This window comes from Pinus tabuliformis, chromosome 2_2 (genome assembly GCF_031772625.1).
Source record: "Pinus tabuliformis cultivar Carrire ecotype Pingquan chromosome 2_2, CPIR1, whole genome shotgun sequence".
NCBI lineage: Eukaryota > Viridiplantae > Streptophyta > Pinopsida > Pinales > Pinaceae > Pinus > Pinus tabuliformis.
The window spans coordinates 16,308,032-16,380,120 of record NC_142300.1 but is presented as its reverse complement, the minus strand read 5'-3'; the positions used below and the strand labels follow the sequence as shown (position 1 = coordinate 16,380,120).

Below are 72,089 nucleotides of genomic sequence, written 5' to 3'. Positions count from 1 at the left end.
AATGAACAATGTATCTATAGCCTAATAGAGGAAATTGTAGCTAATGTGTTGAGGCATTAGTGCTTTTTAGTGATTCTCAGATAAGTTTGAGACCCCTATGCTCAGTTATGTTGTTAAGATAGGTAGATTTCATATTTGTGATATGTTTGATGAAATTCTTGTCATGGCTAGCAGGGGTCTAGTCTAATCCTTTTTGATGTTTTTAAAAATGTTGTTGGTCATTGAAATTTTCTTGTTTTACCTTATCCTTACCCTAAATTATCTTACTTTAACCTTAGTTCTACAACCTGAACTAAGACTTTCACATTTGTTTCTGGTTCCTTTTATTGAATTTTTGGATATTGGTTATGTAAGCTTATCATTGATTAAAAAGGTTAAATAGGTTTATGCTTTTTAATGTAACTCATTATTCACATTAACTTATGGCTTGACAAGTAATAGTCATTATTTGAAGTCAAAGTGGTTGGTACAAGATCCTGATATTCTTGTACTCACTGTTGTTCCTGCACCAGATTTGAACAACCGACCGATTTGATGAATTTTAGCTTCGAGTGCATTGTAGCATTTAAGAGGAAACGTGTGCACCTATCATTAAAGACTTGTATCATTTCCTATATTGGGTTCGAGGCGTTACAAAGTTTCCAAAGATGGAGGTCAGAGACCAGTTGCTGCGTTTTTTAGTTATCCATTCAATATGGCCAAGAGTTGATGCGAACATGTAAAAGTTAGGGTTTTGTAAGAGCATATGTTAGTGATACTGTGGAAGAATTTGGTATTCTTGTATTCTTGAATATTTGTATCGCCACAACCCTCTAGGGACGAATCTATTGTTTTGTAATGTATACTTGTAGAGACTTTCTTTTTTCTTAATAAAAAGGAGTTAATGTTAGTTTTTATAAATCGTTCCTATTATTTCTTGTACTGGTAACTCTTCTCATATATTTTCAGCATTTCCTTAAGAGGGAAACAACCTGGTTGGCTAGGGACCAGCCATCCCAGCTCGTTTTCCCAATTTTACAGTTGTATGTATTAGGTACAGGAATGACTGGTGTGAAGGTTTCTTTTTAATGGTGAGTGTGCAGGATTGGTAATGATCTTGTGTTTATTTTTCTTTTTCCGAGTGATCTCATATCCGAGGGCTTGCATGTGTTGAGTATGCTTTTATTTCTGTCAAATCATTTTGTGTATACTTTCTTAAAAAACTCAGCAATATGTATTTTATCTAAGAAGCTTCCTCTTGAATCATTTATGGAGTAATGGTTAGGGTTGTCGTGTTTGATCATTCAAGTTTTATTTAAAGATTTATTTCGTTATAACAAGCATACTCTGATCCAAAAGCATATACTGTAACTATGTAGCGGTGTTAATCCTCTTTTGTAAACTATTATGTTTAAATCGTATTCCTTGCTTTAATAAATATTTTCAAACTGAATTTTATAGTACAAGAATCGTTGGCTATCACTTTTTGGATTCGGGACTATAAGATAGATCTTTTTATTTGATGATTGAATTTGTTTATACATAAGACATATTCAACACAATGATAAATGTTCAAAGAGGATATGAGTAAAGAATATTTTAAGTGGTGGTCTTTTATTCAAATGCGGGATCTTACTGTTTGCACTAAGATTGATAAAATTCCCATTGACTTTCGCAATTTATATTCTCAAGTTGTAATTTAAACTTGATTTGAGATTTATTTCATTATCTCCTGAGTTGAAGTTTTCCTTTCTAGACTTGTCAATTTCATGCTTACGAAACATCGTTTTGATTATAGAGGGATGGAAGATTGTTGACTGTAGATCTATTTTTCTACAAGAATAGAGTGGTTCCAGTACAAGAAGAAACTTGTTTTGAGTATGAGAATAGGAACATTCCAGTATCGGAATAGGGTATCTCTGGTACAGGAAACAGAATTAATAAAACACAGAACATAAACTTTATTTTCTCAGCACTAGAACTTAAATACATGAACAAATTTTCTTTTTGAATTCTTTCGAGCTTTTATCTAGGGGAATGCTTTATTTTTTTCAGAAAAGTATTTTATTATTGTTTCTGAGTGAATCCAGTTTCTAGAATAGAGTGGTGTAATTTTGTTTGCAAGCACAAGTAAGGATTGAAATATTTTCTTGTAATCTATTCTTTCAGATTCCACATGATTTAATTGTAGGAACAGAAGTAGAGTTTGCAGGGTTAAATCTAGAATATTTGGAATTTCTTGTGCTATGCCTCAAAGCTTACATATCCCTGGTTTGACAATTATGTGTTGAGGAATTTAATTGCAATTCCTACACCCAACATTTTGGCGTCATTGTCGGGGAGGTGTTGAAATAATTCTGGTAAAGCTTTGGTTTTTCTTTTTTCCACACTAGGGGTAAGCCTGCTATATTTTTTAAAGTGAAGTGTGCTTCTATTGTTTGAAGGGATTTATTTGGAATTGATTTGTGTGTTGTAGACAAATTTTTTAGCTACAGAATTGGATTCAATTTTTTTTTTTTAAATGTATAACTAGGAGACACCAATAAGGGCAAAGGAAACAATGATAAATTGGAAATATTTTCTCATGTTGGGCCTTCTATTGTAGGTAGGAAGTCCAAACAGATGCAAACCCATGACGCAAGTACTCTCCCCTTAGACTTCGGAGACAATAGTGACAGAATTTCACAACCAATGGGAGGGAAGAAGGAGACTACTTGGGTTACAAAGACAAACTTGAACCAGAGTCAAAATTCACATTCTGTGGGAAGTGGCATGTTTAGAGGGAGGAAAATGGCAGATCATGAAGACCATGCTAAGGGGATTGGTGAGAATCAACTAGTGGAGGAGCAAACTACTTTTGCGTTTCGAATTGTGGATCCACATGCAATAGTCCAGATGAAGAATATTCCACCATCTGTCCTTCCACATTTATATGGTAAAGTGCACGAAGATCTAGATTCCTTTTTATTCGAATTTTATTAATTGTGTAGGAGTTACAACTATTCTTCAGATGCCCAGAAGCTAAAAATTTTCCCTACAACTCTCAAGGACTCATCTTTACGTTGGTTCATAGGACTAGAAGGGAATACTATAGCTTATTGGGAACAAATGAAGAGGGTTTTTTTAAACAAATATCAGGAATATTGTAAGACAAGAGAAATGAAGGATGTAAATTTCACTATTGTATAAGGAGAGGATGAGACATTAGAATATTATTTGGAAAGGTTTTCATATATCCTTCAAAGGTTGAAACATAAATTTGATCTAAGTACTATTAGAACCTTGTTTCTATGAGGGCTTACAAATGATTCTAAAAATAATTTGAATTTAGGAGAAGGATATATTGCTCAAAATACTTTTGATCAAATTTGTGACTTGTGCAGGAAATGTTCACGAAATCAATCTAGATTTGGTAAAGGAATCAGGAGAAATTCTAAAAATAGAATATTTGGATCCACAAATGCTATGATTATTGTTTTGGAAAACAAAATGGATAATATGAAAACTAAAATTATGAATATTGTTAGTAAACAGATAGATTCTTTAAAATTCAATAGAAATCAATAGAAGAGAAAGAGACATTATCCATTTATTGTACAAAGTGTAGAAAAAAGAATATTTCATGTGAATGTCCTACAGATATTAAGAGTGTTAATAATTTTGTAAAATGTATAGGGAATCATCCTACCAAAGAATTCCCTTCTATATTAGGATTAAAAGCAGCATTTGAAGGAGAGAATTTGGAACCTGAGCCATTGCATGCTATGGGAGCACGAAAATCATGGCCACAAGTAGGTACATGTATGATTCTTGAACCTGCACCATATTTTTCTGGTTATAATGCACCACATTATTCCTATCAGAACATAAATTAACCTTAGCCATGGCATCATTAGAATCATTTCTAGTATGGGTAATCTCCCCTTCCTTGGCAACAAGGATGGGGGGGACCACCACACTCTCATTATTCTTATCCCATACCTACACAGCCATATTCTACACCATATCCACCATATCCCATGACACAACCTATAATTATAGCAACATTGCCTCAACAGACTCAGTATATGCCACCATTACCATTACAACCACCTTTTCGATCACCTCAATTTCCTGCAAAGTCAGTGCCTAACCCAAATAATAAGTGCTACAAACGATTCATTCTATCAAACCACTTCCTTTCCCCATTTATCAGACCTTTCCAGTTGGGGTCAATGACCTCCAACTGCGATCGGGAAGGGTAATAAATAAATAAAAAATCAAAAACAACAACAACAACCTATGGTGATCATTGAGGAGAAAATTGAGGAGGAAACCCCTAATCTTTCAAACAATGATGTCACCATTCAACTTGTTCCAACACACTCAAAGCCTTTACCTTCTTCTTCAAACCAACCTCCCTTTCCAGAGAGACTAGTTATGAACATATTTGACCCTACCCCTGAGTATGACCTGGATTCGGAGCTAAGGAATCTTTGTATAAAGGTCCATTTGCTATAGGATATTAAAGAGATTCCCATATGTACCAATATTATTAAGGAACTCTGCCTTGAAACTCTAGAGAGGAAGAGAATTTAACCTCACACTATTTAGTTTGTTGGAAGAGCAACTCAGTTGATGACAAGATGTGTTCAAATGGAAAAATACACTGATCCAGGAAACCCAATTGTCTTTTTTCAGATAAGTGACTCCCTTGTCCCCAATGTGTTAATATATATTGGATCAGCCATCAATGTTATGAATAGGCAAACCATGGAACAACTTTGGTTGACTCACATTCGTCCTACCCCCACTGTGCTTGAACTTGTTGATATATCTAAAATTAATCCAGATGGTGTGTTAGATGATGTAGTTGTCTCGATTGATTCATGGGAGTACCCCACAAATTTTATTGTGTTACAACCAAATAATCCTATTGGGGGGAACCCTTTGATCTTGGGACGATCGTGGCTTGCCACAACACATGCCTATATAGGATGTTACTAAGGTGATATGTATATTTCCCATGGGGATGCTAGGAAAAAGGTCACCTTGTACCCACCTGCTAGATCTATCCAGGAGCTTTGAGATACCTTATGGTTGGATTATGATAGTAGTGATGAAGAGACTTGGTCTCTTTCTTTGATCCATCAATATATAGAGTCAACTGAGGAAGGTGACATCCGAGATTTCCTGAAAAACTTAGATACTGTGCAAAATTTTGAATCACTTCATCAAATCTTTAGTCCAGGTTTTCAAGAAAATTGTGATCCCTAGCCTGAACCTTCATCACTACAGATCTTAGTATCCACCACAAGTATTCTCAAGTCTGATACCACTCTTGTTGAGATTAGTCTAGGAAAATCTTTACACATTAGCTCAGACTTGGACCCATCCCAACAAGAGCAACTTGTGAGCTTGTTACGAGACCATCTTGATGCCTTTTCATGGAGTATGAAGACATGAAGGGCATCCCTCCTGAAACATGTACTCATCATATCTATATTCAAGAAGGTTCCCGACCTATCCAACAACCCTAAAGGCGAATGAATCCTGCACTAAGAGAAATCGTTAAAGAAGAATTACAAAAACTCTTAGATGTCGATTTTATCTATCCTATATCTGATAGTCAGTGGGTCTCTCCATTGGTGATAGTCCCAAAGAAGTATGGGAGATGGTATATTTGTATCGATTATAGAGAATTAAACAAAGCCACTCTCAAGGACTACTTCCCTCTTCCCTTCATTAATCAGGTGCTAGATACCCTTGCTGGTAAAAGGTACTTTTCATTTTTAGATGGCTTCAATGGTTATAACCAAATACAAATCTCACTTGAGGATCACGACAAGACCACCTTCACTTTTCCATGGGGGACATTTGCTTATCGAGTACTCCCTTTTGGAATTTGTAATGCTCCAGCTATCTTTCAGAGGGCAGTCTTGTCCATTTTTTCTGACCTTGAGTGTGTAGAAGTTTACATGGATGATTTTTCAGTATTTGGTGATTCTTTTCAGGAAGCCCTCCAAAATTTAAAGAAAGTACTCACTCGATGTCAAGAAGTCTACCTCGCTTTGAGTGATAAGAAATGTAGATTGATGTGCAAAGTGGGGGTGGTTCTTGGCCATCTTATTTCTGATAAGGGTATCCAGGTAGATCTAGCCAAAATAGAAGTTATTATACATCTTCCTGCACCTAAAACACAAAGGGAAGTGAGAGGATTCCTTGGACATGCGGGTTATTACCGGAGATTCATTGAAAAAATTTCTAGGATAGTTGCCCCTCTTTTTCGATTATTAGCTAAGGAGAGAAATTTCTCTTGGACTGAGGCTTTCCAAAGGGATTTTGAGAATTTGAAGGAAAAATTAGTACAGGCACCAGTCTTGAGGGGCCTAATTGGTCCCTTCCATTTCATATTTCCTTAGATGCCTCAGACACTGCTATTGGTGCAGCCTTAGGACAAGAAGAAAACCAACAATCCTATGTTATTTACTTCATTAGTAAAAACTTGTCATCTTCTGAATTGAATTATACAGTAACTGAGAAAGAGTTTCTAGCTGTAGTTTTTTCTATTAACAAATTCAGACACTACATTACAGGTTATGAAGTATTTATACATATATATCATTCTTCCATAAAGTATTTGATGAACAAACCTTTTACTAGTGGTAGGATAACTATCTGGTTGCTTTTACTATTGGAATTCAATGTTATTATAATCGATAGGCCAGGAAAATTAAAATGCAACAACTTATTATCTTTCCTGATTAAATAATCCCAGCAAATTAATTCCTGTAGATGATTCATTTCCTGACGAACATCTTTTTGTTGTTTCAAAAAATTTCCCTTGGTTTTCTGATATAGCTAATTATGTTGTCACATGAAAAATACCACCACACCTATCCTCTCGAGAGAGGCGAAAAAAAATTCAAAAAATTGCTTCATATTCCTAAATTCAAGGAGACCTCTTCTACATAGGAGCTAACTTTATTATCCGTAGATGTGTGAGAGAATATGAAGGTTTTGATATATTGAAAGATGCCAAACAATATTTTAAGCGTTGTGATAGTTGTCAGTGAATGGTCCAACCTAGTCAAGCCGATGAAATTCCTTTGTGTCCTCAAGTCATGTTAGAACCCTTTGAAAATTGGTCCATTGATTTTTTAGGACCTATAGCTCCAACATATTTAAACAAAAGACATATATTGGTTTTCATAGATTTTGTAACAAAATGGGTAGAAGCTAGAGCTATTCCTTTTGCTACTGAAAAAGTTGTTGTTGATTTTTTATTTAATGAATTTTTTACACGATTTGGTGTTCCAAGGGAAATTGTTACTGACAATGGACCTCAGTTTGTTTCTAATCTGGTAAAAGGAATTATAGATCAATACAATATTCGACATAGGAAATCAACATTGTACCACCCGCAAGAAAATGGATAGGTAGAATCCACCAATAAAGTGATCGAGTCCATTCTTACCAAAACAGTGAATCTTCATAAGAAAGATTGGGCAACTAGATTACCAGAAGCATTGTGGGCCTACAAAACTACATGGAGGAATAGCACGAGTCATACACCTTATGAGTTGGTGTATGGGAAGCTGGTCCTGTTACCAATTGAATTGCAAATTAAAACTTTCAGAACTGAATTACAGTTTGGTTGGGATCTCTCGGAATAACAACAACAATGTCTTTTGCAATTGAATGAACTTGATGAAATTAGGAGAGATGTTTTTCAACAGACTATATTAATGCAACAACAACATAGCAAATGGCATGACAGGTTAATTAGAAAGAAGCAATTCCAACTAGGTAACTAGGTACTCCTTTATGATTCAAAGTTTAAAAATTTTAAGGGGAAACTTTGTACACACTGGATGGGGCCATATGAGGTAGTTAAAGTTTTCGAGAATGGAGCGGTAGAAATTAAGACCATTGATGGATAGGAAGTTGTTTTCTTGGTGAATGGGCATAGACTTAAAACATATTTTTAGCCCACCACTAGGGAAGATTTCATACAACAGGTTTAGCAATAGACAAATTTGAAGATGGTAGGTGGTGATACCAGCCTACTGTGAATTTTGATTTTCTCTTTTCCTAATAAAAAATATAAAAATAAAAAGAAATTAAAAAAATCAGAAAAAACAAAAAAAATCAAACATAATAAATAATATATAATAAAACACGACTGTGAAAATCATATTGTTGGTGCAATCATGTAAGGGTCTACGTGAAAACCAACTTGCTAGCAAGAAGATCAGTTTTTAAAAATAAAATGGGATCTTACTTAATCATGATAGATGATTAATTTGTCACTCAAGATAAGTAGGTTTCTCAAGGATTTCTGGTGGCAGCAAAAAAACTGGAAGAAACTGAGCCCTTACCAAGTTCAAGGAAAATAGTATGACAAATTTTATTCAAGTAACGCTAGACTCCCACTGCAGCTAATTCATCCAGGATACAACATTATTTGGCGGAGACATTTACTGTCTAAGGTAAATACTATGTCTTTCTTCTCATCCCTTTTTCTTAATTTTCCCTCTATTTCTTCTCTTATTTCCTGGATTGAATGTCCCTCCTATTCTTCATAGAATTTCCTGTCCCAATTTCTATTTTTTCCCTCTTACCCCTGAAATTGTTTTCCCTTATTCCCTTTTTCCTATATCCCCCTGATCAATTTACCTTATTCTAAGTGTCCCTAATGATTTTCCTTCCCTTTCTTTACAAATACCCTTGTCCCACTTCTTTTTTCCCTCATATATTTTTCAGGATCTGATAAATTCTTGGAAACCTTATCTGATCAGATCTAGAAACATGGTGACACCTAAACCTGGTGATAAATAACTCCTTAAATTCTGCAATCAATTTGTATGTAATCCATCCTGTTCTTAACAGAGATAATTTGATTGATAATTTCAGAACATAATTGTTTTATCACAAGTACATGAATCCTCTCGTGCAGAACAGGAACCGCAGTGCAGGAAATACAACATTTTAAGACAGGAATCCTAGTATCCCAGTACATGAAGCCTTGTTCAAGTACAAGAATCTTGTTGCAGTGTGAGAATTCTATTATGATGTTTAAAGGATCACTGGAATTGGTTGTAAATTGACTTCAATTTTTGTTAGAAATATGATGGTCGTATGTGAAAACAATGGCCTTTGTATTTATGTTTATATAAAATGACATTATTGTTTTAGCCTTGGAGGAATGATTAATTAAAGTGTATGAATTCAATAGGCCTAGGTAACCTTATTATAACAAGTGCTATCATTTCCAATAAATTTCATGACAAGGACTGGGTGCATGTGTGAAGGTCATTTCACTCCTTGCTATTTATATCTGAGCCTTTGTTATCCTTTAAATGATTTTACCTCCACCATGTGTGATTTGTCCATCCATTTATTGAAAGCATAATCGTTACAGCCGCCACTCCAATCATCATTAACCACTTGCCTTTGAGATTATGCCAAATCCATGACCCTACTAACCATATTTTTGTATTGTCAGAGAAACAATTCAATGGGTTATATAATTCAGATGGGAATTTGCCATACAGTGAATTGAGTAGTTCAATGAATGCAGTTCGAATTATCATTTAATGTAGAGATCCCGGGGCATAAAAAAAATAGTTATACTGCACTTCCCGAACACTGGAGATTATATGTTGTGAGGAGTTTCTTTGGAATTCTCCAATTGAAGTTTTGAATAGGTTAGGGGACTGTAAGTGGTGATAGCTTTTGAATGTCATGGTGCTAGTTCGAATCGATCCCTGGTTTGTGAAAGAATTAGAGGGGATGGTGGAATATGAAGGTAGCTTACCCATGTTACAGGAAACTGGTTTTCTCTCTTTTCTATATAAATTCGATGGCTACGATTCTGCCATTGCTCAATAATTTGCACAAAGCTTTGACGGGAAAATGACCATTGTGGGCTCTATGTAATTCCAAGTAATGGAGCGCTCTATCTCACAGGCTACTGAGCTACCAGCCACAAGGGAAAAGTGGTTTAAGAAAGGTGAGGTAGAGAAGGGTGCATGGCGCAATTTTTTATAGAGGATGACTGTGCGGTGGATTGGAAGGTAGGGGTACAGATAAGTGCAATGATCAAGAAGTGGTGACACTTGTTGTATATTCTTCAGAAATTTCTTACCTGCGAAGGGAGGTATTCTTCAACTTACCTATACCACATCCAACTGCTGATGCATTTTGAATCAGGAAAGTTAATCAACTTTCCTTACTTTATGTGAAGAGTTTAGATAAAATGTCCAAGAGTGTATCGAAAATTTGAATCAAATAGGCTTTAAGCTTTGTCATTATGGCTTGATTAAAATCCTAGTTAAGAAAGAGTTAGAGAATAGGGGAACTATATGGAAAGGATTTATGAAGTCATTCTAAAGTGGGAGCACTATAAAAAGGGCTCGCAGCAAGAGTCAACAAGAGAAGGGATGTAAAGGGGACGCTAAATCCAAGGATACCCAACGTCAAGAGGAGAAGTAGTTGCCCTTAGGAGGTGACAAGGATGAGAAATCCAAGGCCACTAAACCCCAACCCATGAAGAAAAATATGAAATCCAAGACCAGTAAACTCTAGTCCAAGAAGCAGAAATTGAAAAAGGATGAAGAGGATAAAGTTGAAATGTCAGGACCATCTTAGAGGTTTACATGGGGTTTGCTGAAGGGTCACCATGCTTCTTTGAGAAAAAAGCCACCTACACTGGCTACTACAGTTGAGGTAATTGAAGACTCTGAGTCTTCTTAGAAATATTGTGCCTCTCCTGAGAATCCTCCAATGGATACTTTTGTAGAAAATATGTCAGTACAGGATAACCTCTCAATGTTGGAAAATGTAGCAGCATTGGGTGCTTTAGTTTTTAGCCTAGGATATAAAGAGGATGAGGATGATGTTCCTCTAACATTTTTTATGAATAAAGTTAAAAAGAATAAAGTGACTCATGGATAGGAGGTTGAGTAGGAGGTGATGAAAGAGAAGACAGAAGAAAAACATGAGGACAATATTCCTCCAGTATAGATGAACAAACTTAAGAACTAGAGAAGGAAGATAAGAACAATGATGTTCCTCATACATTAGTGGCAAAAGAAATAATAGTGCAAGAAGAGGACAAAGGAAAATAAATAGTGAAGGATTTTGTCCCTGGTAAGAGGATGAGTCAAACTCAAAAATTGAAGCAACAGGTTTATGAATTTGAAGTCTTAAACAGATGCATACTAGACCAAAACACTACATTGAAGAACAAGAATGGAGAATTGACAGTGACAGTGTCTGAGTTGAAAAGACAAGTAAGGAAATGGAAGTTACATGTGGCCCACCTGAGAGTTCATGTTAAGAAGTTGGTCAAGCACATAAGGAAGGCTCGAGTGAAGAAAGTGAAAGCAGAAGGTTCAGGGATTAACATTCAAATTCAGAAGTGAGGAGAAGGATTTTTATTTTTGTTTTTACAGAGGTTAGTGGTTGTGTGAGGACACACAACAAGATGAGGTTGGGGGGATGTTGGTCGTTTAAATTTTCTTGTTTTACCTTATCCTTACCCTAAATTATCTTACTTTAACCTCTGTTCTACAACCTGAACTAAGCCTTTCACATATGTTTTTGGTTCCTTTTGATGAATTTTTGGATATTGGTTATGTAATCTTATCATTGATTAAAAAGGTTAAATAGGTTTATCGTTTTTCATGTAACTCAATTTTCACATTACCTTATGGCTTAACAAGTAATGGTCATTAATCGAAGTCAAGGTGGTTAGTATAGGATCCTAATATTCTTGTACTCAATGTGGTTCCTGCACTAGATTTGGAAAACCGATTGATTTGATGAAGATTAGTTCTGAGTGTATTATAGTTTTCTATAGGAAATGGCATTCACCGATCATTTAATACTTGTCTCATTTCCTATATAGGGTCAGGGCATTACAAATTTTCCAAAGATGGAGGTAAACCACCATCTACTGCATTTTTCCATTAGCCATTTAATACGGCCAAGAGTCAATGAAAACATGTATAAGTTAGGGTTTTGTAATAGCATAGGTTAGCGATATTGTGGAAGACTTTGATATTCTTGTATTTTTGAATATTTGTATCACCACAACCCTCTAGGGCTGGATCCATCATTTTGTAATGTATACTTGCAGATACTTTCTGTTTTCTTAATAAAAAGGAGTTATCTCTAGTTTTTATATATTGTTCTTATTATTTCTTATAATGGTAACTCTTCTCATATAAGTTCAGTGTTTCCTTAAGAGGGAAATGAGTTGGTTGTCAAGGGCCCAACCAACCCAGCTCATTTTCCCCCATTTTACAATTGTGTGTATTAGGTACAGGAATGACTGGTGTAAAGGTTGATTTTTAATAGTGAGTGTGTAGGATAGGTAATGATCTTGTGTTTATTTTTCTTTCAATGAGTGATATCAGATCTGAGGGCTTGCATGTGTTGAGTTTGTTTTTATTTCTGTCAAACAATTTTTTGTACACTATCTTAAAACTTAGTAATATGTATTTTATCTTAGAAGATTCCTCTTGAATTGTTTATGGAGTAATGGTTAGGGTTGCAGGGTTTGATATTTCAACTATGTAATAGTGTTAATCCTCATGTGTAAAATATAATGTTTAAATTGTATTCCTTGCTTCAATAAATGTTTTCAAACTTAATTTTTAAGTATAGGAATCGTTGGTTATCACTTTTCGAATTCGAGACAGTAAAATCGATCGTTTTATTTTATGATAGAATTTGTTTATACATAGGACATATTCAACACAGCAAAAAATGTTCAAAGAGGATATGAGTAAATAATATTTTAATTGGTGATATTTTATTCAAACACATGATTTTATTGTTTTCACTAAGATTGATAAAATTACCATTGACTTTCGCAATTTATATTCTCGAATTGTAAATTACATTTGATTTGGGGTTTCTTTCATTATCACCTAAGTTGAAGTTTTCCTTTCTACACTTATCGATTTTGTGCTTGACGTCACAACATTTTGATTAATAGATTAAGGAATGGAAGATTGTTGAGTGTATATTTATTTTGGTACAGGAACAGAGTGGTTCTAGTACATGAAAAAAATTGTTCTCTGGTATAGGAAACAGAATTAATAAAACACAGAACATAAACTTACTATGTTTTCTCAGCACTAGAACTTAAATACAGGAACATGTTTGCTTTTAGAATTCTTTTGGGTTTTTATTGAGTGGCATGCTTTATTTCTTTCAGTAAATTCTTTGATTATTGTTTCTGAGTGAATCCATTTTCAAAGTGGAGTGGTTTCATTTTGTTTGCAAGCGCAATTAAGGATTGAAAGGTTTTCTTGTAATTTATTCTTTCATATTCTGCATGATTTAATTGTAGGAATAGAATTAGGGTTTGCAGGGTTAAATCCAGAATATTTTGCATTTCCTATGCTATGCCTCAAATCTTACATAGCTCTGGTTTCACAATTAAGTGTTGAGGAATTAAATTTCAATTCCTACACCCAACAAATGTATCTTTGTTTTGCGATGAAATTTCATTCCTGGTGGCGGCATTGCGTTATGGGCAGTGACCTGGGCTCTGGGCTTGAAAAAGTGGCACAAATCTCGAAGACGCATGCACAACACTGGGAAAAAATTCCCCATAATCTCCCTTGCCCTTTCTGTGGGAAAGTCCAAAGCCTCCCAGAAGCACCCTTTTCCATATCAAGGGATCGTCTAGGGATTTGATGCGCTAAAACTTAAGGTGGCCTTAGGGTTTAGTTAACTGAATGGTTGGGATGGCTCTTAGGAGTTTTGTTGCTTATGTGGAAGGTCTGTGTGATGTTTTCCACTGGTTCCACGTCCTTAACTGAGACATAGGGGGTCAAATCATATCATAGTAACTCCTTGTCACATGTTTACCTTGGGTGGTCGGTTACTTAGGTAGATGTGGGAGGAGGGTGCTACAACTTTCTTAGATTAATTCTTCAATGCTTTTCTAGATTAATATTTCATTTCATGTCATTTAATTTGTTTTTATAGAGTAGAAATTTCTTTCATTGCAATTTATTTTTGTTAGAATTGAAAACTAAACTCCTAGCTTATACTATGTTGTATACTTAAAAATTATGATCTTTGATTGACAATGTAAGGTAAAGTAATTTAAAATACAATTGAATTAGCCAAAAATTTTGCGTCATTGTCGGGGAAGTATACATAGGATTTATTTTTCAATTTAGATTTATTTATTTATTTATTTATTTTATGCAACTTTGGAAAAGAGAGATGGTAAGACGAGAGGTAATAACTTGCACATCACCATTGTAAGGTCCCTCTTAACCTTGGTTGATGAATTGCATCTCATTCTTAGTTGCATTCATTTTTTATCGCATAAGTTTAATTTCATTCATTTTAGAGTGCATTCTAGAAGTAGATTCATTGTAGAAAAAAGTTTTTAAAAAATCAATTCCACAGTTACCTACCATTACCATTAGATCACATGGTGTAATAAGAACCACATCATAAATTCCTACTTTTGTAGGTAGAACAAGACTACCTCTTGGAGGTGGAAGAGGTGGCAGAGGAGATATAAGAATTGTATGGAAATGATGACAGTGGAGATCCTTTTGGAATTACCCTTCAAGATACTGATATAAATGTTAAAATGAAAAACATCTCTCCATCTATACTTCCCAACTTCCATGGTATGAGATCAGAAGACCCATAAATATTTCTTTTTGAATTTGAAATACTTTGTAGATCTTATAATTACTTATTAGATGCTCAAAAATTGAAATTGTTTCCGGGTAAGTTAAAGGATGGAGCTCTTAAAGGGTTAATTTTTTTAGGGACTAATTCAATAATATCATGGGATGATATGAAAATGATATTTCTAGAAAAATATAAAGACTATTGTATACATCATGATATTAAAGAGGAAATCTTTAAAATGAATAAAAAAGAAGATGAGAGCCTTGAGGATCTGGTAGAGAGATTTATGTATAATGTTAAGAGGGAAAAATTGCATAATTTGGGATTTGATACATTAAAAACCCTCTTACTTAGAAAAATTAGATACGAATGGATTGATATTCTTAAAATAATGGGAAAAGGAGATGTTTCTCTATTATCATTTGAAGAGATTTGTGAACTATGTAAGCACATATCAAGAGGAAAATCACAGTATAGTAGATCCCCTCGATATTCAGTAATTATGTCAGCATCAGAGTCGGTAAGTTGAGTTAAACTTGGAATTTTTCTTGATAATTTTAAAGTAGATATTCTTGGTAATTTAAGTGAACAGATTGATATGATAAGAATACAAAACAAGCAAAAAACTGAGAATGTTTCTTTGTCTATAATTTTCCCTAAATGTAGAAAGAAACATGCTTTGCTTGAATCTCAAATCGATAAGATTGAAAATTGTGTCATATGTGAAGAATCACATGCTACTAAGGAATGTAGAGCAACTACATTATGTAGCTCCAAGAAGGCCTTGGCAGCATTGTCAAATCGGTATGATGCTAGATCCTAGTTCATAATTTCAACCTTATGCACAACAGTCTCGATGTAATTGGAGCACATCCTTTCCTTGGAAACATTGGCCATCTCAATGCCAACCTCAATATAAATCTTAGCAACAAGGTTGGCAAAGGGCCTTATGGAGGAAATCCACCATATACTCAATATTTATCTCAATATACTCAATACCAATCTCAATGATATCCATACCATTCACCTCCACCAAAAAATCATTTTGAACCTCAATTGAGCTCAATTGAACATTCTCATTACCACCTATGCAAGCACCCCAAAGACCCATTCCCACTCAACTACCTACACAAACATTTCTGATCGACAACAATAAAATAATTCAACCCACTTACAATTATGAGGCACAAAATATTCAAACAACTCCTCTTGATCTAAATGTTACTCATATTAGATTTCCAATTATGAGGTACAAAATATTCAAATGACTACTCTTGATCTAAACGTTATTCATGTTAGATTTACAATTATGAGGTACAAAATATTCAAATAACTCCTCTTGATCTAAATGTTATTCATCTTAGATCACGAAGAGTATTGCAAAAAAAATATTCTTCAGCTTTCATTGAAGATCAACATCCAGAAGAAGAAGATTCAGATGATGTCCAGGAATCATGGATGCCCGTTGATCAAGAGAAGTTTTTGGAACCTGAGATTGAAGAGTTTATTGAATGCCTATCACTAGTTTTATGAATGGGGATCAAATCTTTGAAGATTTGGATGGAATGGTAGAAAGAAGACAAAGAAGACAAGAGTACATTGAATCTTTGTTCAATATAGTCATCGAATCCCAGTTCTAAATTGTTCAATATTTTGTATTTGGTCTCTCATATATTGGTATATATCAAAATGTATCTTTAAAACCTTCATATGAGTTTATTTGTCATCATGTTATGCACATGGATCTATTGGAAGTATTCCTATACTTTAAAGATATTTTATTTTTCAAAGTAGAGTATGGTAGAATTAAAAAAAAATGGAAAAATAAAAAAGAAAATTTGTTAGAAAAATTATAAATAAAGAGAAGGGAAGAAAAAAAAAGTCTTATTATGAAAACTAGTTTACTAGCGCAATTGGATATGAGCTTTGCTAAAAAATAGACAACTAACGAGGAATGTTCACAATAAGTTATGTAATTTCATGTTGCTTTCAATCTTTCATTATGGTTCTTCAAATTATTTTTAGTTTTATGCTCGAGTTGGTTGATGTGGGATTCCTTAAGGCCCGCCTTCCAATAGATCTTGTCCCAACGACTTCAACACTTTATCTAGGACCAAGATCAAAGATTATTTTAAGTGCCTTGGAGCATTCATACATCAATGGAAATCATCTTCACTGAAAACAATGAGAATAAAAAAATGTCTCTTGATTGTTAGATCTTGCTAGTGACTCGACTTCAACAAATTTAGTCATACCTGTCAAGATGCACTCTTGTACCTTGACACTCATTTACATTATTTGTAAGTTGTCTCACATTGGTTAATGATTGAAATTCATGGTTGGTAATCTAATGAATTATTTCTATGTTCGACTTATACTGGATCCATTCACATAGATTGAATTTTACTAATCAGGGTTATATGTGAAGACTATATGGTCTATGATATCAACAACATCTTATAGCAGTGTTCCAACCAATCAAGGTTCAGTTGCTAGTTCCAATAATAAGAAGGCACATAGGATCCAATTTCATATTTCATCCTTTATTCAAACAACTAAGAGAAAAGAACAAACATATCATATTCTTTCACTTCACATTCTATGATCAATAGTAACAGCCAAGATCTCCCATATGCGTAGCCTATGAATGTTTCAGGTAGGTGAAGATATGTTGTTTTCTAATCTTTAATCAATAATTCCTTGAATGTTAAAAGACATGTATTTGGAAATTTTCCCATATGACATTTATTTCTCCATTTTTCAAAGATAGAAATCACCTTTAGTTGGGGGGGATATTCATTACCATTTTTTCAATTCCATATTCCACAACCTCATATATTGTTGACCAACATGTTTCACCCAATTGACTGTTGTTGCTCTTCAATTCAAAGATGAATATGCATTGGAGTAATTTATATTATGAGCAAAGATCAATTGATATGAATATAAATTGGTCTTCATTTTGAATGCATTTTTAAGTATTCTTTGTTGGAACAAGAAGAAAAGTAAAACAAAATTGTTGTTACACAAAAACCAACACTCACAATACTTGTGGTTTCGAGACAAGAACCAATCACAAGAGCTGCAACTTACATATCTTTCAAAGAAGGGTCCATAATAGCAAGCTCTAGAGAAAAATAAATAATTGAATAAGACTTTCCAAAAGATGCAAATCTTGGAAAAGTATCTTAGTCACAAAACGACTTGTTGATAAAAAATAATATTTCACTCCAAAAGGCTACAGAAAATGAGATGAATTTAGTTCATGAGAACCAATGCAAGGTTGTATGAGGGCATGCAACATCTACAGTTAGGGGAAATGGCGGGTCTCCAAAATGTCAACTTTTTCATCATCTTTTCATTCACTTTTAACCATATTCCACTATATTATAACCTTACACTAAGACCATTTTCATGATCATGTATGGGTTTATCATTATTATTTTGCAAAGCATTATTTTAATATTTTGAGTGAGTTTATGGTTAAATATTAGAAAAATAAGATGTATTCACTTATATATAAAAGTTGTATGAATTTTATGATGTGTGTAAGCATATTTGAAGATTCCAACAAAGTCATATTTGGACTCTAAGTCTCAAATTTGAATTTCCTCTTAAAACTATTGAAGATTTGAGAAATATTTGAGATAATCATTCAAACACATTTGAGGGAGAAAAATCATGAAAGTTTTGATAATATTTCTTATCAAATATTTTTGAGATTTGTAAGGTGATATGTAGAGATGCTACTTGCTAGATGTTAACACATGGTTGTAACCACATGAGATGTTTGTGGATCTAGGAGATATTTGTGGATACAGGAGGGAGCTATGGATATAGGAGAGATATGGAGTAAAATACAATTGAGAAGTTCTTGTGTTAAATTTAGTTTAGAGTTTTATATTCTTATTTTGTTGTAAGATGTAGCTTTATAATTCATGTAGTTTCATAATATATGTTGTTTTTATTAGTTTTCTTCTGTTTTAATTTAGTTTATTTTGCATATGAATTGTAACACTTTGTTTAATGTTGCAATTGTGAGCTTTCAACACTTGATCAAAGTTGGTGATTTAGATTAACAAGAATTTTTTAGTAGAAAACTCCTCATGCAGTTGCTGGCTAAAATAAGACAGGTATTGAAAAAATAAAACATGGGTTTTGTGCAGAATGAACCAATTTAGTTGCTCGAGGGAAATTTCTTCAAAACAGTGCACGATTTTGGAGATATTCGAGGATCTTTAAAATGTGTATTTTCAGATTTCGTTTTGTGACCAACAAATATATCAATATAAAAAAAAAATGAATTGTCCATCAAATTAAGAAAGATGTCACTCATTTTGAACCTAAATCAATCTAGTTTTTTAAGTCATCACAATTCTCTAACAATTCTCTAATAATTCTCTAATCTTTTTAATTAAGAAATAATTTACATTTCAATGATCATTTAAGATTTGATTTTTATTTTTTAGATGTTTTATTTTCAAGTTTCTAATTGTCACTTTATTCTTTTCCATATTGTAATAAAGTGTTTGAGAAATATTAAAAAAAAAAACAAAAAAAAAAAAACAAACAAACAAACAAACAAACATTAAATTCTAAACATTCTCATTTGTGATTAGAGTTGTTGTCCTTCATAGAAATGGATTTCAAATGTTTTCTAGATTAAATTTACAAGCTTTCATAGATTAACTTTACTCAATTTTATAGATTAGAGATTTTTAAGCTTTCATAGATTAAGTTTACATGCTTTCCTAGATTAATTTTTCAATGCTTTCCTAGATTAATTCTTCAATGCTTTTCTAGATTAATATTTCATTTCATGTCATTTAATTTGTTTTTATAAAGTAGAAATTTATTTCATTGCAATTTATCTTTTTTAGAATTGAAAACTAAACTTCTAACATATATTGTGTCGTATACTTCACAAGTTTATGATCTCGTATTGACAATGTAATGTAAATTAATTTAAAGCACAATTAAATTACCCAACAACCTGCAAGGAGGATACTCATCCTAGAACTTCAACAAGTACAACACTGATCCTTCCCGCAGCTCTTCATCCTTAGAGTTTACAACAAAAATCTATCCTTTGTTCTCTTGGAAATACACCAACAAAAAGAATGATATGACAAAAAATGAGATGGTAACTCGATCTACAGTAGAACATATAGCTCGACCCTTTCTTTAAAATTAAATCTCAGTCCAAAACTCAACTAAAATCAACCTAATATTTTGCTTGACAAACCCACCTTAAAGTTATTTATGAAACTCACAAAATCATAAGATAAGTCCAACTGATAATGCCTTTACCTCCATTATCTTCTTCAAATATCCTTCTCTGCTTAAGCGCACTGGCGAAATTTGAGTGATCTCGCTCCCAAACTAGTTAAGGTTATGGTTTCAACACCAGAACTAGCAACCAGATTTAGCATTCCCAGAAATCCTAGGCTCTTCTCTAAGAGCTCTCTATTTTTTTTTCTTAAATGGAAAATATGAGAATGAGGAGAGACCCCTCTCAATTCCCTTTTTATAACTCACTTTCCCCCATTTTACCCTTTTCCCCAATTAAATAATAAAATCACTTTTCCCTTCTTTATTTAATAAAGTGACTTTTATAAACTAATTAAAGTCACTTTTAATGGAATGCTTGATTTTTCTACGTGGTCACACTTGCCACCCAAATCCCTTTTCATCATCCTAGCATGTAGATATTTTCACCCTGATTCCAACGAGCTATTACACTAATGTGTTTTTCCAACTAATTGGCCCAAAATAACACATTAAACATAATTAATTAAAATATGCTCGTTGATAGCTATGTTTTACAGAAATCGTGGGAATGAAACGAAACCAAGAGAAAACCTTGCAAAATTGATCACTATGATGAAATATGGTAAGTGGTCCCAGTCAACCCATAAAAATCCTCTAAAACCCTTCTAGCCCACCGATGGAGTAATCATCACTCCTATGATCGGGCTAACACAAGCTATGGAAATCCATCGTAACCACATCACAAGGTAATCCAAAATTTGGGGACATTATAGTCTCCCCTCCCCAAAATTGTTTGTCCTTAAGCAATTTCTTTGCTTGTTTCCACTCCACAAGTTGATCTAAAGTAATACCAAGGTCCCATATCATCCTGATCAATGTGAAGCATTCCTCCCTCCACACACTCCCCAACAAGGCATAGATTCTAAAGGCCCTTTGGATACTACTAATAACTAGAGCATCTCGAAAATGAAAAATATCAGCGATCTCCTCGAGAAGTTGCTCTATCGGAAAACCAACCTCGTGTACCTCAAGAGTGAACTCCTAAAAGTATAGTCCAACTCTTGTTGAAAAGGGTACTCATCATTTTGATCATCCCAAACCATCATCATTTTGATCATCCCAAACCATTTCCCATGGTGTTTCATCAATTTTATTGATGTATATCCAATGACATGAGATAAATCCATCTAATTCAACCTCATCAGGTAGGTGAACTGGAAAATGGACCTATATGTCCATAAAACTCGTGTCTAGTTCCTTCTTAAAGATACAAATAGTCTTAGCTATTTCTCAATGCCACCATGGAATGCTAGCCATATGAGTCTCCTTTGATGTGATCCAACATACAAAAAATGATAATTTCAATATGCCACATCACAAGTCCTAGGGGAAGTCGTAGTTCACCAACCGCATGTGATAATGACACTACAAAATATACATATACATAGATAACTCACATAAAACTATGAGTGTGTAATATATTTTAACCCACACCAGAGGAAAATAAATCTTAGATTTCACATACATACCCTTAGAAGGAGTCATATGGTCACGTGATTTCAAACTTGACAAATGTCCTTCTATCATGAAGCAACACTATATATTTGAATTGTATAAATAAAGTACATCCACACCCAATATAACATATTTCACCATATAAATATTATATTTCTTCAAAATCCATGGGTAATTACCTTCTTTAAAAGACCAAGAGGAACCAACTTCTCCTCTACCTTTTTTCTTTACCATTGTCTCTTTTGAGTAGTCTAAGAAATAATATGTCCCTTGAAAACCATTGTGTCACTTTTATTTTATCATATGTTCCTCCATACTAAAAATGAAACAAATTTTAATATATGCATGGGATCTAGTAAGTGGTAATTCTTAAGATGCTACCAATATGGAAGATCATAAAACACATATTTCCTTTTCATCCTAATGAAAATTGTCTCAAGATAGGTGTCAAAAAATTAAGGATCATCTAACATAGGTTACCCATTTGAGTCTGTAACACCCATGTATGCACTTGTGATTTTGTAATGTTAAATAATAAATATGGTTGTAAATAAATTTTGACGTCTTTTTTAGTGTAAAGAGTGGGGTGATGGATCCACAATATGAGGGAAAGCAGTGAGTGATGTTGGTTGTCACCACCACCTATAGCTAGCTCATAATTATGGGCAAAGGAGATTCCTACATTTCCTGCTTCCATGATGTGAAGAAAAAGGGAAGTGAATAGTCTCGTGGGGACATGAAGAGCTTAAAGAAAAAAGAGGAGGTGAGAAAAACATAATTCATTCGAATAGTAGAACACTAGACCAATAACATGTGAGAAAATGGGTAAGACAAGCATAAGGTGAGAGAACGAGTTTTGCAGTGCAAGAGAATGAATGTTAAACATTGGAGAAAGTGCACTAAGGTTGATGGGATGTGATTCCTTGTGTTGATGCATTGAATCTATGGATTGTGTGTGTCCAAGCTTGGAAAGATAATTGGAAGGTGTTTTTGTTTTTGCTAGCACCTATAGCACAAGTGCTTCAGGAGATATAGAAATATTCCTAGAGACAACCTCTGGGTTGATTGTAGACCAGTGCCTAGGACATCTTAGATAGAGGAGTGCATGGAATATTATCAGTGAGGGGTTTCTGATGCACTCCACTTTTCACATAGTTTGGAAAGATAATAAAGGGGGGCTTGGTTCAGTAGTCTTACATCAGGGTGAACTCAAGGAAATACATGGATCCAAATATAGGGGTGAATAGGGTTTATCTCAAAGAGGAATGTCTTGTTCTAATGTCCACACACAACGATGAGAAGCTCAATATTGAAGTTGTAGTAAAGGTAAATAGGAGGATAGAAAGGAAGGAAATAGATGCATAGGGTTGTAAACAAGACAAAATCCTAAGCAGCAATGTTTCAGCAGAAGGATGGAAAGCAGAAGAGATGGAATGACAGGAATTGCAAAGCGAAAATTAAGGTTTCATGTTCTATAGCCCATGGATCATAGCTTTTGAATCATCCATCCCTTTGGGTTCCCTGTATAACACTATCAGAGCCCTATATGCCTTTTAAAATATCTATGGTGCAATATCGGGGATTTTCCTGCACTGGTACTTTACACTGAAAAACCTTGCAAAATCGTGAATTTCGATCCCCTTTATCCACCTTATGCCTTGATCCCTTCTCCTTTTTCTTCATATGACCGGGGGGTATAACCGGATGTTTAGTCTTGGGGAGATAAAGCCTTTGAATGCATGTTTGGGAGACCCTTTCCTTTGTTACATGAAATCTCGCTTATCGGAAAAAACATCGAGCTTTACACTAGACCAACTCTACAATAATGCACACGCCGATCGTTGATTAGGCCCACTTGGAATATCACAATCGACACTTTCTGACCCGTGCCATTGGTATGACCTCCAAAAACTTGCGATCGTCGATTGCCGATTGGACCCACTTGGAATATTGCAATCAACACTTTCTGACCCATGCCATTGGTATGACCTCTAAAAACTTGTGATTTCAGATTGTCTATCATCTCTTATACTTAGCCCTTGATTCCCTTCTCTTTTTGTGACCATGGGTTAGCTCCCATATGAAAGCCCCCTAATCGAAGGTTCAATATTGGCTAATTCCTTTTAATGGATAATACGCTGCTACTATCGATCGTCGATTGTTGATTGGGCCCACTTAGAATATCACAATCAACACTTTCTGATCTGTGCCATTGGTATGACCTCTAAAAATTTGCAATCGCCAATTTCCGATTACCTCTTCTCCTTAGCCCTTGATTCCTTTCTCTTCTTGTGACCATGGGCCAGCTCCCATATCGGAGCCCCCCAATTGGAGGTTCGTTATCATCAAATTCCTTTTGATGTATAATACGGTGCTACTGTTGATCGTTGATTTCTGGTTGGTGATGTCATCACTGCCACACGTCATTTCCTAAGTGGTGATATATGTCACCCACATATGCCCCCATAGGACCTTGAAAATGCCATTTCATACCCCAAGTGTCCTTCGTACCGCCATGTGTCACCTATCAAAGCTAATCCTATGCAGCCATGTGTCCAATATGAGGAGAGAGGAAAGGCCCATCCACCCTTGGTTTTGCATTGAATTCCTTTGTCACATTTTTTGAGGAAACTCCAAGCGTTTTATCCTATTAGCCTATTTTCCCCCGCAATTTGTTAGGTCCCTATATTACAAGTGTGTTCCCTTATCATTATTATCATTGTAGCGCCTTATTGTTATTTTTTTGCCCATGTTGTCCCCATATTGTTATTATTGTGCCCCATAGAAGCCCATTATTGTTATTGTTGTGCCCTTACATTATTATTGTTATGTCAGCTTTGACTATATTATGACCCCTCAGACTCCTATATATAGAAAGGAGGTCTTGTCATTTGTATCATAAAATAATTGTTCATTTGTGTAATGTAAAGGAGGTTTCCCCCTCGAAGAGGCTGATTTTGAAGTCGTTGCTCTATATTTTCTTCTATTTTGTGGGTTGGTTGCATAACAATTGGTATCAAAGCTTCGGATTCTAGGGTTTCAGTGCTTCAAACAGGTCATCGTGGAATTTCACTATACTTTTGTTTTACGACGTTTCAGAAGCTAAAATTAAAAACCATTTGAGCCGAAATATTAATGAACCTTGAGTACGAATTTCAGATCTTGTCTCACTATATTGTCGGAGATATGATCCAAGGATTTAGGGTTTTTGCAGGCTCCCGAATTATATCTCAAACATGTGACGTCGTGAAACTCGTCATAATTTTCTCTCTAAGAATCAAATTGAAATTTCGTAAGAAGGTAAAGAAATAGGGCAGACTGTAGTTTTTTGTGTATTAGTTTTCGATTTGATGGTCGAAACAATGACATGTGGAACATTGTACAAGTTCGCTCTATGGGACCAGTCTATAATCAGGTCATCATGGGAGATTTGGAATAACTCTTTCTTAGAGAATCCAATCTTGATCTGACTTGCGAGTTTGGAACTAGGACTTAGAGGGCTATCATAGGACGCAATTTTAGACCTTGGAGATCTAAAATTATAGAGATACAACAGATTCAATATCGAGCTCCTTCAAAGCCAAAAAACGTGTGTAGTATTTTTAAAATTTTGCATAAGTTTGGTTTGAAAAATTAGTTTGAAGGAATTCAAAGGACATAGTGAAGCATAATTATCATTAATTGATACCCCGAAAAAAGAAAATGGGAAAACCTAGTAAGCAACCTGAAAGCTCTAGCATTACTCATGAAGAAGAGGAAGAAATGCAACATGATATATCAAAATTACAAGACCAAGTTCAACAAATTTCACTCTCACAAAAAGTAACAGAAGCTAAGATGGATGGTATAATGAAAGGTGTGGAAGCTAAGATGGATGGCATGGAAGCTAATATTAATGGAGTGGAATGTAAGATGGATGGCGTGGAAGCTAAGATGGATGACATGGAAGTTAATATAGATGGTATAGAAGAAAAAATTAAAGGCAACATGGAATATTTGAAGATATATTTGACAAATTTGCTACAATAAATGCTTACTAATGGCGAAAGGGTAGTAAATGAAACTGATGATGAGAACAAAATAAGTGTTAGTCATGATTTCATAGTCTCTAGCATTGTATTAAAGACCCACCATGTTCCAAATATCGATATGAGGAAGTTTGATGGCAAGGATCCCGTAACATGGATACTACAGATGGAGCAATATTTCGATCTCCATAATGTGCAAAACACACAAAAGGTATGCATTGCAACTTTATATTTGGAACCCAATCAATTTGTATGGTATCGATGGATTTTCTCTCGTAAACAAATTGTCACTTGGGAAATTTTTACGGAAGAAATGATAGCACATTATGAGGATACAAAAAACAACACCTTTTTTAGCCAATTGATAAATCTCAAACAAAAAGGTTCAATGGTGGAGCACATTGAGGACTTCCAAAAATTGAATATAAGGGTAAAAGATATTCCATAGGAGCATAGGATTGATGTGTTCATAGGGACATTAAAGGATAACATCCAACATGAGGTTCACCTTTGGGAACATGATTCATTGGAGAAGGCATTCAGGTTGGAAAAAAAATTGAAAGCAAAATTATAGCAATAAGGAAGCCGACCAATCACAACTATAAAGATGGAAATTTTGTTGCCCCTAGCCTTCCACAACCTACAAGGTTGACATCACAACAATTGGAAGAAAAAAAAATAAAAAGGGCTTTGTTACAGTTGTGATAGCAAATACACTAAAGGTCATAAGTGCGCTGAGAAGAAATTATTTTACATAGATTGTGAAGAGGAAGAAGAAAAGGAACAAGAAGCATCAAAAGAAGAGGATACACACTAGGAAAGAAGCCTAGAGAAAGAATAAATGAATCCGACCATATCTTGTAATGCATTGGCCGGAATAACCACTCCTCAAACTATCAAGAAATAAGGACATATCAAGAAGAAAAATGTAATAGTGTTGATTGATTCGGGCAATACCCATAATTTTATTCACTGTAAGATAGCAAAGGAATTGAATTGCTTCCTAAATCTAGCACCAGAGTGTCAGGTGATGGTTGCAAATGGAAGAACCATATATTTCTCTGAAAAGTTCCATAATATCAAGCCATCCATGGGAGAATATGTGTTGAATAGTCCAATGCTTTCATTTCCAATGGGTGGTGCTGATGTTGTACTAGGAGTCCAATGGCCACAATCTTTGGGTATGATAGATTTTAGTTTTCAAGAACTTTTCTTGAAAAAAATTCAGAAGGAAAGGAAGTTTAATTAAGGGGTATCGTAGAGAAACCGGGAAATATAATCAGCTCTAACAGCATGAAAATCTTCTAAAGAAAGAACAGCGTGGCGTAATTGCACAATTATGTTCGCTATAGGTTCCCACGTCGAAATCAACTATTTCTCCAGATCTCCAAAAAGTCTTAGACAATCATTCCAAGCTATTTGAGACTCCTAAAGGGCTCCCACCTATTCATGATCATGATCATGCTATTCATTTGATTCCAAGAAGTGTTCCTCCAAACATCGGGCCTTATAGATATCCCTATGCCCAAAAGAGTGAAATTGAACGTATGGTTGCAAAAAGGCTAGAGGCTGGTATAATTCAACCTAGTCGAAGTTCTTTCTCTTCTCCAGTAGTATTGGTGCACAAGAAGGATGGATCATGGCGCATGTGTCTAGATTATAGGGAGCTCAACAAGCTCACTATTAAAGATACATTTCCCATTCCTACCATTGATGAATTATTGGATGAATTCCATGGAGAAATTTAATTCACCAAGTTGGACCCGCGTTCAACAAATCATTAAATTAGAATGAAGACTGAAGACATTCTGAAAACAACATTTAGAACTCATGAGGGTCATTATGAATTTTTGGTCATGCCTTTTGGCTTTATCAATGCACCTTCTACATTTCAAGGTTTGAAGAATTCCATTTTCAAACCCACCCTTAGAAAATTTTTGTTAGTAATTTTTGATGATAAACTAATCTACAACAAGCCTTGGAAGGATCATGTTCAACATGTTCATAGAGTGCTCAAACTATTGGAGGAGAAACAATTATATGAAAAAACCTCCAAATGTTTCTTTGGAGTGCAAGAGGTGGAATATTTGGGCCATATTGTATCTTATGAAGGTGCTAACACCCTAGAAAAATTAAAGCCATTAAGGAATGGAAAATCCCTAGATGCATAAAGCATCTCTGAGGATTTCTCAGGTTGATAGGGTATTATCACAAGTTTGTTAAGAATTATGGGAGAATAGAAGCACCTCTAACAACATTACTGAAGAAAGATGCATTTTCTTGGACTCTAGAAGCAACGAAAGCCTTTGAACATCTTAAAGAGTCAATGTGCCAAGCACCGGTCTTAGCTATGCCAGACTTCACAAAAACCTTTATTGTTGAATGTGATGCCTCAGGAAATGGAATTGGTGTTGTTTTAATGCAAGAAGAAAGACCCATTTCTTTCGAAAGTCGTCCAATCAAAGGAAATTATTTACACAAAGCTATTTATGAGAAGGAAGTGTTGGAAATAATACATGCACTTAAGAAATGGCGACCTTACCTAATGGGAAGACACTTCAAGGTAAACATAGATCATGATAGTCTTAAATACTTTTTAGAACAAAGATTATCTTCAGAAGAGCAACAAAAATGGGTCACAAATATGTTGGGTTATGACTTTGAAATCATCTACAAAAAAGGGAAGAAAAATTTTGTTGTAGATGCACTCTCAAGAAAGGATGTGGATGTGGAAGCATTGGTTTACGCCATTTCTATTATCCAACCAGATTGGATAAACGAAGCAAGGGATGAATGGAAGAATGATGAAAAGTGTGGGCACTCATTCAAAAGTTACAACAAGACCCCAATACATCTGATACATTTAGCTGGAAAAATGATTCGTGATGGTACAAAGATCGCATATACCTCTGTAAGAATTCCAAACTTAAACAAAAGACTCTTATGGAATTTCACACCTCTCCCTTAGGAGGGCACTCGAGATTTTTAAAAACTTACCACAGGGTTAAGAAGGAATTTTTTTGGGATGGCCTTAAATATGATATTCAAAATTTTGTGGCCAAATGTTTGGTTTTCCAACAAAATAAAGTTGAAACAATTAATACTCCAGGTCTATTACAACCTTTATCCATTCCAATTCAACGTCAGGAGGAGGTTTAATGGATTTTATCACAAGTTTACCCAAGTCTGAATGAAAGATTGTCATCATGGTGGTAGTTGATAGACTTACCAAGTATGCACACTTTTGTGCATTATCTCATCCCTTTAAAGCTAGTACAATTGTTACTACATTTATGGAAACAATTCAAAAGATTCATGGAAAACCAAAGATTATTGTAAGCGACAGAGATCCCATTTTCACTGGAAATTTTTGGACATAATTATTTTCTTGTCTGGGTACTCAGTTAGCCCATAGCTCATCTTATCATCCTCAATCTGATGGGAAAACTGAGATATTGAACAAATGTTTGGTAGGATATCTTCATTGCTTTGTATCTAATAAACAAACACAATGAGTCAAATGGTTTCCTCTGGCTGAATGGTAGTATAACACTTCCTTCCATACTGCAACAAAAATGACCCCATTTGTTATCACCAAAACATTGATAATCTAGCCTAATTTAATAGATGGATCGAAGTACACCATGTAAAGCCAATTTTACCATAGTAAAATTGCTTTCACTGTGAGAAATTACTTAATAAACCACCTTTGTTAAGTAATTTATAGTTAAACCCATGAAGAATAACTAAATAAATCACTATTTATTTGATTTTTTTCTAGGAATAATTAATTAAACCATTGTTCAATTATTATTCCTTGTCATATTTGACCCAATCATGAAAAATAAATAGATAAATCATTACTTATCTTATTTTTCTACGAGAAGTTACTTAATAAACCACCTTTGTTAAGTAATTTATAGTTAAACCCATGAAGAATAATTAAATAAATCACTATTTATTTGATTTTCTTCTAGGAATAATTAATTAAACCATTGTTCAATTATTATTCCTTGTCATATTTGACCCAATCATGAAAAATAAATAGATAAATCATTAATTATCTTATTTTCCCTAAGAATAATTAATTAATCACTAATTAATTATTATTCTTCGTCAAATTTGACTAAATCCCTTGGGAATAATTAAATAAATTCTTATTTGTTTATTATTCCTTAACTAATTCCTTGACGTGATAAATAAGTCATTTATTTATTTATTATTTCTAAATAAAATTTTATATACTTTTTCCCTCCTAACCAAATATAATAAAATATTCCAAGTGGTTATTCCAAGAATGTGATCAATAATATTTTATTATTTCTCATTATTCGAGGATAACTCAATATTTTGTTATAAATAGAAAGGTTTTCCATTCATTATTCACTTTTGATTATTTTCATTGTCGCACACCATCTTTTCGCGGGGTTTACACATTATAGAGGAGAGAGACTCTACACAAGCTGAAGACGTTTGAGGATAGCCAAGAACCCATCACAAGTGTTATAATAAAACTATTCTTTGTATATCTAGTTTCCATTGGATGATTAGAGTTATTACTATTTATTTTTGTTGTTTAACTATGATTGTGGCATAGCTCAGAATTTTGGCAGTTTTTGTTTCTATCAGTTGCTGCAAATCTAAAATGTTTAGAAGCCATTTATATTGTTGATATTGTTTTTCATCCACAATCTTAAGTGGCCTCTTTTCGTACATCTTTGAGAAGAAAACACTACAACAAAATTGGCGACTCCACTAGGTTTTATACTTCAGATCCAGAAACCTGGGTGACCTTCGGTCTTTAGCTTAGGGTTTCTTATTTTTTCAATTCTCTTAATGTTTCCTAGTTTTTTAACCCTAGAGATGTTAAATTTTTTAATTTTGTAAGCTTTCTGGTTTTTTCCGCAGGTCACAGGAACTAGCCGCGATAAAGGTGGCAGTTTTTCCCTAGATTTGCCGACCAGGATCCACAGAGTAGAAATCACACTTTTAAGCCCAAAAAGTGTGATCTAGAGGCCAGAGCGCACTTATAAGCTCAAAAAGTGTGATCCCACCTAAAAAATAGGCCAGTACCTACGATTTCTGGGTTTTAGGGCTTTTCTCATATCTGTTTCTGGGTTTTGCAGAGAGTTGTCTATTGGGTTGTCTAACCTTTTTCTCATCCTGCTTAGGCCTTGATCTAATCTGATTTACTCTTTGAAGTCGAATTTAGCCCCCCATAGGGCTTCTAGTACGCTTCCACCTTTATAGGAGGAGTTTAACTGAGTGAGTAGTCGAGTTTCTACAGTGCTTTCAGCCATATTTTCTAGATCTATACCCTTTTGTTTTATATCTATAAATTTAGGTTGTTAACATCCATAGTTTCACATTACAACTTGTTTGGTCATTGGCCTTAGGGTCCCATCGGCTTCCCTAGGTGTTTCACCCATATCCCTATCTTTTTGCAGTGATCTTCCTCTCGGGTTTTTTGTTGTTGCTACACCACTTCCTAGCAGCCTAGTGTCACTTGATCCCAGTCACACCGTCATTTAGATCTCTTGATCATTTATTTTATTTTCCTTTGATTTAGCCACCAACTAGCACAATGTTTGCAAACACTTTTTGGGTGGGGTTTAGTTAATTGTTTTTATGTTCATCCTTTGTGGTTAATTTCAGTTTATTTTCAGATGGGTTTTTTCTTTTTTACAAACACGATCTGGGCTTAATCAATAAATACATTTGCACACACAAGCACAACTTAAGCGAAGGGCGCTTGGTTTACACCACCAAGCTAAGACTTAACATAATAAATTTATCTCCCCTCATCGAAACAAAGGCATATTGTTGATCTCCCTTCACCATTTTGTGTCATGTGTGTCTTACCACCATTGCGCCACCAAGGCGTTTGTTTCACAAACTATTAAGCCTTCACCCTTAGTTTTTTCTTAGGCATATTACCCCTCCCCATCGGGTTCGAGTTCATAGCCCTCTAAGTCCCCATACCGACTCTTCTCCTGGTTCATATGATTTCTCATCTGATTTTAAGCCTCCTTCACTGTATATTGTCACCATGTATGGACCCACAGCTAGTTCAGGAACCCAACCTAGTGTTGGCTCAGGTTCTATACTGGTGGTCACATCAAGCAGAATAGTCTCAAGGAACCATTCTGGTAGCCCCCATGCTCCCCTTTATGGTTGGGTTAAGTCTACCAAATTTTAGTGATAAACAACCCCATACACCATGATGTTGATTGGCCTTCTATGCCGACTAATCTTCCCTCAGAAATCACAAAGTTTGAGAGTAACGCTAGAGAAGATACTACCAACCATGTTTGATCCTTCCACATGTGGTGTTCGTCCAACTCCATTACGGATGACTCCATTCATCTTCAACTATTCCAAAGCACGCTCATTAGAGATGTTGCAAAATGGTATGTAGACCAGCCTGCCGCATCTCATTCTATTTTCACAACGCTTGCTAAAGAATTCCTCTCACGTTTCCAGTTACTCTCCGATATAACACTGGTACGGATCTATTGACCTCATTCTATCAGTCCTCCACCACTCACCTTTCCGACCATGTTCAAGAGTGGCATCGAAGGAGGAGCACATGCTGTGCCCTGCTCTTTGAGGATCGTGTTTATCTAGATTGGTTTCTTAGGATCCTTTTATCACTCATTGGGAAAGATGTTGCGTCCCATTTTCCTTAGATTGAGGAAGAAGCTCTCCAAACCACTTTACGATATCACCTGATTTATGTGCAATCTGTTTATGTCTATACCATCATTCCAGACCTCCCTTGTCCTGGAAGTGCCAATGCAGCGGGGGCATCTCACGCTCCCAATGGTATCGTTGGAACCCTTTCACACCCTTCGCCATATACTCAGCAAAGTTATGGCCATCTGCAGGGGGAACCAGTTCCTCTAACACTCATGCCCTTCCTACCAGCAACATGTTTTCAGGGCCCCAACCTGTCTACCAAATTGTTTCTCCTCCTTATGCATAGCAGAGTGCTCCAGCCCCTTAAGAATTAGTGCCGCAACCTCCCATGCATCCTCAGCCCCAGTAGCCACTACCCCCTCAGGGTCAAGGGTTTTCACATCAGAGTGTGACCAATCCCCAAAATTCTAAGAAAAAGAATAAGGGGAAGGATAACAAGGGTAACCAGGGTAATCAAGGTACTCAACCTAATGAACCCTAGGGGAACCAACTTAACACAAATAACCAACAATAGGACATCCAGCCCAAGAATAACAAGGCTATTTGTATGAACAATCCTCGTGCATGTTGTGGTTTACATGGCCATTATACACATGAGTGTCCTCTCTTACCCTAGATCCACCAAATGTGGGAAGCTCAAGTAGCTTCTAAAGGTCAACAATCACCTCAGAATCCTGCGCCATCTCAACCGACAGTGCTTACAAATCCTTTCCCTCAACAAGGGTTTGTAACTGCTCAACTTCAGTCAGGTAAAGTAGCCCACCCCCCTAACCTTCTGGTCCCGGTGACTACCAGATCCTTATGATGAATTCTGATGAGGTTAATCCCTCTAATATCAACCTACAAACTTGGTCACATCAATATGACAAACCATCGACTTCATTCGACACTAAGTCCAAAACCAAAGCATCTGCTGAGCCTCTTATGACACCAAATGGTCCATTACAGATCCCTCAACCTAAAGTTGAGGCCATTCCCAAGATCCCAAAGGGACCATTACATCGTAATGCGGCTTCTAACTGAGTTTCCCATACATATAGTATAGTAGATGACTTGGTGTAATCACCTGCTGCCATGTCGATGTTGGAAGTCCTCTAGTCATGCCCATCTCAAAATAAAGCTCTACTAACTACCTTGGGTGCAGTAGATCCTTCTGATGATCATTTTATTTTCTTCCCAGTTGATACATCAAAACATCCCCCATTACCTTCATTTGTTGCTTTCTAGATACCAGTTTGAGTCTGTAATGCCATCATCTCCCGATGCATTATTGATGAAGTTGCATCCACCTGTGTGATGTTCACTACCATTTGGAAACAACTTAAGTCACCTGAGCTATCCCCCGCCACCATCACTTTGCGTGCTTGGGATAGGCACTCCTCCTAGCCTCTTGGCATGTACCACAATTGTCTGGTGACCCTTGCAGGCAAGACTATTCATGTCGACATTGAGGTTATTGATGCCCCTTTCGATTACAACATTCTCTTAGGTCGTAGTTACACACATGCCATGTTAGCCATCACATCTTCAGTGTTCCACAAGATGTGCTTCCCCCATGAAGGGAATATCATTACCATCGATCATTTGACTTACTATGAGTCGACATCTGTGACCTCCCCTAAGTCCATTATCTGGTCAATGTCAGATAAGCAGCCTTCACCTCCCCTCACCAGTGTTTCACCCATAGTCTATAAATATTCCTCATTGTTGGGTGCTTTCCCCGGTCCTCCCCCTCCCATATCAGAGCCTAACTCTATGAGTGTTTGCATGTTACAAGTGTCACGGGATGCTCTTAAGTAGTCCGGTACATCCGATCAACAGCCAACTCCTTAGCAACCTATTATTGCCATCCCAATTGAGACCTTTGGATCCACCCCTCAGGACCTCCTCTGTTTGTGGGTTCCTCTCCTATGTTTCCATCACGAACTCTTCCTCCAGGTCTTAACCATCCAGGAGTTATTCCGTCGGGAAATTACCCTGCACGTTAGGTACCTTTATTATTCCCCCCTCCGAGAGTATTTTCTATCCCTGTCATGGCTTCATTGGTCCTACCTAACATGACTTTGGGGATCCCTGTAAGGTACATTGATTCCCCTTCAAGAATTCCACCTAGTCAACTAAGACTTTATCATGCTTTGACCCCAGTTCAAGCAGTCCTTACGACCCCTACCACTGCTTTAGTTCCATCACAACCTTAACAGGAACCCACTCCTGTTGTGAAAGCATTCGAATAGGGGGGCAAAGGATAACAGGAAAGAACCTAAGGACAAGGCTCCCCAAGCTCCTCCAGCCCCTAAGACCCCAAAGCCATCACTTCCGTGTGCTTTGTGTAAAGTTGTTGGGCACACCACCAATAATTGTCTCGAGCTTCCTCCACTCAAACCTTTGGTTCATGAAACATTCCTTGAGTCAAGTATCCCTGAAGTCCATGTTAACTTTCCGAGTCCACCCAAGAAACTCATAATGTTGTGCATAAATCACCCTTGTGCCTTGTTTCATCATCATGAGCACTATTCCCATTGTTTCCCTCATCTTAATGAATTTCATGTTTGCTTTGAAGTGCTTTGCGAATACGAGGCCACTCGTAGTGGAACCCCTACTCCTCTACCCATACATTTTGGTACCCCTTGTCAACCAGAATAGGGGGACTTTGGCCCCACCAATGTGATCCCTCCCCTCGATGTCAAGATGACAGACACCATAGGCCATATCCTTTACCTATCGTCATCCTTGAGTTCCTCGCAGGAAAACCTTTCTGAGTTTTCTGCACATTCTTTTATCGAACCTCTTTCAAAAAAATCCCAGGTCTCGACATCCATAGATCCTTCGTCTACCACATCGTTGTCTACCATTCAAGATGATGAATATGTGAACCTTATTTCTTAGGTTGATGCACTAGGTAATGTCGTCGTATCATGTAGTCAGTCTTCATCTCATCTGTTCATCTACTAGTCTGATGAGGACACAATGGAAGCTATGTCTACCCCTGATTACCCTTGCACTTAGGAAAAGGGGCATGTTTTTTGGAGGATTCTAAAGGCGATCTCCTTCCTAATTCTCCTAATGCACTCTACCTTAATAAATGATGTTCATTGCATATCCCTTTGATTTGTGTGTTTGCCATGAAGTTAGGTAGATTGCATCCTCTCATTTGTTGTCTTTTGCACCTTTCAAGTGGATCCATCATCCACACTGTATATCGGTCATGCTGATGGTGCAAGTCACTTCTCTAGGAGTTTAGCCTTGGCAACTTGGGCCATTTTTACCCCCTTGCATATGTTAGTCCTTTCAAAAAGCATATGCATTGGATCTGTCACTAATAACCATGCTGAATATGATGCAATGATAGGTTTGTTAGTCGATTCCCTTGCTCATCGCATTCTTCATCTTCATGTTTGTTTAGATTCCTTGCTACTTTTCATGCAATTGAATGGTGTGTATCATGTGCATAACCAATACTTGTTTAGAAAATATTTATGAGTTAATTTGTTAGTACATGAATTTGAAACCATTACTTTCAGTCATGTTCCTAGAGCCCAAAATAGCTATGTAGATACCATTACAAATAACATTCTATATTGGAATTTATCACATGTATACCATAGAATACAACCATAAACATAACACATGGCGAACCATCATCGTCATATAAAATTCATGATCATATTATGTAACATACAAGTGTTTGGATCCCTTAGCTCTAAATACATCTAGTACGCCCATAGCATACTCGAGGGGGGCACATAGGCCCCTACATCTGATTTGGAGGATCTCGTACCAATTTGGCCAAGATGCTTGAATCCCTTTTTCAAGCACTCGAAACACTATGGTGCTCCACAGACTCCTCTTGCTAGGGGTCATCACTCCCACATGTGCATACCAGATCAATGCCCTCCATCCCATATGTTTGTGAGCAGCATCCCATGCTTGGGGGCATGATGGTTTTCCCCTAGCCATCTTCTCAATTGATTAACGCCAGTCTCGGCCTATATCCCACAGGATCTAGGTATGGTCAATTATCCTCCCATTCCTTGGATAATTTGTCCTACCGGCCTCTCCGGCGAGTGATATGCCCATCGTATATCGTAGACATTTGATACCATATCTTCAAATATTCTACTCTATGTGCACGTAGTCCCCATGTTTGACTTAGTGGGCAAGGATGATTCTAGACCTCCTCTAGTAGTTCATTCTCGTTTTCCTCTTCCTTTAATTATTCACCAAGAACCATCATTCCAAGAAGCATTAAAGCCATATTTAGACAAGTAAGGCCACTTGCTTGAAAGTCACAGATCCTAATTCTAATGGTCAATTTTTCTGCTACGATATCCACAAGATTTAGGGCCTTTTTCTCCTCTCCAAATTCACCACAACTCACTTAGAAAATGAATCCAAATTGGAGGGAAAACGTCCTTTCATAGAAAAATCCCCAATTTTTTTGTCGCCCATTGCGAAGAAACTATAGCTCAGTTGGACGAATCGTCAGAACCATTGGAAATTTCTCATCGAGATATATAATGGGTCTTCCTTAGTTTTTGATGATTTGACACTTCACCAGGAAGTCATTTTTCCAAGAAGGATCACTTCGTCACCTCTCAAAATTGAATTTCTTCATAAAGTGACAATTTTACTTTCAGGACCACCCCCTCTTAATACTTGTCATACTATGTGTCAATTTTTGTCATGAGTAACCATCATTTACTCATGTTTTCATGGTCCCCACTAGGCCTATTCTGTGTGGCAGCGTCATCAAGTCACCCTTGTTTAGAGCATCTGCGATGAGTCACCCTTGCATCCATGGAGTTTGTTTCACATCCCATTATATCATGTCACAATATTCCATCCATATTTTCATACCGTTCATCCTATGTTGTCCACTTTGGCCTCTAGTCATATTGTCCCCATCCCCTCTGGAGTTGAGTCAGTTGCTGTCAGGTCAACCATGCACTTTATGCTTTGAAGAGGGAAGTCATTTGTTTTTTCCTTTGTTCCACATTTTCCATTGTCCCAGGTGGCATTCAATAAGTCACATTACTATTTTCCCTCGTTCCTTAGTTGAGGATCCTCATTACCTCACCTATTGTGAGCCTTATTTTGTCGACATCAGCTCATTTACTCGAGAAGAGCGACCTAGAGGGCAATGTATCTTGGTTCCAACTTCCATTCTTGTTCGGTGCCTCGAATCGAGAAGAGGGACTCATTATTTGCCTTTGACTTGGTTGTTTCATGTTCGTGATTCATACACTTGATGGTCTAGTCATGCAACAAATTGTACTAGTGATTCATAGGTGTGTGTGAGATGTTTCAGACCTCATGAGGGGGTGGCCCTTCCAGTAGCCCCCCACCTGCCAGGATGCATTTCTATTATGCTACAGCCTCAAATGCAATTTTGCAGAGTTGATGGGTTCGGTTCCTACCGATCACAGTGTTCATAGCATGCACATCTCCTTCAGATGATCCATTCAGTTTTGCAAAACCCTTCCCTGTTTAGCAAGGCTTCTTCGGTTGTTTTACCCTCCCTCCCACCCATTTTTTGAGGGAAGGGTCATTGTATCTCATGTACTTAGATATTATTGTATTCATTCCTCGCTCATATTTTTCCAGGCGCATTATGTATATGGGACACAGTGTATTATTTTATGGCTTCATTATGCCAACATGTCATGTACCATTCAGCATGTACTTCATTACTCAGTTTTATTTTTCTGGGTGCACCATTATTTTTGTACTAAGTTATCTCGACGGGTATGGGTATGCCTCCCCCGCCTCATTGAGGTCCAGTACAACCACATAAAAGGATACTTGCAATAGTCTCGTCCCTTCTATCCCTATCCTCTTTCACTTCAGCTTTATTGGTCTCTCTCTCTCTCTCTCTCTCTCTCTCTCTGACTCCCCTGTGTTCTCTAGTGATTGTGTCTTTACAACGTAATTTGATCATACGTTTTGCTCCTAACACTCGTACACTGGGGGCAATCTGTTATCACCAAAAAATTGATCATCTAGCCTAATTTACTAGATGGATCGAAGTACACCATGCAAAGCCAATTTTACCATAGTAAAATTTCTTTCACTAGGGGAAATTACTTAATAAACCACCTTTGTTAAGTAATTTATAGTTAAACCCATGAAAAATAATTAGATAAATCACTATATATTTGATTTTCTTCTAGGAATAATTAATTAAACCATTGTTCAATTATTATTCCTTATCATATTTGACCCAATCATGAAAAATAAACAGATACATCATTAATTATCCTATTTTCTCTAATAATTAATTAATCACTAATTATTTTTTATTCTTTGTCAAATTTGACTAAATCCCTTAGAAATAATTAAATAAATCCTTATTTGTATATTATTCCTTAACTAATTCCTTGAGATGATAAATAAATCATTTATTTATTTATTATTTCTAAATAAACATTTAAATATTTTTTCCCTCCTAACCAAATATAATAAAATATTCCAAGTGGTTATTCCAAGAATGGGTTCAATAATATTTTTAGGCCGATAAGCCTTCCTATGCATCAACTTTTTCATCAACACTTTTATCCTGCTCCATTTGATTAGGTCAGACACTTTCAATCGTTGATTTGAAGTGCCACTGCTTTTTCCAGCATGGCAAAATATTTTCACTACTTTTTCCATTCTTTTATGTTACTCTTGAAGATATTTTTACTGCTTTTTCCGTTTCTTTGGTTTGCCAATTGTTGTTGTTGTTCTTCTTTCCTGGCTTTTGACAAGCACTGTTCTTCTTCCTGACTTTTGGCGAGCACTAATTAGTATTAAATTATATACCTCATACACCCATTAAAACTACCTGCCGCCAACTCTTTAGACTTAATCCCCAAACCCCCAAAGCCGTGGTTTGAAGCTCTGTAAAGAGCTTTTCGAAATTTGACTTCCATTCTCTGATTGCTCTAATGTGTTCCGCTCGCTGGTGTGGTTTGTTCTGGGCGCAGTTTTGCATTTATGTTGAGCTCACTATATTCCGCCGAGACCCATCTGACTTAACAGAATTTTGTTGTTGTTCGAGGGGTTCTACACTGGCCCCTCAACCTATGTCAGCTTCCATCTTCTCCTACGATAGAAATCTCGGCTCGATCTGCAGGCCATTACCCAACAAGTGCTTATTTTCCTTCAAATTGTCATAAACACATGTGTTTTTGTTCTCTAGATAAGAGTTGTTAAATATTTTTTTTTCTCTCTCTCTATTTCTTTCTACAAATGGTAACTAAATTCATGTTTTTGGACTGCAGGGGTATTGTTTCACCTACACACGGGTTTTGGCAGCCAGAAGGCTTAGGATTTCACCAAAAGTTTTGGTTGTTCGGCTCTCGGGTTGATTCCAACTTAATATATCGATTCTTACCAATAGTTTCTTCCTTAAACTGGCATGGATACCCATAATTCTAATTGGGTTCGCTCTTCACTGGATACCCTGAAATTCTCTAATGGGTTTTGCTCGCTGTTGTGGTTTGTTCTGTGCGCAGTTTGTTCTTGGCAATTCTTTTGACAATCTCGAAAGAAAGGAAGTGAATCTGAACCCTCCGGTACTGCATGTTGGTCTGTTGCTTCCCTCTGGTTTTTTGAACGGTGAACATTCCAAGGACATGAGAGTTGGAACGAGCATTTGGACAAAATGTGACTGTTCCGAGTGGCTGGATGCAAAGCCTAATTAACGAAAGCTCAGCTGGAGGAAATAGCGATGGTTTTGAAAGACAGCGGGAATTTGTTCCTCTGGGCTCTTCGTCCAGACACAGTCTCTTCAACAGTCTCAAACAGCTTACCCCACGGTTTTCTGGATGAGATAAAAGGGCAGGGGCTCGTTGTTCCATGGTGCAATCAGTTGCAAGTGTTATCCCATCCGTCCATTGCAGGATTCGTTACTCATTACGGATGGAACTCAATGCTTGAAAGCATAGCTGGTGGAGTTCCCATGGTAGGGCTTCCATTTTGGGCAGATCAATTCACCAACAGCAAGCTCATGGTCGATGAATGGAAAATTGGATACAGATTGAGTGGTGGGAAAGGATTGATACTAAAGAAAGAGATATCCAGAACTATCAGAAAATTGTTCAGTGACGAAGGGACAGAGGTAAAGAAAAATGTCGAGGCTCTAAGAAACAATGCGAGGACTGCGGTGCGAAGAGGAGGATCTTCTGATATAAACATTGAGAGCTCGAAAGAAGGTTTGAAGGGGAACCATATCGATAAATAACTACATGATGGTGAACCTTCTCACACATGTTTATCACTCGTATGACACATGATGTTTGAGCTGAGTTTATAAATGTTTTAGTTGAATTTATACAAAATTATTCATATAAATTGGAAGTTATTTAAATTCGGAAGGGAAAAAAATTGGAATTGAGCGCTATTTTATCCTATCGTTATATCTGAAATGTGTGGTTTCAAAACAATAAAACGACTTTAATTTAATTTCGTGGTATTCTAATATGTGCTTCGTTCCCTTTCTATTTAAGTAGAGGATGATTTAATCAATTACGCTGAATTTTACCAGTGAATCATTATAACTATTTTCGTTTATCATAAGCCTAAAGTTTTATATAATTTTATTTTTTATTTTTTTTAATAATAATGGCCGTTATTCACATCATTAAAATAAATAAATAAATGAATATTTATTTATTTTACAATTTTAGTTTTGTATTTACAAAATTTAATAGAAGTGTTTTAAAGAAGTATATTTTGTTATGAGTTAAAAAGTTAAATAAAGACGTTAAGAGAAAATGTTTTCCCAAAAACTTCGTGGGTCCCCTTAACAGTTGGATTTAGCAACCATTACTCCTCCATTGAGGTTTAGCCAAAAAGGACATCAAAAAATATATGGAAATTTTTTAATTATGTAGCCTTTGACAATTACTTGCATTGATGCTTGGTGGGAGTTCTAACCAAACAATGTTCATATATAGAATTCTAAGACATATGGATCGCCATAGAACATAAGAGAACTAAACATAGCAGATACAAAAGTGAGTGACCAAGTGACATAATAGACTATTAGTCTAATATTATGACTTGAAAATGAGCATTGGAGTTGCCTTGGTTTCGAGTTGACGGTGCAAAGCCACTGAATAGAGAAAGTGAAGTCTTCATTTGCGAAACTTCCTAGGCTCGGGAGTCCACCTGAAGATGTTTCCAATGATTTCAATATCAAAGAAATATGGTCTGCCACCAAATTCCCTTGTTCCCTGTTGAAGGATATTGTTCCTCACTTTAGGTGGAATAGATTCAAAATGGTAAGTGACAGAGTTCTAGCCAAATAAACACCGACATCAAGAAGTGGATGCTCTTGTCACACCACCCCGACAACTACCTTGACGTAGCCTTAGAGCCATGAAAGGACTTATAATAACCAAAGATGACCAAACTAGTGTATGACTAGACATAATTGGTGTTACCGACAATGGAACATGTGGTTTATAATAATGGCGAGGTGAAAATATAGGTAGATAGGGATTGGAATTTGAGTGAATAAGCCATGTTAGAAAGGTGTGGTCAACCACTAAAAGGATGATTGCCCTTAGATATTGTTGTAGGTATTATTCTTGTAGACACTGGTGTTGCTGGTGGGGAAGGCATATAGAGATGTGCAAAATATTGTTAGGAAGATTAGGCACGTGATTTTTTCAGAACCAAATGGAAAATGTGCCTGGGTACTAGACACCACATAGTTCATGCTTTTGAAATTTTACTCAGAGAAAAGAAAAGATGGATTTGGTATTGCACATGAATGAGATGTGTTCTTTGTATATGCTTGGCCATCTATAGAGGTTTCTTGATTTTGGGTAATTAAATTACTCTAAAATGAAATAAGACATTCAATGTGTTCTTTGTAATATAGATATAAACAAAACATCTAAAGAAAAGTAATTGCACAATGATCCAGTCCAAGAAAACAAGGTTTTCCACAAACCAATTAACTCTTCTAGAAAAATCCAACAATTCCAATTTAATAATTCTATCGGCCTCTCTTTTTACCTTTTGGGACAATTGCTAGTATTATTGCTCATTATTTGAGGATAACTCAATATTTTGTTATAAATAGAAGGGTTTTCCATCCATTATTCACTTTTGATTATTTTCATTGTTGCACTCATTGTTGTAAATCTGATTATTTTCATTGTCTTACACCATAGTTTTGTTGGGTTTACACATTATAGAGGAGAGAGACTCTACACAAGCTGAAGATGTTTGAGGATAGCCAAAACTCATCCCATAAAGGGGGACTGGTAACATTTATTTGTTCCCTTCACAGATGTTATAATAAAACTATTCTTTGTATATTTGGTTTCCATTAGATGATTGGAGTTATTACTATTTCTTTTTGTTGTTTAAATATGATTGTGGCATAGATCAGAATTTTGGCATGTTTTGTTTCTATCAGTTGCTGCAAATCTACAATGTTTAGCAGCCAGTTATATTGTTGAGATTGTTTGTCTTCCACAATCTTAATTGGGTTATTTTCGTACATTTTTTAGAAGAAAACATTACAACACCATTTATGGCACTTAATCGATATCATCCACCGTCCATCACATCATATTTAAGAGAAAATTCTAAGGTTCAAGCAGTGGAAGATCACATCAAGAATTAATAACAAGTTCTCCAACTCTTAAAGGATAACCTCACATTGGCACATAATGAATGAAACAAAAGGCAGATCAACATCGCAGTGAAAGAATTTTTTATGTAGGTGACTAGGAATTTCTATGGTTACAACCATGCAAACAAATGTCCTTCAAGAAAGCTAAGAAGGATAATAAATTATCACCAAAGTATTATGGTCCGTACAAGGTGTTGCAAAAGATTGGTACTATGGCATACAAATTGGAGCTTCCTGCAACTTCCCGAGTGCACCCAGTTTTCCATGTTTCATGCTTAAAGAAGGTTATAGGTGACAAGCTCCTAGTTCAAACAATATTGCTAGAACTTGATGAGGAAGGAAAAATCATATTGGAACCTAAAGCAGTCACAGAAACAAGAACTCGACAGCTACAAAATCGATCAATTTCAGAGTATCTCATCAAGTGGAAGAACTTACTCGCTAAAGATTCCATAAGGGAGGATGATAATTTTATACAGAAGCATCTAGAACTACTCAAGCGTTGAGGACAACACTTTTCTAAAGGAGAGGGGAATGTTAGGTCCCTATAATTTACTTGTGTATTCCCTTACTATTATTGTCTTTATAGCCCCTTATTTTTATTGTTGTGCCCATGTTGTCCCCATATTGTTATTATTTTTCCCCATAGAAGCACACTATTGTTATTTTTGTGCCCTTACATTATCATTTTTATGTCAGCTTTGACTATATTGTGACCCCGTAGACTCCTATATATAGAAAGGAGGTCTTTTCATTTGTATCATCCGAGAATTATTCATTTGTGTAATGTAAAGGAGGTTCCCCCTCGAAGAGGCCGATTTTGAAGTCGTTACTCTATATTTTCTTCTATTTTGTGAGTTAGTTGCATAACACTATTTATTTGTAGCGGTTGATTCACGTACCGCTAGGACCTTTGATCTCCGATTGCGGGATTTTCCCTTAAGGTGTTTTCTCCATGGCTTTTGATTTTCAAGGGCAAATTCAATCTGCTATAACTTTTAATTCCAGAGTCCATTTGAGGAGTTCCATATACCATTGGAAAGCTATTTCCAAGTGTCATCCATTTGAGGGGGTTAGATTTAGCATTGAGGGATTTTTTGGCTTGAAATATGGCTAAAACAATTTTTGTTATTTTGTACATTAGTCAACTGAAAACAAATTTCGCAATGAGTGACAACAGAAGACTCGAAGGATATTATTGAGAAACGGGTGCTTGTTGTATGGTTGATAAACCACTAGGCAGGGTAGAAATTAACTGGGATGCTTATTGAAAGGGTTGATAAAACACTAAGTTCTTTCCAAGATGGTTGATGAACCACTAAGTGCTTGTTAAGTAAGCTAATAAACCACTCAGATAGTGAGCTACATATTCCCATAGTGCTTACCTTGAGTATACATCTGATAAACCACCAAAAAAGTGATCCCATATTACTAGAGTTGAGAACTATTCCAGCTAAGTCTGATTGAAAACACCTTAGAACATGGATATGGCTTGAGGGTGGACAACTGCAAGAAAGGTTGTGGTGCAGTTAGCCTATGGTTGGATGGAGAGTTGAAGTCCCACCTTTAGTTTCCAATATTTACACAAATGTGACTGGTTGCATGAGGACATGCAGAAAATTGTTGATAATGGTGCCTTGATGGTTGGAATGCTTATAAATAATAATGGTTCAATGTTCTTTCTTAATATATATGCATTATGTTTATGTACAGGACGAATACGCATTGTATACTAGAATCTTGCAAGAGTTATAGAACTCTATGGTAAATGGATGAAAATAATTGTATCCTTAACTATGTAAACATTTATCATTATAATGCATGATCTCTCATTAAATTTGATGTCCCTTCTTGCAGCTTATTTCCTGTATTTGATTATGATGTTGTTGTGTTGAATTTATAGATCATGAATAACTATGGAAGAGTTATGTCTTGATGTCGGATGGTAGGCATGTTACTAAGTTTGTAAATCCTTTCATGGATTCAAAAATCCATTGAAGTTACTAAGGCTTCAAGAAAATAACACAAAGAAAAAGTGCTTGCATACGAGTCAAATAGTCCTTGTTAAATTTATAATTGCCTTTAGAGAAATTATAGAATACTAAAGGAAATCACGGTTTTATCAATCATGGGCTAATCATAGGTTAAGCCACTTAATAACAGAGTTAGTATGTGGGGTAAGTGTTAAGTTAGGGATTAGTGATTGATCATGCACGACACCCATCATCAGGTTGTAACTCCTTGGAGGTTGGCGCTACTAATGGAAGGTGCGTGACGGGATATTTTTTGTCACATGACGAAGAGATTTTCGTTACATCATGCCCATTTTCAAGCGGTAACATTTTAGAGAAGTGGCATTATGACAGAAGGAATGTGATGGGATGACCTCTTGTCACATGGAGCGTAATTTTTGTCATGTCGTTCCTAGTTTGGGTCTAGACCTCCTTTGTGTTAGCGTGATGGCACATTGACATGGAGGCCTAGTGGAAGGATAAGTGTGGATCCACCCTTGAAATATTATATGATGTTAATTCATGGAAATACATGGAGGACTAGGACCCCACAGGACCCTAGCTTATGTTGAGGTGACAGATGTGACGTAGACTATATGAACTACATGGATGACATGAGGGATGATAATGTGAATTGAACGTTGACACGATACCTACTAGCATGACACCTAGTAGACAGGGTTGGACTTGTTGGATGACCAAGTAACCAGTTCTTAGGTGACATGTGGCACCTTCATAATATGCCACGTGGCATGGTCATTTCATCATGACATCAGTGTGACATTCGCAGAGTAGGGTGCACACACTTTACAGAAAGTGCTTAACATAAATCCTTCCATTAGTTGACAAAGGTCGCACCCTTTGTTTGGAACTCAACTCCATTGCACCCTTCTCGGGTTTGGGTGGAATGGTGTTGGTATGTTGATGATGATGGGTGTGCTATGATGTGGCATATGACGTGACAGTGCCATGTATGTCACTTAGCGAGCCACGTGGATGGTTGGTTGATGTGGCAAGAGAGTAAAAATTTGAATATTTAAACAACCATAAATTTTGATCCAGGCATCACATCATGATAGAAATTATATCTCTGGAAAGCTCTTGACGATTCAGTCGTGATGGTAGAATTTATTTTGTGTTTCAAGGAAGTTGTAGAATGTGGATTTTTGTGACCTCGACTTCATAATAGACCTTGGATATTAGGTAAATTTTGATGTAACACCTTCCACTACTCAAGAATAACCCAAGCGGGTGGGAGGGTGCATTACAAAGTAGTATTAGAGCATGGTTCAACATTGGACATACAAAGGCTCAATGCACACACATCAGGATTGGTATCTAATTTGTTAGCTTCCTTTCTATCACATATATGTGTTGACTTTAAACTATAGTTGATATAATGTTTTATTTAACAAAATTACTATCAAGAGAATTCAGCATGTGCCTAGGGGGAGCACGATCAGTGTTCACATTCAGCAGTTCAGATATGGAAGCCTTCATTTTGGTCATCCCTTTACCCTTGATCTCAAAGGGGGAGAATATCTTGGTCTGCCCTTTTCCATTGATGTCAAAGGGGGAGAGTGTCTTGGTGTTGCTTAATATTGCTTGATATATCTAACAGGTTCTATAGCGTGAAGTAATCAACACCAATATGATTTCCATCAAGTCCAAAGGGGGAGGTTGTTAGCATTATGATGCATCTGTTGTACTTGATGACAACCCACTTGTAGCAGAACAACTCACTTGTATATGGTAACTATATGAATATACAGGAAAGATATACAAGTGAGTTGTTCCGCTACAAGTGGGTTGCCATCAATTACAACACATGCATCATAATGCCAACAATATCCCCCTTTGGACTTGATGGCAAGCATATCGGTGTTGATTACTTCAAGTTGTAGAACCTGTTAGAAATATCAGGAAATATTAAGCAACACCAAGACACTCTCCCCCTTTGACATCAAGTCCAAAGGGAGAGATTGTTGGCATTATGATACAAGTGTTATCCTTGATGGAACCTCACTCACGGGTCAGTTTAGTTTTGATGAAAGGCAACACACAATGTAACAGGTCTCAGGTCCTTTGGAAGAAGCTTGATCACTTAAAGGATGTCCGTAGTAAAAATGGGAAAGAAGCAAAAGAAGAAAGCACCTCAAAAGAAGAAAACATCTCAAAGGAACTGTGACAATGGGAGAGACGATTGGCCATTATGTGGAAGCAACTCTTCAGATTTAGAATCACCTCATAATGAAGATGAAAAAGAAAAAGAATTATCAGGTGAAAGAGAAAGAAATCAAATAGAGGCAGAATTTAAAAAGCTAACAGACACAGTTAGAGATCAAAAAGATCTAATTGACAAAAGGGAATGTTCCTACAAAGAAGAAGTTACTAGGTTAAAATCTCAGTTGGACGAAGGAAACAAAGTAAGGAAGTAGTACAAGGAAAAGGAAGATCAATGTCAAAGGTTGCAGGATGAAGTAAAATCATTGAGAAATGAAGTAAATGAAAAGGATAGAACAATCAAGAAACTTATAGAAAGATCTAGTTACTATAAAAGTCTTGAAGCTGAGATGGTCTCTCTAAAAGAAGAAAATTCAAATAAGAAGAATGAAGAACTACTGCAAGCAGATGAAGAACAGAAAATGAGATTCTCAAATTAAGGAAACAAGTGGAAGAAGGTAGAAAGGCTGATGAAATCATGAAGAATCTATATCTAGAAAAGGAAGATAAATATCAAGTTGAAGTAAATATCTTAAAAGGTAAATTAGAAGAAAAGGATAAACTGTTACGATTTGAAGATAGTACTAATATTTTGAATAACATTCTTAGTAGTCAAAGGTTTCCTATCATCAAATAAGGTCTTGGTTTTCATGGAACTATTGAAGGTGAATCTAGCTCACAAGATGAGGCTAGGAACTATAATAAAATATCTGAAATGCATAACAAGGAGATGAAAGGTCAACCCCATCAACAACCAAGGAAAGAAAGACTTCAAAGAAAATAATTTACTCCTAACTATGGAAGTGATAATCAGTTCTTTCCTCTGATGAATAATGTTGAATGATTTGTATGTCATAATTTTTTACATATTGTAGCAAGATGTAGAAGTAGAATGGTTCAAGCTAATAACTGTCACACAGAAAGATCATCAGCTTCCAGGTACTTTAAGGGATATTGTTTTTCTTGCAATATGTTTGGTCACAAAGCCATTGATTGCTTCAAAAGGAATATGAAACATATAAGATGTTATGCTTGTAACAAGTTTGGGCATATAGCAGAATAATGCAGGAGCAAATTTTGCCCAACATACCAAAAGGAGAAAACATCGTCACACTCCAAGGTATGGAAGAAGAAGGAATCACAGTTAGAAAGATGTGGGATAGCTCAGTATATAGACAAAACAAACTCAAGAGGAACTGAAAGTATGAAATTTCAGTGTTCTAATTCTCATATGTAGTTATCATGAAGACAAGTCACGTATATACGCGAGTTAGAAGCTGCACAGTTGCATATATGTTGGATTAATGAATAAGTTGTGGGAAAGACTTAGAAAAGGTATTTGATATGGTTCAATCAATTATCAATTGTATTTTCTGTCTTGATGATTGATGATTACAGTCTATGGATGTTATTTGGAAGTTCTTTTAATCCTCATAAATGGTTGATGACTTGATGTATTACTGGTTGATGATGATGCCTTGATGATTCTTACTGATATATGCAATGATCAAATCTGATAGTGAACAGTTGGCATAGGTTCAAGGGGAGAATATGCTATGATTCTAATAATGCATTGTTGGAATTATGTTTAGAAGTCCTTGGTACATAATGATTCTTATCAATGGTGAGGATGCTTATGTTGATGAAGTTTTTAAATGATACATCATGCTTTGTTGCAGTCAGGAGTTGCCTATGATGAAATCCTAGATGATACTTATATTGCTTGAGCCACATAGTTGTTACTCAGATCATATTTATGGATGATTGTGGATGACTCTTTTGATAATGCATACAGTACATATGGTATGTTGCTTACATGGTGATATTCATAAGGACAAGGAGAAGAACAAAGCTTGAGTACACAACTTCATTATTTGATAAGTGTCATTTCTTTTATGTTGTTGTCATCATGCCTTCAAAGATGCATAAACTTCATATGGTGCAGTTATGGATGAGGATTCATATAGTTCTTGGCTCTCACATGGTTGAGGATTGTTGTTGTTGATGGTATCAAGAAAGCTTGACAAATGACTATGAGCTCATGGTTTTCTAGATACATATTGCTATCTCTTTGATGGATACACATTATGTTGGATACATGGATGATTACTTAAGTTGCATATTGATAAATATTGTTGGTTTGCCAAGAGAATGGTGTTATTGTAGGTCACTTAAAGACATAGCTAATTGAAGACATGGATATTCAGAGACATAGCTTACTTAATCACATAATGATGATGACTTCCTACTTTATGATGATAGGTTTGATATTCAAATATGTAGATTATCATGGTTGATGCTTATTAGATGTAGGATGTTCCCTAGTGATGATACATGGTTGATATATTGAGGGTTCTTGTGGAAAGATCATGTAGTTCTTGATGATGATGTTATGATCATAGATGATGACTATGGTGTTTTCACATACATATGATATGATGTGAATGATTTTGTGGTAATGCTTGGACATGGAAGGTTATGATAAGGCTCTTACTACTAAGGAATCGAAGCTAGTTGATCTTGATGAGATCAAGAGTATGAGTTGATATCTATATGCGGCATACTTTGTCACAGATTGATGATATTTACATTGTCATATCTTGGGAACTGATTATGGACATATACAGGTTGTTGGTCTGGATGTTGCTGACAGATGCTTATGGTACATATCATATATGGTGTATGATAGTTGCTGGTAACTATCATGGTCTTGTTTAGATATTTGGTGTTTGTTATAAATGTCATGTATATCAATTGATGTAAAGGTCATGTAAAAGCCCATGATGTAATAATATGTCTCTATCTGTCATAGTCTTTTAATGAGTCCTTTTTGGTCATATGATGTAATTTGTACCCCCACTATGCATGGGAAGGATGATGTAATAATTGTTATATTTCAGTCATGTATAAACAATTGGTATATCCCCACTTGGTTGGGTGGATGATTCAAATTTGGTATATCCCCACTTGGTTGGGAGATTGATGTATGTATGAGTCATTGGTGATAGAAAGGTCATACTCACATAGTTGAGTTATAGAGTCATGTTATTCTTTTGAAAAATATTTATGCAGACTCTGCATGTGCTCATGGGGAGCATGGATAGTATAACGCACCTCATCATGTACTAAGGGGGAGTTTGATCAAGAGAATTTAGCATATGCCTAGGGGGAGCACGATTAATGTTCATATCTAGCAGTTCAAATATGGAATTCTTCATTTTTGTCATCCCTTTGCCCTTGATCTCAAAGGGGGAGAATATCATGGTCCGCCCTTTGCCCTTGATCTCAAAGGGGTAGAGTTTCTTGGTGTTGCTTAATATTGCTTGATATATCTAATAAGTTCTACAACTTGAAGTAATCAACACCAATATGGTTGCCATCCAGTCCAAAGGGGGGGATTGTTGGCATTATGATGCATGTATTGTACTTGATGGCAACCCACTTGTAGCAGAACAACTCACTTGTATATGGTAACTAGATGAATCTACAGGAAAGATATCAGATGTGACAGAATGCATGGCAGTTGTGTTTACAGATGTGACAAAATGCAGGGCAGTTCATTGTACAAAAAGAGCGTATACACACGGGTTCACTGTACAAAAGGAGCGTATACGTATGCATGCACTTTCACAGAGGAAAAGCGCTTATGGGGTGGAAAATCAAGGTTTTGGTCCGAGGTATTGGTCTGAGGTTTTGGTCTGGGGTAACGGTACGAGATTTTGGTTTGAGGTATTGGTCCAAGGTTTTGGTGTGAGGTTTTGGTTTGAGGTATTGGTCCAAGGTATTGGTCTGAGGTTTTGGTCCAAGGTATTGGTCTGAGGTTTTGTTCTGAGGTATTGACATAGGATCTAAGTATATAAGAAGGAGAAGATCAAAAGGCTAAGTGCACAAGTAATAAATATCTTATGAAGTGTTATATCAAAAGCAAATATGTATGTTATGGGTTTCTAATGCTTTTCTTGATCTAGACTAATTATGCACTTGAGTGTTTGATGATGGATAAGATCTAATGATGCATCGGGATCATAATGACTTATCATTATGTTATCTGATAATGGATAGACTAGATCTGAGTGCTAACAAATGTTTTGTCATTTATATTTTATGATATGGGTATGTTTGAAGTTTGGAATAACTTTGAAGTTATAAGTTATTATTTGCATACTTGTATGATGGTTCGCCTTGGTGAAGGCGCATATACACGCTGGTTCGGCACTTCCAAGTAGCATATGCATAAGAAAATCTTGTTGTTCAGGGATGATTGATCTATCTGATCAGTGCTATTGTGTTACTGTTGTTTGTCAATGATGTCTTCTTAGATTTGAAAGTAAAATTAAATGCATAAGGAGATTGAGTATGATTTATTGATTGATTAAGTGAGAAGAGTGATATTTACTATTGTCTGTTTAGATATCTATAATTTGACAGTAGATCTTCAGATTGTTACTGGTTGGTACAGTTATGATTCAAAGGTTTTATGATTTAATATCTTTAGAGGTATATGTAGGTTGGGCTAAAGGATGTAGCGTATACACCAAGGATGGCTTAATTGAAGGAGAATATACATTATGACACATGACTTTTTATGTTATAGATGGTTTGGGTTGTTGATGCAGTGTTCTAGGTTTAGATCTATGTACTAGCTACAATGATCTGTCTATTCTAGTTGATTGGTTGAATTTGACTAAGTTTGAATGAATGGTTGATTTAGTTGTGATTGTTTGATTCTATATGTCAGAGGTTTCATTGAATGATTGATTCAGTTGTGTCAGAGGTTTAGTGATTGTTTGATTCAGTATGTCAGAGGTTTCAGTAATTGATTGATTCAGTTATGGTTGATTCATAGACTAATGATTGGGTTTCAGTTATATCAGAGATTGATGATCGCGTTTCAGTGATTGGTTGATGAAGATGTATTTGATGGATGTATTGCAGTGGTGATTGATTTTTAGCTTCAACGTTATTGATGGGTCCAGTATGAAAATTTGATGAATTATGGCCTACATATTGTGTTGTTGTGTACCAGGAGTATCTAGTATGAAAATTTATGAAATGTGGTCCCTAGAGGATATTGAGGGTTGGATCCTTCAGTGAGGAAGTTGAATCTTCCTATCAGTAGTGGCTGGTGATTTGATCAGGGGGTTCGAGCTCCCTTCCAGTAGCAGCTGGAAAACAAGTGAAGATTGCAGCCTTCTATAGGTCGACGCCTACGTACTAGTAAACATATCGGCTAGTACAAGAGCTAGGGGGTTGTAGCTCCCTTCGAGTAGAGACTGGAGAACGAGAGAAGGTTGTAGCCTTTTGCAGGCGGGTGCCTGTGTACTGGAATGAGTCTGCACCAATACAATATTGTAAACATATTATTTTTTATATTAAAAGAAGACAGAGACAACAACAGCAGGTGGTTTTTCTCCCACATTGGGTTTCCACCTTAAATCTTGGTGTTCATGTGTGTTGCTTATGTGTGATGGTTTATTCTGTTATTACTGCACATGGTTATTTTTTAATGTTTAATAAAGTACTGATGCACTGATTAAAGATGAACATATGATGAATTAACTTAATCATAAGTTCACTGGATATATGATGGTTTCCTTAAGAACAGTTGTGTGCACATGCTAGTGCCCTTCACTGAAGCAGCATATATAAATATGATTATGGAAATGAAAATTTTATTGATTTACAAATACTGATTCACCCCCCTCTCAATATTATTACCAACACTCAGATAGTTTCACCTCAATATGCTTATTGTAAAAAAGCCAAGGTGATGTGTAATTGTGCTTATATTTCAATTGTTGTTGGCTTCGATCAGTGAATTTAATTTTGAGCTGATAAATCACATCAATGGAAAATAAATTAAAGTGGAAGATGCACTCAGTAGGAGTCTACAAGTGGTTCATTTGGAAGCCTTGAGTAGTTGTGTAATTGACATCAGGGAAAGGATTAAAGAGGCATTGTCTCATGATGAAAACTACTAACATGTAAAGAAATGTTTACAGAAAGGGATAGAGCGCTTTATGAGTAAGAACTACCAACTCACTGATGATGTCATGTCATTGTTAAAGAACATAAAATATGTGCCTGATGTAGATGATTTGAGGAATCTCATCATGGATGAATTCCATAAAAGACCTTACTCATTTAATCCTAGTTATTAGAAGATGATAAAATCCATAAAGGAAATATATTATTGGCCAATATTGAATAAGGATGTTGTTGAATATATTTCCAAGAGTTTGGAGCGCCAACAAGTAAAGGTAGAATGTAGGCATCCAGTAGGATTGTTGCGACCAATTCCAATCCCTGACTGGAAGTGGGAATTCATATGCATGGACTTCAATATGGGATTTCCAAAGAAATCTAAATAACATGATTCCAATATGGTAGTGGTGGACAAGATAAGTAAGGTACATCACTTCATAGTTGTCAAGTCCACTCACAAAGCTATTGATATAGTCCATATATTCATGAATGAAATATTTATACTTCATGGTGCACCTAAGAAGATTATATCAGATCGAGATGTTAATTTTACTTCTAAATTTTGGAATTCATTCTTTTCTACTTTCGGAAACCAAACATATTTTAGTAATTCTTATCATCCTCAAATAGAAGGGTGGATGGAAAGAGTGAACAAAATTTTGGAGGACATGCTCAAAATGTGTGTCATGCATCAGCCAAAGAAATGGGAATATTTCCTACCATTTGTGGAGTTTACATACAATAATGGATATCAGGAGTCACTAGGGATGAGTGTTTTTGAGGTATTTTATGGATGCAAATGCAACACCCCTATTAGCTAGGATGACCCAGTAAATAGAGTAGCTCTTGGGCCTGATATGTTGAAGGAAACGGAGAAGGAAGTGGTCAAGATCAAGAAAAAATTAAAGGTGGCCCAGGATATGTAAAAGAGTTATGTAAACCAGAAAAGGATGCATAAGGAATTCCAAGTCGGAGAGAATGTGCATCTTTGCATCAAACTAAGGAATAAATCACTAAAAGTGGGGTCTTGTGCCAATTTGGAACCCATATTTTTTGGGCTATTTCAGATCTTAGAAAGATTGGGACCATTCGCCTATAGATTGGCCTTACCACCCATAATGAATGCACATAATGGTTTTCACATTCCTTTGCTTAATAATTATGTACACCTTGCTAATCACATCATTGATTTGCCTGTGATGTAGGTGGAACCTCTATGCATTAAAGTAGGTCAAGGTGCAATGGAAACACTTTGGACCTAATGAAGCCACTTGGGAGATGGCAGAACAAATGAGGGTGTTATACCCATTTTTTTTTTATGAATAAATAGACGTAAGAGTTGTATATAAAGCTTGGTTTTTTGTTTTTTCTCTCTAGTTACAGAGAACACTAATGATGGTGTTCCCTTTAAGAGGGTGGGGTTTGTAACACCCCTTCTATGCACCCCTGATTTTGTAATGTTAAATAATGATGATGGTTGCAAAGAAATTTTAATTTCTTGGCTTCCCTGAAGAATGGGGTGATGGATCCATGATGTGAGGGAAAACAATGAGTGGTGTTGGTAATTGGCACCATCGCCTACAGCTGGCTAACAATGATTGGTAGAGGATATTCCCACATTTACTGCTTCCATGACATGAAGAAAAGGGGAAGTGAATAGTCCCATGGGGACATGAAGATTGTGAATAAAAGAGGGAAGAATGCAATAAAAATAGAATTCATTTGAACAACAGAACATTAGACCAACAACATGTGAGAGAATGGGAAAGTTAGACATCACATGGGAGAACGTTGAAGAAAGAAGGAGTTTTGTAACACAAGAGCATGAATTTTGGGCACTGGAGAAATCCTACTGAGGTTTATGGGATGTGATTCCCTATGTTTATGTATTGAAGTTGTGGATTGTGTGTGTCTAACCTTAGAAGGATCAGTGGAAGGTTCATAAGAGACAGTTGGGTGAGGGGTGCTTGATGTATGGATGATAAACCACTAAGTAAGGTAGAAATTCACTAGGGTGATTTTTGAAATGGCTAATAAACCATTAAGTGCTTTCTAATAGTGATAACAAACCACTTAATGCTTGTCAAGTAAGCTAATAAACCACTTGAAATTTGAGCTATACATTTCTACAGTGCTTGCCATGAGGATATAGTTGATAAACCAACTAAAAAGTGATCCCATACTCCTAGAGCTGATCATTATTCTAGTTGATTCTAATTGAAAATCCTTTGGATCATGGATCTATCTCAAGGGTGGATAATTTCAAGAAAGACTATGGTGCAACTGGCCTATGTTCGGATGGAGAGTTGAAGTCCCAAATTTAGTTTCAAGCTTTCTCTAGGCATTTACATAAGTGGCATGGATAGTGTATTATGGACCTAGAATAATTACCTAGGTTGGTATGTTAATGAATAATGAATGGTTATGTTTTATCTTGAATGGTCATTGGAAATTGTTGCATGTCCTTGATAGGCATAAACCTTGATGTTCTTTGTCTAAGTTGGAAAGACTAGCTTTATGTGGATGTTATGACTATTTTGTATATATATATATATATATATGAAAATGTGACTATTTTTATGAAGACATGCAGACTACTGTAGGTAATAGTGCCTTGATGGTTGACATGCTTATAAATTGTAATGGTTCATTGTTCTTACTTAATAGTGATATGTACTCCATTTATGTATAGGATGAAATATGCATTGTATATTATAATATTGCAAGAGTTATAGAACTTTGTGGTAAATGGATGCAAATGGTTGTATCCTTAACTCTCTAAATGTTTATCATTATAATGCATGATCTCTCATTAAATTTTATGTCCCTTCCTCGCAATCATTTCCTTATGTTTGATTATGGTGTTTCTATATTGAATTTATAGAGCATGGCTAGCTATGGAATAGTTGTATGTTGATTCCAGATGGTAGGCATGTTATTAAGTTTGTGAAGCCTTTCATAGCTTCACAAAGCCATTGAAGTTCCTAGGAATTTGAGTAGAGAATGTAAAGCAAAAAGGCTTGCATACAAGTCAAATAGGCCACGTTAAATTTATAAATGCCTTCGGAAAAAATATAGAATACTGGATGAAATTTTGGTCTTCATTATTGGTTGGTTAATCACAGGTTAAGCCACTTAATAACAAATTTAGTAGGCATTATAAGTGTTAATATAGGAATTAGCAGTTAATCTTGTGCCATACCCACTGTTAAGCTATAAATCCTTCGAGGTTGGCACTACTGACAAAAGGCGCATGATGGGGTTTTTTTTGTCACATGATGGAGATATTATTCATTGTGTCATGTCCATCATCAAGCAGTAACTTGTTACAGAAGTGGCACTATGACATAAGGCATGTGACAAGACAACCTCCTGTCACATGAAAAAGTGTAAGCTACATTGTGTTGCACACTTACATGGAGGCATGGTGGAAGGAAAAGCATGGATCCACCCTTGAAATATTTTAGGACGTGAATTCATGAAAATACATGAAGGATGAAGACCTTATGGGACCCCATCTTATGCTGAGGTGGCAGACGCCACGTAGAACAAATGGACTATGTGGATGACATGAGTTCTGATGATGTGAATGCAATGTCAATGTGGTGATTCCATGGCGTGACACATGGGAGGCGTTGTTGGACATGTTGTATTGTAAAGTGACTAGTTTTTGGTTGACATATGGCACCCTTTGAGGATGCCACATGGCGTAGTGATGTCATTGTGACATTAGCAAGGTAGGGTGAGTGTCCTTGACAATAAGTGTGTAACAGAGATCCTTCTTTTAGTTGATGCAGGTCACACCCTGCATTTGGCACCTAGCTTCGTTGCACCCTTCTCGGCTTTGAGCACGATGCTACTAGTGAACTGATGAGGAAAAGTGTGTTATGATGTGGAAGACGATGTGGTAGAACCACATATGTCACTTGGTGGGCCACGTGGATAGTTGGTTGATGTGGCAAGAGAGTTAAAAATTGAATCTTTAAATAGCCACAACTTTTGATCTGTGCTTCGGATTGCGATAAAAATTATATCATCGAAAATATCTTGACAAGCTAGTTGTGATGGTGGCATTTGTTTTTTGTTTCAACGAAGTTGGAAAATAAGGATTTTTGTGACATCATCTTCATAATATACCTTGGAGATTGGGTAAATTTTGATGTAACACCTTCCACTACCCAATAATAACCCAAGGGGGGTGGGAGAGTGCATTACAAAATTGAATAATTCTACAATTTCTTTAATCTTCTTTGTGTCATATTCCCTAATCCAATATATCAATGTGGTTATTTGAATTCTCTAGTTTCTCTATGTTTTAATATTGAAATATTATTCAACTCTTCTATGAGAGTGGTCTTCTAGGAGGAATACCTTTAAGCAGTCACACATCAACTTTTGTAGGTGGTTGGACCACCTAGCCTTTATAGATAGTACATAGAGTTTATATCCATATTGCCCTTTTATTTCAAGACCTACGATGTCATTATATATAGATCACATTGTCATCAAAAAACATAGTTGCACTAAATTAAGTATGCCAAATAACATTATAGATATACACAAATCAATAAAGATGTGTACCAAAGTAAATTTCTAGTCCGATATAATCATAAATGGTGTGCACACACATGCCATATAACATAAAATATCTCTACATTGGGATGGGTCTTGATAAATCATATACATTTATCATTTCCTATAATTGCTTAAATTTTTTGATCAATGGTTGGAGGTAAACATCCATTCTCTTCATTTGTTTTCTACTCAAGACTATAAGATCTAGCATAAGATGTTCATTATTTAGAAAAATCCATGGGGGATATTGTTAATAATCATTACTATTATCCAAAAAAAATAGTTGGTGTTTTGGAAGGAATACATGTTAACTACATCCATGGTTATGCTCAATCGAATTCTCTATACCTTATCCTTGAATCTATAAATTTGTGTATCCTCTATATTCTTTGTGGCTATTAAATCCACCAGGATTCACATAACTCTTGACTCATTTCTATGTCCAGCATGCCACCCCTTAAAAAACGGTTAATTGTTTGTAATGAAAGAGTCTTTGAATCCTTGGAATTATAAGAATGTGCCTCGATATATTATGAGGAGGACCATGTGCCTTATCCTTATTTTTTATTCATAGTACCTTCCATGCCCATATTCTACAAATATCCCATTTTTGCGTATTTTTATCTATATAGAATATAATCATTTGAGCATGTGTGGTATGATATGTACTCAACACCCAATAGAAGGAGACGGGTTGGTCAATTTAAGATGAAACTTAGTTTATGTGCCTTCGAAATTATAAAAAAAGCAAAATATGGAATGTTTGTACTGTATTTTTAATGTCACCTATTGGATTATTTACTACCATGGTAAGTATTATGGCATCAACTTTGGGTAATCGATCATTAATATAATGGGACAATGTCGCACATTAGAGAGTTCTCCTTCAACCCTTTAAATTTTGAACAACCACATGATATTGGGATATAATAAAGGAGATCTAATTCATGGTGTAGTACCATTGACCTAGGTTGGTTGTTGGAAGATGGCATGTTACAATTAGCAAGGTAAAACGAACATCTATTTTATCAAACATCTACTTGTAGTTTTTGCTCTTGATAAGATCTTGGGGAATTTTTCAACTAGTGGAATATATTACACATCTGAAATCAATATTGAATCATGATCATACAAAATTTCATGAATGATTATTCAAATGCATGTGCATAAATAACATCAATTCAATCAACTAAATTAACCATAAATAAAATTTGGACTTACTACAAACAACGGGGTAGAACTTGAAGAACTTGCAACGATATAAACTAAATTTGAGTCTAAAGAATTGGCCATTTCATATTATAACATTATTTCCTTGAATTTGAGCCAAAACCATCATCGATTAGTATAAATTCTTAAAATGTAGTTTTGGAAGCATAGAAAAACTAGTTCTGAACAAAATTTCAAAATGCTTTTAAATTTTATCAATGATTTATTTTGGGATGCAATGGCGCACTAAATAATGAAACACATCAAAGAGTAAACTTAGTTTTTACTTTCACAAAGAAAATCCTTCGCAAAAATTTTATCCTAGAGTTTTGCATTTTTATTTTTCTACTTAATTTTTTTAGCAATGTGTTTTCACTTAAGAAGCATAAAAAAGAGCTTTGCACTATATGGTGCCCCAAACAAAATAAGTTGAAAAAAGTTAGCTTGTGTGTTTATCACTGATGGAACAAAATATACAATGGAAAAATGAGCTAAATTTTCATTTTTCTAAATGTGTGTTTATAAATGACAATCGTAATCATTTTTTTCTTTTTATTACTAGCAAATTGTGCAAATGTTTTTTGACTAGAAATTTGTGGAAGAGAACTTTACTAGCAAAGACTTTGGAGTGGGTAGATTTTTTGAAGAGAAAAAATTATAATGGATCAATATCGAGGTCATACACATATATAGAGGATAAATTTTTAGGTATGTGACTTAATTCTATTAATCATCTCAATCTTTCCTTTATTTATTCAAGTATTTTTCACTACATTCTCAAGAAAATAGAAGGGAAATTTATTTTTTTAGATATAATAATAATCCTTATTTCATTCTTTCACAAAACTTTAAAGGGGATATTTGTGTAAGATATATTTACCAACAAGTATTTGTTGGAAACAATGTTTAATACTGAGAGGGGGGGTTGAATCAATATTAAGGCTAATTTCAACTTTCAATTCCAAATTATATTTTCACATTCAAACTTTGAAACCATTATATGTGCAACCAACATCATATCATGTGCAACAAATTAAATCATATCACATATACATAAACCACAATATCATAAGTAGCAAACACATGGAACAAAAAATATTTAATGTGGAAACCCAAAAGGGAAACACCACCAATCTTTGTTTTATGATGTAAATATGAGCTCCTACTCTATTACATCAATTTTTGGGGAGCCGCCACTCACAAGAAGCACCAAATCCCTTTGATTGTTTTCTAGCACCCACTAGTGGGAATACCCAACTCCCTTCATGGGATACACTTAATCAACTTACCAGAAGCGTCAATTGAAGAATCAACTTCATGGATTTGTTGAAAGCACCAAATTGCAGCTTCATGGATTTGACATAAGAACCAACTTGCAGGAGGCACCAACCTCCAATATTTCTTCAGACACCCACTAGATTTAATCTCAACTCCCTATTTGTTGGCTTCAACCCACACTCAATAAGGAAATATTTGCTCACTGATTTTGGCACTCACTCTACCTGGTTTTAACTCTACATTCATCAACTTGGCCCTCTTTTTTGAGTAGCATACACTTACACTTCTCCTCACTCTTTATCCGTTACTATGTAGCAAAACTTTGTTATGTAATCTCAATGCTCATATATTCAACATGATTAACAACTCCCGATCATCTTCAGTGTAGGAAATCTTGGCCTTTATTACCAGTGCACTTACACACCAAAGCTCTCAACTCATCTCTCAGCAATGTTGCCTTACCCCACACCCTCTTTGCATAAATCCAATCCTCTATTTTTTTCCTATGTTACACATAGAGCAATGTTTCTTATGTCAACTCATCACTTTTCCCAAGTGTACTCTTGTATGGAATACCATTATGTTGTTACATCTAATTACTCATCCATTGCAGAAGAATTAAATCATAGAATGAGAACTTTATGCTTTACCATGCTGAAAATCAATTCTTAGTCCATTTATACACTTCAAAAAGTCCATCCATGTTTATTAATTGAACATAGTGCTTAGAATGTACTTCAACATGGCTCACTCAACTATGGTCAAATCTCCATTAGTCCCAGGGCTATCTTTTTCTCATTTAATTCTTCATGGGATGCAAGAAAACTTAGGGATGGAATTTTTTGTTTGATTCGGGCTCATAAATTCACTCGACACATTGTCATCCTTTCTATTTCGTTCTCCTAGCATTGACAAACTTCCTTAGCATTAGTTTTTCCATTAACACCAATTTTTTCAAGCCTAGTTTTCGACCCATTTAATGCCTGCTTAATCCAATTATGGCGAATAGCCAATTTTTGCATAAATACAAGTGTGTTGTTAACTTGTTCAAGTTCACATGTGCTTAGAGTGTAAAGCGTATTCATTGTTCATATTCCTAAACTTCCCTTGGTCATTTAACACGTAAAGGTGTCATAAAGCCGATTTTGGGAGCACATTGTATCATCTTCTAGAACGATCAAATTTTGGGAATGTTTCCATCTCCACGACTGTTGTGGGGAAAAGTATCCGATGCGGATGACCCTATCCCTACTCTAAAGGTGACAGTCTTTAGCAACAACTGAAAGTAAAGCTTTGATGTTTTCCTTTATGAAAGTACAGAGAGAAGGATGAAAAGATTAACCAACCTGGTGTCCTTCGCTTAGTTGATCCTTGTCCTCTCTCTTTGTCTCTTGTTCCCAGCTCCTTGCTCTCTTTGCCGGTCCAGCTACACATAGATCCTGCACAAAACAAGAGAGGAAACTACAAGATACATGTACTCATAACCGATGCATGGATTAGAGTGAATCAAATATACAAGTAAATACAATCCATCAATGTAATACAAGTATATAGGAGAACATGCAAAACTTTATTGATAGAAGTAACAGGGTTCTGAGAAGGTTACAACCAATGATGGCTCCAATCCAGCAGCACCTCCCCAGCAGCAAGAACTCTCCTCTTCACCTCTAGTAAAACAATCACCCAATAGCTCTAACTGTAATCCAACAGCACCTCCTTGCTTTACACAAAATTCCAGCCTCCTTAGACCTCATAGAAGAGCTCTATATATAGGAGAGAAGAAGAGAGGATGAGTCAGCTTGAGGCTGGCATAGAGCTGACTAGTGTCCTCTCCCTCTTCAGTTAATCTTCAGTTCTTGAGTCCACTTGGAGATCCTTGCTTACACATGGTGATCAAGTACCTCTTACTCATCACAGGGCGAATCTCATGAACCAAGTGTCAGTTTGGAAGCTTCCTGGGCAGTTGACACCTTGCAGTATGACTGTGCCACTTGGCCAATCTCGCCCAGTGCAGGTAGCCTTCATTACTTTTGACTTTCAGCGCAGGTACAGAGTGGGACAGTTGCATTACAGCGCAAAAGCTCAGTTAAGCAGCTGACATGATCCAAAATAAGCCTGTTTTGAAGTGTTTTCAGGTGGAGAACTGATTGGAAGTGCTGTTGTTTGATGACCTTGTTCTTTTAGGGGTAAGAACAACATGTTTAGGGACTGAGGATCCCTGTAATTATTGACATTCCATGCTCCATGATGCGAGGCACAAAAATGTCTATAACAGTTGCCCCCTAAAGTATGAGGCCGTTTATCGGGTGAAATGCTTTATCTAGAGGATCCGAAGTTCGTTCCAGTGCTGAGGAGAGTGCCCTGTAATACAATACAATACAATACATCATTTTTCATTCATCATTATTCTCATGATCTAGCTGAGGCGGGCATTCCCATGCTCAGCTTTTTATAAATACATTTTGGTACATATGACAGACAATCGTCTGAAGATAGACTGATAATTTTCTGCTGAAATTATCATCCTTTGAGTAGGATGATCATCTGCTGCAATGATGTACATGGCAAATGCTTTTATATTTCCTGAATATATATCGCAGCCCGGATGGATGAAACTAGATCCGGGGTCTTCAAACTCGTTCGATCTTCACTCTAAGTACAAGTCGATCCATGTGAGAATTGCGCTGAAGTCGAACATGGAAAGACATCGCTTGATTACCGGTCAATAATGTAAACCGTTAACAAGCGCGAGAGGAATCACCAATAATGACGATGACCCTCAAGGTACTGCAGTACAATTCACGTGGCGTGAATAAAGGACTTGGCGTCGAACGCCACGCAAAATCTTCTGGTCGAAGGTCATTGATGTATACCTGTCGCCGGAAGTGAGAAACTTGCCATTGAGGCATGCAAGCTTCAAAGTACTGATGGGGGTGTTCCTAGATCAACTTCTTGGATAATGAGCTGAAGTCGACAAGAAGCGATCCGTCAAAGGAGGGCCTTAATGAATCCCACATCAATGACACGGAACGGAGCTAATGACTTTAGTGGAGGTGAAAACAAATTGTGACATATGATTCAGGGTGGCGATCATGAATGGATGAAGGATAATGTATGGCAGTGGATGGGACACGGTTGACACTTTCAGAATGACCCCTCTTGAACATATAACGACACTGATGCGATGGATCGGTAGCATTACCCCAAACATGGATGGTGTGGCGAGGACCATGGTGATAGGACCGGTGAATGAAACAACCCAACCCGATGTGATACGGAGGAAAAGTGTCATGTTCAAGAGTGACTTGCTACCATTAAACTTTGAATGTTCTCCCAATTTTTCCCCAGTCATTTCTGACCAGTACCTCTTTATTTTTGTCAAGCTTGAGGAGGATAACATATGCTTGTTCTATAACCTGCCCTTCGGGCAAGCCCATCGCTATGATTTAACGAGCCTAGCGATAGGGAAACTCGTTCTCGTCTAAAGACAAGTTTGTCGCTATTTAATCATTTTAACGAGTCTAACGACAAGGAAAACTCGGTCCTTTCATTTTTAGAGAGTCTGAAAGGTACAGAAAGTCAACTCCATGATTCCTTTTTCGTCAGCAAATCCCTTAAGTCCGAAAAAGTATAAAACAATACAGAAGGGATGGCTGTTCGGTACTTTTAACGAGCCGAACAAGACAAGCGCTCGATCCTTTTGTGCAATAATCCCTCAGGTCCAAAAAGATTAAAATTTAGAGGAGGGATAGCGTTCCGGTCATTTAACGAGCTGGAAGGCCAAAACTCGGTAAAGTTTTCATATTTTACGAGTCAGTGAAAAGAGCTGAAAGAAGACTCGTCTTTTGAGGAACGAGTGATAAACAGGGATAGCTACAGATTCCAGGTACAGGTTGGAATTTTCCAATCACGGCAGTGTCGCAAGGATGGCTAGGTGAAATCACTCTTCGCAGCTGTTTCTCAAAAGAGGTAAACACACAAATGGAAGTGAATGATCGGCCAAATGAACAGTGGAGGTGATGGATGAAAACACGATCAAGGTTCTTATGGCTGATGAATTTACGATCTCAAAAGGTTATTTACCGGTTCATTTTTTCCATGAGCTTGAACTCTGAGGGAAACTTTTGCTCACACTTTTCTATTTTTTAACGAGCATAAATTCAGTCCTAAAACTGCTCGGATTTGCGTTTATTTTTTAACGAGCATGAACTATATGCTAAAACTGCTCGATATACCAGTCATATGAAGAACGCCTCTTGTAAGGACCAATTTTTATAGAGCTTATGCCTTACCACAGCTGTGCTCACTTTTAGCAAATTTTACTTTTGCCCCACAGGCTTTCTTTCATGCAAGTTTGGACACGGCTAATCTTAAAACCAGATAAATAACTGCCCCTAGCTTGCACTCCAGAAAGTTTGCATGCCCCCAGGTATAGGATAGAATTTCGAGGCTGCCCCTCCTCTCCCCTACTTCTGCTTTTCTTTGGGTGTTCACATTTATTTGTCATCTTGCTAATCTAATGCTAACGATACTTGTCTTCTCGTTATTTTAAGGGGTCTTACGCAGTACTCAGGCTTCCCGTCGGCCCACTTTTAACAAACAGCTATTTATGACAATAGAAGAACACTATTCAAAGATAAAACATTGGTATTATTGAGGGAGGCTTGCCTCTTTCTTATTATTCCAAAGACGGTTCGATTTGCTGCCGCAGATCAATCTCTTTCTTCGGCGGTGCCTATCATTGGGTTGTCCTAAGATGGTTACCCTCTGTCACAACAATACGGTCTCCTTCTTAGTAGACTGCCCCTGCTTATCCTTCAAAACATATGTTTCGATGGGCGAGGCTTGAATTTAAAGATGGTGACTACTTGTTGTAATAAGGGAATTCCTACTTGGGCATTGCCCACTTTTTTAGACAAAGGTGAATGATTCCCAAACACATAACTTTAACAAAAGATCATTATTCCAGAACAACCCCACTTCCTACGGACGGGGTACGGACTAGTCATGTTCTTCTGCGGAAATTATGTCTTATACCCGGAGTTTCTTCTGCCCGAAGCAGACCAGGGTGCATGCCCCCTGGGTCCTAGTCTTTCTTTCCGAATCACTCGCGCTCATCGGGAAGGAGGACCGGGGGCGGAGGCGAATCTTGAGTGAACAGACCATTTAGGATTGGTATTCGACTATTTGCGATGTGAGATCCCGGAAATGAAAGTTGGTCTACGAGCTTGAGTACCTTTCCTTCATGTGGAAAACACATTACTCTAAAGAGTGAGGAGACTATCGCTCCCATGCAATAAATATAGTCGCGTCCAAGGAGTAGGTTATAATCCAAGGGTCCTTGAACTACCAACACGTTCATCCTGACGGTCTTCCCTTTCAATGTAACAGGTACATCGGGGAGGATCCCTAATGGTCGACTGGTTCCTTTATCAAAACCTGAGAGATTTCTCAACTCAGGTAAAAGCGCCGGGGAACTCAGTGCTTTCCAAGCAACAGAGGAAAGGATACTCACAGACGCCCCTTCATCAATGATAGTACCTGCCATAATCATTCTATAGATCTGGACAATGATTCTGAATGGTACACTGGCTGGTAACCGGGGTCTGCCTAGTTGATTCCAATCAAAGGATACAACCAGGTTGCTTGGCGGTGGGACCGAATATACGGCCGGATATGACTCTGATGACGTTCCTTCCTGCGATAAAGGAATGGGCGCATTGCCCTGATGCTCATCGGAGTCGGTGCTGATGAAAAGAACCTGGATGGTGTCATCCTTGTTCTCATCAGTGAGGGTGTCGCATGAAGACGACTCTTCGGCGATGGTGTCATTTGAAGACGGGTCTTCAATGACGGGGTCATTGTACGATGGAACCTCTGAAGGAAGAACCGGGCCAACTGCCGTATCGACCTTTAGACTTTCGTCTAGTCTAGATTCAGTAGGTTCATTCTCAATGACCGACACTTCAGCTGACCACTTGAGTGGTTCAACTGGATTTTCAACTATCGAGGGATTAGGCGCGAGTTTTTGATATCCAGGTGGAAGTTGCACCGGTGACACCGGGCGATCTTCCAAAACTCTCTTGGCCTCATCTAAGAATGGACATTTGTGAATGGCATGATGACCTTCACACAATAGACAGGGTGATCTTGGTCCCCTTCTTCGTCCTTCACTCCCGCTAGTTGACGGAATGCAATCAACTTGACAACCAGAGGTTGATGCTACCGGATTGTGCAACCTTGGGGACCAGTCCCTTAGTATCCGGGGAATACAAGGACAATCACGATGGAAATGGATCCCTTTGCAAATGACACATGGCGATTTAGGCCCGGTCGGTGCTGTGTGTGGGTTTTTGTCAGCTTTCTTCTTCTTGCCCCCAGTCGCCTTCGCCAGAGGCTCCTTCTGCTTCTTTTCTTTCTTCTTCTTTTCCTTCTTCTCCTTGGGAGGCTAACTTTTGCCGGCTCTACCTTGCGAAGATGAAGGATCAGAGGAAGTATCATAAGAAGTGGAAGGCTGGTGGGTAGTTCTAGATTGTTCCGACTGTTGATTCGACTGCTCAGGATTAGTGGCGATCTGGACTACATTAGTTGAAAAGAGCCATACAGGGAGACCAATTGTCAATCCTGGAAGAGACAATGTAGCCATATGAGGCGCACCAACATCTCCCCAAGAGGAGAAGGGATTTGGACTTCCGCCAAGGTTACTTCCTTGGTTGGTGGGCTCCATACTTTTCAACTGAAAGATCAACGTGGGAATAACAGGTGATTATGTTCCGCTTTAAAATAAATTTTATTAACGACGCTTTTAGACACAAACTTGCTTTTTCATGTTTTAACAGTCGAGAAAAAGCTAAAGATGACTCTAGTCGCCTTCGATGTATTAACGAGCCCGAAGTGACAAATGCTCGGTTGGACTTTTTCAGTTATAGAGTTTGAAAAAGGCCAAAAGAAACTGCTCTGGAGATCTAGGCAGAGGGTGTGCCAAACCTTTCGCGAAACCACAGAATACGTTTTATGGTACGGGTGGTCGATCTTCGTGAATGCTGTGTTCACTGCATCGCGATCAGTAGGGCGGCCGACACGGTTTCCTAAGGATAAAGGATAAAAACCTATAGGGGTCTCCTAATATACGCGACGGTACGCGGGAGCTCAAGTCCGTGTTAGTGCCACCGACTCTCAGGAGGAATCACCCACCTTCATAGAGATCGACAGTCACTATGTTTAACGACGCCGGAACACGTCTCTACCTAGACCTCTAGATGTTTGCGTTAAATTCCAAAGCGTTGTTATGTAAATTGAGTTTATTTTAATGTTGATCTTTCTTAACAGTTTGCCTTTCAGGTTCGCCACGAGATGTATATATACAACTTCCTATATGCAATCTAAGAATGAGAAGCAAATCTTTTCAATCTTTCAACTTTGAAAACCTTAATCTACTTGAGGGAAAAGAAGGACACAACTTTTTCCACAGATCAAAGAACACACACTAAAATGCACATCTTCTTAAATCGTCAAGCATACAGTCAAATGCAAAATGCACAATGCATGTATTTCTTTTCGTTATCCTTAATGTTGATGCTAGACAAAAAGGAAACTGTTGTATAATTTTGAATCTAATTTCAAGTAGAAATAAACAAGCTTGTCCACAATCAAAAAGACACCTTATGATAGACTTGTTTAAAAACACAGGAAATGTCTAGATTCAAACCATGAAATGAAAAGCAAACAAACTCAAACAGCCATGAACAGTAATGAAACTAGCTCTTAAGATCTCAAAGACACTTTTACAGTTCAGGATCTAAGAGGCCACAGCTATACTGGTTCGCTTTTCACAATGGGAAACTGTAACTGAAATAAGAAATACTGAAAGAACATTCACAGTTTCATCACACAACTGAGGCGGAATAATGTCAAGGAGAAGTGGCTTACAGCAAGTACAATAACCAGCAAGCAATCAGCCAAAAACAAGTGCAAACAGGGCCAAGACACAATAGGAAGACTGAGCAAGACAAGGGCTAACTGGACCAGCGCAGGTTCTAGTCTGCCAATTTCACTCTCAGCGCAGTTCCCGAAGGGAGTACCTGCGCTGTAATGCAGACTGCCTGTGTACAGCCTGCACTGACTCACGAGAGTTTCGTCTACAAAGAATTCCGGGTCATAAAAAGCTCAAAAATGCACTGTTTTTGATGAAATAAAAAGCTATAGGTCAAGTACAGGCTAAGGGATGATCAAGAGGATGAAGATCTATCACAAAGAGTAAAGAGTCTTTTGTAGATAGGCTCTTCAAATCTTGAATTTGCTCAGCAAATGAGCAAGAGTAGCAGTCCCTCTACTTCGCTTTTGATATAGTCAAAAGCTTTTCGATTTAGTACTCTTTTCTTCAAGAAATGAATAGCAAAATACTACAAACACCAACAAGATACTAGGCTCCCCAGTGGAGTCGCCAGTTTGTTGTGGGGAAAAGTATCCGATGCGGATGACCCTATCCCTACTCTAAAGGTGACAGTCTTTAGCAACAACTGAAAGTAAAGCTTTGATGTTTTCCTTTATGAAAGTACAGAGAGAAGGATGAAAAGATTAACCAACCTGGTGTCCTTCGCTTAGTTGATCCTTGTCCTCTCTCTTTGTCTCTTGTTCCCAGCTCCTTGCTCTCTTTGCCGGTCCAGCTACACATAGATCCTGCACAAAACAAGAGAGGAAACTACAAGATACATGTACTCATAACCGATGCATGGATTAGAGTGAATCAAATATACAAGTAAATACAATCCATCAATGTAATACAAGTATATAGGAGAACATGCAAAACTTTATTGATAGAAGTAACAGGGTTCTGAGAAGGTTACAACCAATGATGGCTCCAATCCAGCAGCACCTCCCCAGCAGCAAGAACTCTCCTCTTCACCTCTAGTAAAACAATCACCCAATAGCTCTAACTGTAATCCAACAGCACCTCCTTGCTTTACACAAAATTCCAGCCTCCTTAGACCTCATAAAAGAGCTCTATATATAGGAGAGAAGAAGAGAGGATAAGTCAGCTTGAGGCTGGCATAGAGCTGACTAGTGTCCTCTCCCTCTTCAGTTAATCTTCAGTTCTTGAGTCCACTTGGAGATCCTTGCTTACACATGGTGATCAAGTACCTCTTACTCATCACAGGGCGAATCTCATGAACCAAGTGTCAGTTTGGAAGCTTCCTGGGCAGTTGACACCTTGCAGTATGACTGTGCCACTTGGCCAATCTCGCCCAGCGCAGGTAGCCTTCATTACTTTTGACTTTCAGCGCAGGTACAGAGTGGGACAGTTGCATTACAGCGCAAAAGCTCAGTTAAGCAGCTGACATGATCCAAAATAAGCCTGTTTTGAAGTGCTTTCAGGTGGAGAACTGATTGGAAGTGCTGTTGTTTGATGACCTTGTTCTTTTAGGGGTAAGAACAACATGTTTAGGGACTGAGGATCCCTGTAATTATTGACATTCCATGCTCCATGATGCGAGGCACAAAAATGTCTATAACAACGACTCCATTACACCAGGCCCTTTTTAATGTGCCTTGCCTCTAAAACACCAAGGAAAAACCTTCAAGCTTATTCATCCCAGTGGGACCGATCCAGGGAAAATTTTAGGGGCTAATATTCACAAGTGGGTTAATTTTCCATGTTTTTTCCAAAAAAAGATTCGTTAATTTCCATTTTTCCTAAAAATGTTTCATCCAAAGTTTATAGTAGAAATTTATGTTCCCTTTAAATTTGTTAAAATTTTATATATAGACTATATAAAATTATTATAAATTTAAATATTTTTACAGAAATACCACCAAACAATTTATAGATGGCATATCATGGACTAGAGAGATTCGCTAAGGTCTATAAACATTAACATAAATTTCCATCCTTGAAATTTTACGTGAACCGCTCCTATATGTCATTTGTACCCTTCCAATTATTCCATGTGTCCAATTGTGTGCCATGATGTCCTGGAGCCTCGTGAGCCCAGAGAACCTACTTGTAGCAAATTTAATAAACTTTGGGAAGAACCTTTTGGGCTTACATATCCTAGTGGGTCCACTTTTCCACACTTGTGCCAATCTAGAACATTCTTGTGTTATGTGGCCTTTCCACCTTGCAACTGGGTCCTGTAGTGCTATTTTAATCAATATTATGTAACTGAGACTGCAACATTAATTGTCAACCCAGGGTAGGTCTTGCTGTTTCAATGGAGTTCGCACTGTCTGTGTTGATACACTCCAGCCAAGAATAAGAAAATGCAGAAACTGTAAAAGATGTCATTGATCTAAATTGTTGAATCAACCCATGCGTGTAGACATACAAACACTCTCCAGAATTAAATCATAACTTGCAGCTATCAAAGTAAAGGTGCGCCACACAGGAACTAATATCTACTCTAGCTAGTTACTACCATTCTATTGATTAACTCAGTGTAACAACATAATATAAATAGAAACAATAGTGAATTTAATCCACGATTTGTATAGCAACAACGAGAAACCGTAAATCAATTAACTAAGCTAGAATGTACACTACCTATATCACTGTAATCCTTGCCAAAGAGGAGGGCCTTTCCTCCTCAGCAGGCATGGGAATAACACAAAAGTGATTAACGAATCAGATGAAGAACAGTAACAATATCAACGTGCTTATTGATATTAAAAACAAACTCAGAATTACAGAAGCAGAGTAACAATACTCTTCTATATGTCATCTCCTTGTACATGAAAAATCGATTCTTTTGTAGTTATTACAACCCGAAATGAGAAACAGATCAGTCATGAGAATCTCATGATTCTCATGCTGATCAAAAATAAAAGTAGTTACAACCTATTGCTAAATACAAATATACATCAGTTATGATTGCAACTTCTTGAGTCTTGTTGCTTCAAAAAATAAACAATTCCTACTGCCTATAGTTGTTATGTGGAATAGTACCCACATTTTCCAGCTTCGGCGCAACAACATCGAGTGAATGGCAGTTCAGGATGACATGGCATCACTAGCGACAACACTTTTGCTGTGACAGCAAATTATTATATCAGCGCATGGTGTAACAACATCCTGTAACAGCATCCAATGTGTAACAACAACGTGTAACAACATCCTATGTGTAACAGCAACATGTAACAACATCCAGGGTGCAACAACGAACTGTTCTACCCTTTTCTGCATTTAATTCGTGATGTCTGTCTGCTTCATAACTTTGTTCTTGTGAGCCATCACCTAAAAATAAGACCTTCTCAAAATACTTCTTCAATACTCTCCCAGTTAGCCACAAAAAGGAATAAAGCCTCGTATTATTCGGTAAAATACAATAAAGTAACATGATAGTAGAATAGGTTAAAAAGGTAAGAAAACAGGGAATTTGATCATGTAAAGTCATAAGCTTGGAGAACAGAAAGGTCAAAATTGGGGAAAGAATGCACAGAAAATAGGTAAAAAACCACACCCAACATCTCCCCATAACTTAAGCAACTGCATGTCCCCATGTAGAATCTCAGTTCCTTCTACTGTACCCCCGATGCAAATCTGTGAAATTGTAGGCACCAGCAGTATCATCACCTAGAGCTCTAAATCCTTGAATGGCCATCAACTGACGTGGCCAAGATTCCTCTTCATAGTCACATAAATGGTAATCAGGTTGATACTCATCTAATGGCAACCATATCAAAGGAAATTTGAACCTGAGGCCAATCCAGAACGCCCCCAGTGTCTGCATAATCCGAGCATATTCTGGCACCCATGTAACAACAGCCATGAAGTTCCTGTATTCAAAGGGGTCCCCTTCCTGTAACTTTGCGCTACAGGCCTCAGTGCGCTTGAGACATCCGGCTAGCACTCGGCTTTTCATATTTGTAAACAGGTTGAGGCAGATCCTCGCGATTATTTTTCTATAGGTAGTCGATTGTTCTCTGATTTCTGGATTTCTTGGGAATAGTTTAAACTCTCGTCGGAGTTCGTAAGCCATCTTGGTTTAGCCCTGACCCACAATGTTGTTCTTTCCTCGTTGGCTTCTA

General features: G+C 36.7%; 1 pseudogene; it reads left to right on the top strand.

Moving 5' to 3' along the window:
* Positions 1-39,861: 39,861 nt before the first annotated feature.
* Positions 39,862-40,374, top strand: LOC149191318 (UDP-glycosyltransferase 74E2 pseudogene; annotated as a pseudogene).
* The last annotated feature ends 31,715 nt before the right edge of the window (positions 40,375-72,089 follow it).